Consider the following 71,549-nt stretch of genomic DNA (forward strand, 5'->3'; position numbering starts at 1 on the left):
TACTGATGCCTTTGGACTCTGAGAGAGAGTTTGGAAGGTTAGAGCCACTTTCTGCCTTAAAACAGTGTCTTGAAAGTGGGCTGCAGACTGTGCAAGGGACTTTTGGGCAGTGGAACCTGGGAAGGGCCCTGCCACTTTGAGTACCATGGAAAGAAGTTCAAATATGACCCCAAATTCTTTTGCAAATTGGGCTAAGCATCTCCTTCCAAAGGGGTACACACATGGGGCTGTATTTATATTTTCTGAAATTTCAGATGGTGTTTGTCATGTCACAAATGTTGGATGACTTCTGATCCACAGTAGCAATGTAGCCCCTTCTGCCAGTGGACAGCTCTCCCTCGGTGAAAAATGAGCTGAAAGGGAATCCATTCATTTCCAAGAGTTATGGGCCGCATCCAGAGGTGGCGCCTTAATGGTACCGGGGCCTTTTGCTGTTCTGATCCTCAAACATAATGCTCTAAGAGCCAATAGCTGAAACAGGCAGACATACAAACCGTCACTGACAGCACAGTCTCTAGCCCTTCTAGCTCCTGGCTTCACCAGGTGCTGCCAGTGTACCCTTTTCTCTCTTCTGATTTACTAAGGATTCCTGTGAATGTAAGAACACTGAGAGGATGCAAGCCATCCAGCACAATGCAGACTTTAGTAAAGGCATGCTCTGTCTGTTCTTAGGCTAGAAGGGTTCTAGGACCATGAAGGATGGTTAACCCTTAATTATTCTAATTAATTTAGTAGCACTTCAGGTCAATGTCCCGCTGGAATTCTGGGAGAGCTTAACACAAACTGTATTAGTGTTGAGCTAACAAAAAATAAATATTTGAAAATGACTGAGCGCCATTTTGAAAAAGAAGGGAAGACTTGTCTTACACAAATGAAATGTGCTCTTATGATACTAAAACGGCTAGAGCAATAAAAAACAGTGTGGTCCTGGCCCAGCGACAGACAAGTGGATTCATGAGCTGGAACAGAGAATCCCGAAATAGAGTCTCACAGATCTCACTATGCAGAAGAAAAACACTCTCTCTACTTAAAAAAGAAAGAGGGGGAAAAAAAAACTAATGAGTTTTGGCCTGGATTGGAAGGGGATACCGCACAAAGATCTGACAAACTGCAGATAAACACATGAAAGGGCGATCAATACTGCAAGCCATTAGGGAAATGCAAATTATGACCAAAGTGAAACACCATGGCTATTTGAATAAGTTAAAAACTCAGAACCCATGCATCAACAGAAAGCCAAGTGCCAAGGAAAACTCCAGTGACTGGAGCTCTCTGCCTCTTCCAGAGGCAGCCCTCCTCCTATACAGGTGAGACCATTTGCCCTATGACATAAGCTAGTGATCCCCCCCCCTCCAGGTACACAGCCAACAGAGAGGAATATACATGCTCTTATAATAAAAACCTGTTGGCAAAAGTCTACAGCAACTCTGTTTATAATCAGAGAAAACACCTCACATGCCCTTCAACTGGTGTATAAATGGAGAAAACAGGCAACATTAGAATCTTACTGAACCATGATGGGCCACGGGCTGGAGAAGCCCACTCGCACCATGGCTGTATCTCCTGTCAATGCCCAGTGTTGGAGGTTGCTACAGGTTAGGCAATGTCACCAGAGGCCCATATACTGATGACTTGGTTCCTGGAGTGTCACTTTGGGAAGTGGTACCACCCAGTGACAGTAGTCAGTCTCTCTCCCCCTCTCTCCTTCCCCCTCCTCCCATCCTCCTTCTTCTCCTTCTCTTTCTTTCTTACCCATGCAGTGGCTGTGAAAGGCTCTGAGAGTGTGCCCTTGCGGGAACCATGGGACTCTGGGTCGACTCTCTTTCTCTCTCTTCTGGCCACAGTGTGTTTTGTCCTGCTATCCCCTTGTCCCACCATTCCATCCATCCCCCACTAGAGAAGGGATGGGCCACCCAATTCCAATTTGGTCTGGAACCACCAAAATTGTTGTCTTAATTATGGTTCCTATTGTTTTGAGTAAACACCATGACCAAAAGCAACTCGGAAAGCGAAGAGTTTATTTCATGTTAAACTATTTCAGATTATTTCAGCTTCGTGATGTAGTCACTAAAGGTCCTAGCTGGTGGAGCTGGAGATGCAGACCACCGGTGGGACACTGTCATGGCAACACTACAAAAACAAAGCAAAACAAGCCTGTGTACACCTAAAGTAGTTTAATTTCATTTATTATTTAAATATAACAAAAAGTTCAAATTACATTATGTTCTCTTTGGGTTTAAAAAAAATTATCCAACTTTAGGTGTGGTAGAAGGCTACACTAGACCTCATACAGAAGTAAAATCCAGTTGAGTTGAGGATTGAATTACGGCCTAAGTCAATATTATAACACCCTGAGTTGTAGATGTAAATGCTTTTTATCCGTGATGTTTTACATTTGTGTTTCTAGAAAGCCCAAGAGGGCATCCTTCTGATCGGTGGAGGGTGGTGGGATCAGAGCAGGATGGTGGAGACTGACCAGGCTCCCCCAGGCCACTTACAGGGGTGCAGAGGGGGTACTCATGTCCTAGCTTAAGAAACTAGGCTCTCACAGAAGGAACACCCATTCGGAGCCTGCCCCACATGTGGCCCATACATATACAGCCACCCAATTAGACAAGATGGATGAAGCAAAGAAGTGCAGGCCAACAGGAGCCGGATGTAGATCTCTCCTGAGAGACACAGTCAGAATACAGCAAATACAGAGGCGAATGCCAGCAGCAAACCACCGAACTGAGAACTGGACCCCCACTGAAGGAATTAGAGAAAGAACTGGAAGAGCTTGAAGGGACTTGAGACCCCATATGAACAACAATGCCAAGCAACCAGAGCTTCCAGGGACTAAGCCACTACCTAAAGACTATACATGGACTGACCCTGGACTCTGACCTCATAGGTAGCATTGAATATCCTAGTAAGATCATCAGTGTAAGGGGAAGCCCTGGGTCCTGCTAAGACTGAACCCCCAGTAAACGTGATTGTTGGGGGGAGGGCGGCAATGGGGGGAGGATGGGGAGGGGAACACCATAAAGAAGGGGAGGGGGGGTTTGGGGGATGTTGGCCCGTAAACCGGGAAAGGGAATAACACTCGAAATGTAAATAAGAAATACTCAAGTTAATAAAAAAAAAGAAAGAAAGAAAGAAACTAGGCTCTCATACTGGGGCTGGTTTGTGTGGGGATCTGTCTACCTGCTCACTGTTTAGTTTTATTCTGTGATAACTGACATAGTAGACTCCATTTCTGTTTGGTTTTGTCTGGTCAGTGGAGCCCAGTGTAAGAGCTAGTTCAGACCAGTGGCCACCCATCACTTTCACTGAAATATTGTAAGGAAATATGAATGAATAATTTCATAATCTTGGCTGAAGGTGGTCAAAGATCCCTAACCTCCTCTATTTGAGGATATACAAAAGAAACACGACTTTATAAGTAAGCATGTTGAAAACTAAATGGATGAAAATATCTGTAACTCACACGATGGGTTAACTTTATTGTGAAGTAAAAAACTCACTAAAGAAAAAGAAAAAAAACAGAAATGAAAATGTGTTGAACAGGCAAATAAGAAATTACCCAACAGACAGCTCATTAAGAACAGGAGAAGGAGGGGTTAGGGATTTTGCTCAGTGGTAGAGCGCTTGCCTAGCAAGCGCAAGGCCCTGGGTTCGGTCCCCAGCTCAGAAAAAAAGAAAAAAAAGAAAAAAGAAAAAAGAAAAAAAAAGAACAGGAGAAAGAAAGCACAGTTGGTTTTATTGGCACACCAGACTGACAAAGGACAATGGGGCATCAAATCCACTGGCTGCTTCTGGTGAGAAATCAGAGGGTGAAAAGCTGCATAGCTTCTGTGTACTGCACTGTGGTACCCCATGTCCCTCAAGGAAATATCAGCACAAGCGAAGACGCACATTCCCTAGAGGATGCTTGTAAGCTATTTGTAGTATCAAAACTTGTTTTGGGGACTATAAAATGACAACGTTGTCTGTGACCTCCAGGTGGATAAATGGAGAACTATCTTTCCAGAGGCACACATCCCTATTATGTTCCTCTAAAACGGATCACCTTCAACTGTGCAGAGGTGTCTGGAAGAGTGGCTCAATCTCTATGAGGTTTCACTCACTTCTTTGTGCTGTTCCGGCTATGCACGGGTTCTTCCAGCAATAAGCACAACCCTCCCGATGAAGGCGAGCCCACCTCTGAGCAGAAGGGAAGGATCAATGCTCTAAGAGTTAATTCCACACTTCACTGAAATGCAAGACTGCTCATAAACCAGTCTGGTGGGACACACACCTGGTGGGCAGTCACAGGCAGAACGGGTGCTAGAGGAGAGTAGCTATATGGCCAGCTGCAGGAAGGAGGATTATAACTGACATGAGTGTGCCTGACATATTTTATTAAGAATGTGTTTGTACAGATACTTGTGGTTTCATTGCCGGATTTCTTAATCATGTAATGTTATAGCAATTAGGAGAATATCAGTGGTTATCATATTTAAGTTTTGAGATACCAAAAGAATGTCTTTCAAGGGATGTTGCCACCTATTTTAAAATGTATATGAGGGGTAGTTATATAGGCATAATTATGGTCTGGTTATTGTTTTCATTTGGAAATTAGGATGGCATAAGGAAATATGATTGTGTGTCAAGCCAACAAGGGATGGAGTTGGAATAGCAATTCTTGGTTGTCAACTTGACTACATGTGGAACTGACTAAAACCCAAGTAATAATGTACACCTGTGAGGAATCTTTTCCCTTCATTAAATCACTTAAGGTGGGAAGATCCTCCTTTAATCTGGGGCACACCTCTGGCCCGCAGCCTAGATAAAGGATTTGGCAGACAGGAGCTTGCTCTCTTTGCCTGCTTGCCCTCCCTCCTGCTGGCAAGTTCATCCCTCCACTGCCATTAGAGCCTGCTTCTTAGGGATTCCAGTGTATCCCGAAGAACAGCTCAGACATCCAGCCTTGTGGACTGAACAACTACTAGATATTTGAACCTTCTGTTGGTAGATAGTCATGGTTGGACTAGTTGGACCACAGCCTATAAGCCATTTTAATAAATACCATTTTTATTTGTGTGTATGTATGTATGCATGTATGTGTGAATGTATGCATGTATATACACACATATATTTATGTATATATTAGTCATGGTTCTCTAGAGAAACATACCTGGTCTTATTTATAAATATATATAATGATTTTTAAAGATTTATAGAGATAGATAGATAGATAGATAGATAGATGGATGGATGGATAGATAGATAGATAGATAGATAGATAGATAGATAGATAGATAGATGGATAGATGGATGGATGGATAGATAGATAGATAGATAGATAGATAGATAGATAGATAGATAGATAGATAGATGGATGGATGGATGGATGGATGGATGGATGGATGGATAGATAGATAGATGGATAGATGGATAGATAGATAGATAGATAGATAGATAGATAGATAGATAGATAGATATCGATTTTATATGCTGAGCCCTGTTCCTCTGGAGAACTGTGACTAATACACCACCCTAGGAAAACTTACCTCGCCACCCTGAAGACTGCAAGGCTCAGAGAACAAGGGAAGGAACTAACATGTAAACTGCAGAGCTAGAACCTGCTGTCCTTCCGCTGAAGATCGGACTTATCTGTCAGCAGCTGTATTTCAGAACGGTGCTTCTCCAAGTGAGCCAACCAGCCGCCTTAGAAAGACCTGTGCAATGCTTTATCTAAAGCCTGTCCTAAAGCAAACCCTGTGGTACGACAAGACCCCTGGAGCTCAGTAGGGACATCAAAGTGTGAGCATATTTTATAGGCACAAGCTGAGCTACAGCACATAGAAGCCCCGTGGTGACCGCAAGGACTTGCTACCAACAACAAGACAGAACACTAGCTCCCGACCTGAATCAAGACTGCAGTTTTCCTGACAAGTTGGAAATTATTCAACTTGGTTTAGCTCAAAGTGGCTCTCTTCCTTTAGTTAACATAAATGAACTTGCATTAATGAATTAAGTCTGTGAAGCAATGTCTGAGGCAGGCATGGTGACGTAATTAGTCCAGTATAAGGTGAAAGTATGGGGTCCTCATTGAGATGTGACTAGGGATTTTCAGACAAGGGCAATAGGCCATCAGAAGGTGCTCAGGCCCCTGTGCCGCAGTGGGGGAGGGGCACCTAGGAAACCATTCTGAGCTGTGCTCACAATGTGTCTATTCTGTAGAACATGGCTAAGTCCAAACCTGCCCAGACTAGAAGACGGGCCAGCTTGTTCCTGCCTAAAACACCATGACATTTTTAAGTTTTTATTTTTCCCCTGAAAGAATTAAAGCTTAAGTAAGGAGAAGCTGTCCAACAGCTTGGGTCACTAGCAAACTGCAGATGGCCATGCATCCACAGTGACCAGAGAGAATGCCACCACCTGGGTGACCCCATAGGCTGACATGGAAATGCAGGAGCAGCCATTCGGGGGGGGGGGGAGAATTGCTGGAGAGGGAGCAGCTGAAAGCTCTTACCGTTGCTGAGGATCTTGAACCCAAAGTCACTATGATAAAAAAGTTTCTCACCCCAAAAGCATCCTCATACTTTGGGCAACTTTTGGCAACACTCTTCTTAGCCTCAGGCAATTTCCCCTGTCTGTTTTTCTTTTCTAAGATGTATAAACCAGAGCCAAACCTGAGCATCCCTTGTATATACCAGATACAAGTCCTTAACCAGTGCTCTTTGAACAGCAGAAATTTTAATTTTGATAGACTCTGAATGATACATCTTTTTGTAAATCTCTCTTGCTTTTGATGCTGTGTCCCCAAGACCTTGAGCTAAGAAGAACAGACTTTGGACTCAAACCTACAACTTTGCTCCACATACCATGTGTTCTCCTTCACCCAACTGTGCCCATGGACTTGTCAGCTGCTGATGGAACCCCACCACGTGCCAAACTCTGAAGCTGGGGCAGTGAGCAAAACCAAGCAAATGTGTCACCACCCTGGGAACAGAGTGGCTCCAGACTGAGGGAGGGGAGCCTGTATCATGCCAGCAGTATGACCACTGTGGTGCTATAGTAAACGTAAAGCTAGAAAGGGCTATGGCAAGTGGAGTGGGCATCGACCATGGCTCTGAGGCCTGAGGTGATGGGTGACAAGAAAGTCCACAGCAGCTTGAGGGGATAGGGTCTGGGAGCCATTGCTGAGGGAAGCAGGAGCATTGGTTCCCATGGGTGAAACAAAGACTTCGGTTTCCCTAGTGGGAGGGAAGCCCCTGGGGGAACTGTGCAGAGATGTGACATGTTTCAGGTGCTGGGGCAGGAACAGACTGGGCATCCAGAGGAAGCTCTGTGATCAGTTCAGGTGAAGCAGCAGCTTGGACGGTCATCACCACAGAACGGCAAAACAAGGTGAGTCAGGCCCATTTTAAGGATACACCTGAAAGAATTTTCTGGTGGAGAGATGGGGGAAGGGGCAAAGAAGGAGAGCAGACAGAAGATATGACGGAGAGGCATCTTGGCTGAGCTAGCAGGAAAGCTGTTAGTGGGATATCATGCTTCTTGGGACTGTGGGAGTTAGGTTTTGGGTGCTTGCATGTGTGTGCGCATGCGGGGCAGCTGTCTATTAGAACAGAGACGTCCACATGGCAGCTTCGAGAGCTGCAAGTTAGGGAACCATTAGTGCGCCCCTGCATTTTAAAGCATGAGCCCGACAAAATTTCAGTTTCATGCTGGGATGGAACCTGACCCCGGGTGCTACTCAGGTCTGGAAAAACAAAACAGCAGACGAACCTAGAGATAGGAGGGCCAAAAGAAGTGTAAGGGAGCTGCGGAGGCGGGAGCTGAAGACAGGGAGGCTAGGATTCCAGAAGTAGTGGCTAGTGAGCTGCTTCAGGCAAGACAAGCAGCAAGATGCCCCAGGACCAGGACGGAGCCAGTTTCATGGTGCTTGGGTAGAAAGAAAATCCTAGAGAGAAGTGGGCACTGAGATCAGCCCTTCTGAACATCTGCTGTAGAGGTGAGATAGACAGGAGCTGACATGGAAGGTGGGGTAGGAAGACAGCTGTGGCCTCTTTTTCCTTCTCCCCCTCCCCATTTTTTTCTTTTCTTTTTTCGGAGCCGGGATGAACCCAGGGCCTTGCGCTTGCTAGGCAAGCGCTCTACCACTGAGCTAAATCCCCAACCCCTCCCCCCTCCCCATTTTTATCCCCCACTTTTGTTTTAGATGAAGCAATCCCACAAAATGATAACCAGACCATATCCTGATATTCAACTGCTGGAAAAGATATTCCAGTCTTGAGGAAAATCAAGACATGAGAATCTGGTTTTGCCCCAAATACTTATACTGCAAATATAAGACAGCCTGTGTGGATTCTGTGAAAAGAAACCCCATTTGAATCAGGCACATTGTGTCATATAAACTTTGTCCATGAGGTGGCGGCGTTGTGCCACAAACGGAAAACATTTCCAACTATTGCTCTGCAAAACTTAGGAACAACTTCTAAAACAGACTGTCCCGTCCATCCCAGCCCCCTAACTTCCAACGGAATTAGGAGATATATTCCTGGATTCCTAAGCTCAAACTTTCAGCAGGCTCTGGGATTCCTTTCATTGTCTATGAGCCCTTGGATCCAGTTTGTCCAGTGTGTTCCCACCATTTTCTTTTCAATGTCTCTTCTGTGACTCTGGTTACTCTGGCTAATCTAGTCTCCTAGAAAACAATTCTGTTACTGCGAGGGAACAAGGAACAGCAGACAGACCCCCCTGCACTACTGAGTTCACTGTGTCCCAACTGAGCTGGAAGGGGCTGTCTTTTCAGCACAGACCTCCAGCAAGATGATGTCTGCCATCTTAACCCATCAAGTGCACAGCTCTGTGGCGTCAGAGCACCATGCTTCTGTGTAGCCATCCCCACCATCCATCCCTGGCACTGTTTCATTTTCCCAAGCCAAGTCTGCTCATTGAGCATTGAGCACTGACTCCCCTGCCCTCCTCATTCAGTACGGCCCATCCCCCTACTTCTGTCTGTGCGAGTGTCATCTTGCTAGGGACCTCAAGTAAATGGAACACAGTATTATCCTTTGTGACTCTCCTGTTTAACAAACCCCAAGGTTTACCACGTGGTAGCTTTCTTAGGATCCCTTCCATTTTAGCGCCAAGTGATATTTCGCCACACTGTTGCATCTACCCACACCTGAGTGTAACAGTCATCTGGAAATGAGCCTTTGTGCTGTTTCTACCCCTTAGCTGGATGTGCGGGTATGTCTTTGAGCCTCTGCTTTCAATTATCTTGTGTGAGTACCCAAAGCTGAATGGGCAGATCACGTGGCAATTCTGTCTTTAGCTCTTTGAGAGGCCACTTTGCTTGCCATAGAGGCTGCAGGAGTTTATAATCCCAGCAGTGTCTGTCCCTAAGAGGCACAGTGGATGAAGAGAGTCTGAGACAGGTAACTGCAAGGCATTTTTTGATGGCTTTTCTGGGCAACTTGGGCTGTCTGTGAGCATGCTAGTTTCAGGTCCATAGGTATGGAGAAGAATGTCAGGGGGGCTCACACATGAATCCCCACAGCCAGAGCTGGGACGGGCTTAAAAGTAGGACTAGCTAGCTGCAATCCATGTACAGTTTTCTGGGCCAAAGGTAACATTCAGACCTTCACTCTAAACTTCCATGCCTTTTCTTTGGAGCCAACTGGAGTCAGAGAAGGTCACTAAGACAACTCCCATCTTTCTGAGGTCTACAGAGTTTCTTTTTCCATGTTTTAAGAGTTTCATGAAGTTTTGGCGTTTTTCATTGAAATAAAATTTTTGTGCTGTGCTCAGCAGACAAGTTGCTCAGCTGTTAATTGTAAGGTTCATTTGGGTGACCAACAGCATTGCATGGATATTGGCTTGTCAGAGTGTGGCTTGGGCTACGGTCCCATGCACCTGTCCAAGGCACTGTCACCTATTCTCAGAGGATTCTGCTGGAACCCAATTCTTTATGCATACCTAGAGTCAGTACAGAGTGATAAGACTCAGCTTAGAGCATTGGTTCTCAACGTCTGGGTCACGACCGCTTTGGGGGTCACATATTAGATATTCACAGCATGATTCGTAACAGTAGCAAAATTACAGCTAGGTAGCAAGAAATGATTTTATGGTTGGGAGGGTCACCACATGAGGACAGTGTTAAAAGGTTGCAGCATTAGGAAAAGTGAGAACCACTGGTTTAAAGGAGAACCCTGCGCTGGCCTAAGCTCATTTTGTCTGTAACGGTGCTAAGCCCTGGGTTTTAAACACCCCGGCTTAAAAACCTGTCATTTTGAAGAAAGTCTTATTCGTGCAAAACATACACAAAATGTTTCGACGCACTTCACGCCACTGCACACAGGTTAGGAAAAAAAACAAAAATGGAAACCAACATGAAGACCTGTTAAGTGATCACACATCAGACAGGCTCGTCATGAAGGTATCCTAAGTGCAGAGAGTGGACCAGAGCTGGGGCAGCCGTTTGGGGGCCATGCAACAGAATTGAATCTGCCTTCCACTGTGGAAGCAGAACCAATGCTCCGGCCCAAGAGAAGGAAGGCACAGCCCTTCGAAGGAAAAACGGTAATGGTGGCATTTATAATTAAAACTCTGTATGGTGTCCTGGATGCTTCCGTGCAGCACAGGCAGGTCACTGATATCTACAGATGACGTACAAGGCAAGTACTGATGACCCAGTTCAGAGAGGGCAGGCAACATTCCCATCATCAAGTAGCTCTTAGGTGCCAGAACTAGGGCCCAAAATTAGTAGTTGGGCTCTAAGTGAAATAAGGGACTAACTTATTTATATCGTATTTTATTAGTACGCGAATGGGTGCATAGATATCTGCTTGGTACATGGTGCCCATGGAGGACAGAAGAGGGCATCAGACCCCATGGAACTGGTGCCACAGACAGTTGTGAGCCACAGTGTGGGTGCTGGAAACTGAACCCAGGTCCTCTGGAAGAACAGTCAGTGGTATAGGTCAGGCACCACGGTGGAGTGGTATATACCTGGGATCCTGTCACTTGAGGCAGAGCAAGAGGGTATTGGTGAGTTCGAGGCCAGCCCATCTACATGATGAGACCCTGTCTCAAACCACTATACCCAAAAAGAAAAGAATGGGGAATATTAATGTCTATTCTGTAGTGCCTTTAAATGAAAGTTAATTTAAAATTCTAACCTAATTTCCCTATTCTAATTTGACCATCCACATTTAAATTGAATCTTGCTAAATAACAACATCGTCACTAGAGGGCAGCGAAGACACCTGGCCTGTTTGCCTGCAGCTGGCTGAGAGGAGCCAAGCAAGGTTTTCTGGGAGTCTGAAGAGGCCTCAGAAATCCATATCCAAGTTTTCCTATACAATGGGGACTCACCAGATACAATACAAGTGTCCATAGACTTTCATGGCACTCTGCAAACCACAACAACCCCCCATCCCCAACAGTTAAATGCAAGCGGCCAAAACCACTCAAGCAAAGTCTTTTAAAAACAACAGCTCTCTGGATCTCTGGCCAAAGAGATCTTTGATTGGCTCAAGCCCGAGCAACGCTGGGGCAGCATTCACTGTGGGAAGGCAACTGGTTGGGGCTAAGCAGAGGGAGAGGCAGGCTGGGTTGGAGGTCATATGGTCAGAGCATATTTGCAGTGAATGAAGATTTCTTAACAGTCATTCCACAGCTTCTGTGTCAGCCTCACGCTGTAGACTGACCCTGGCCACAGTGCCCTGCAGCCTCGGCTTCGCCTGTAAACTGTGGCATGAGCGGAATCGTGTTAGCTTCAAAGTCTGGGTCCTGAGTGCCTCGGACTTCCATCTGCCTCTGTCACTGTACGATCTCCTGCCAAGTGACTCCAGGACTGGCACCAAGACCCCTTCAGGCTGGCTCAGCTTTTAGCCAACTGACCCAGACTCCATAGCAAATCCCAGGAAACTTCCAGAACTGTGAAAAAGTACGCCTCCACCCCTGGGCCATCCAGCCTCAGCTGGCAGAGTCAGCCTCCACATCCTCAGAATCAGTGAACCTCATACCCGCAAAGTTAGCCAGCATCTTACCAAAAACATTCCAAAACTAAGCATGCAGAGACGTCTATCTTGTTGCCTCTAAAGCCTACGGTGAAAGAACTCCCTTGGCAGTAGATGGAATAAGTCACCTAGAGGTGCTTTGAGGTCCCTGATGCTGGGGACAGCCTAAAGGTGAGCACTACAGTCATCTGCCTGCAGGCACCACTCCTTACCCTGGGCAAGACAGCATCTTCTTTTGTTTCCTCTGTCTGTCCCGACAACTTTCTGTTTTGTTGTTTAAGACAGGATCTCTAGCTTAGTCTGGCTTCAAACTCTGGAGCCTAAAATGACCTTAAACTTTAAAATAATAATAATAATAAAAAAAGCTATATCTCTGCCTCTATCTCTTGAGTGCTGGGGTTACGGGCATGAACTGCCGTACCTGGTTTATTAGGTGCTGAGGACTGAAGCCAGGGCACTGTGCATGCTGGGCAAGCATTCTTCCAACTGAGTTGCATCCCCAAGTTGTCCAGTCTTGAATTCCAGTTTTGTCTATTACTGAAAGACGGCATTTTGGGTGGGTATGTGCAGGTTAAAGGGCAACCTTCCTGCTGAGTCCTTTACTACAGTGTTTGTTCCTTTTTGAGATGCTACAGCACGGTACCTGATGTGAGGAGGGTAGAACTTCATTTCGTTCACAGTTACAGAAACTGCACAAGTCCAAGGCCTCATTAGTTAAATTTTGAACTCATCTTCCCCTCCCTGCCTTGCCTAATCATTTCTTAAGGGCCCCACCTCTCAACTCAGTACTGATGAAATTGTCTATGAACTTGGTGTGCGAGGCTCAAAGTGAGTCTTAACCACCGGGAGACCCCACACACACACACCCAAGTGAAACATGAGAAAGGAGTTCATGCAAACACAAGAGGTTTATTTTTCCCACACGTCGGGGTCGACCTTCAATCAGCCCCTCATGGCGAGTGACAGGAAGGCGACCCCAATGGCTATAACAAGCAGTTTTTATACTTTTTAGGTGTACAGGTTACATCAGCAAGGTTACAGTTTAAACTTATTGGCTAAGCATATTGACCTTTAAATCTATTGGCTAGCAAGCATATGACATGCATTCAAACTCTATCTGGGACCAGAGGGTCAGGTGACTATCAGTACATTCTGTGGTTTTTCAAGAATGTCCCTGTTCCTCCAGAGGACTGTGGGTAGAGAATGGAACTTGGTCTTGCCTTGACCCAAGGTGGGAAGCTGGTACTTGGCCTAATCTTGACCTGAGGCAGCGGGTGTAAGGCTGTCTAAAGCCCCTAGGGTCCTTCACAGGAACCCCATAGCCTACCTACTTTCTACCAGGCCAAGCTTCTTAATAGCTCTTAGACTTCATTAAGAACTAGGGTCCTTCAATGGGGGAGGAGGAGGGAGAATGGAACATGCAAACCATAGCACCCAGCATGCAGTAAGTGATCAATAAATGCTACCAGTTAAAAGCATAAGCTTTGGGGGGGTGGGGAATAAAAAAAAAGCATAAGCCTTACTGTTATGCTACTTTTGTTTATATCATACACTGCAGTATTTACACTCTCTAGGGAGATATGTGTACCCCCAAACTATACCCTCAGGGCATCAAAAGCCCTCTAGCCAGCAATTTTCTCTGGTTGACTTGAAGGATCCAATCAAAAATCAACACCCTAGAGCAGGGGTTGGCCAGCCCACCATTGTAAACCAAATTTTGCTGGAACACAACCAGGCCATTTATTTATATATTGTCTAAGACTACTTACTTTTTTGCAATATGAAATTATTTACCATCTGCCCCTACAGAGAAAAGGTTTGCCGATCCTCGCAGAGCAAGCCCTCCAGACACCCTCATCTAAAACTGCATGCAAGAGCCTATTAATTAGCAGTAGAGAAGGTTGAAAATAGCGTCCCTCTGCACAGGAAGCCAACAGAGCCAACTAACCTGGACCCCTGCGGGCTCCCAGAGACTGAACCACCAACCCAAGAGCTAGCATGGGCTGGACCTAGACTTCACCCTTCCCTGCACACATGTGAGCAGATGTGCTTGGTCTTTATGCAGGTCCCCCAACAACTGGAATGGGGCCAATGCTTGAATCTGTTGCCTGCCTATGGATCCTGTTCCCCTAATTGGGCCACCTTGTCTGGCCACGGTGAGAGAGGATGTGCCTAGTCCTGAAAGAAGTGACATGTGTGTCTGGGGATCCCACTTCTCAAAGGAGAAGGGGAGGGGAAAGGGTTATGAGGAAGGGACTGGGAGGAGAAGGAGGCTGTTTGGGTATGTTAAGTAAAGTAATTAATAAATTATAATTAATATAAATAATTGTAATTATTTAATTTTTAAACCCCCCTCCCCCGGTTTACATGAGGAATTCCCAAGGTATGTGTCTGGATGAAGAGTCCTTCCGGGCAGGAAAGGCCTTTGAGATCACTGAGTGCCAGATGGCCTCAGTGTTTTCTGGTTGGCCCTGCATCCTTATAGAAGTTTCTGTTTCCTGTACCTCCAGAAAGTTAGTTGACATGTGACATGGGACCTGGCCACAGCCTCACAGCATGCCTACAGGGACTGGGGACTGGGAGTGACCCCATCAAACTGAAGCAAATGCAAAACGATTAGACAAATAATGTTTATGTGGGGGACTAACTTTGGTAGTTTGACCCCATGTCTACCTCACTATTGGCCCTTCAGCACTGGGTGGGAACTTTCAAGTGCCAGATGCCTTCCTGCAGTCGGGACTGTAAGGTATTCTGGTCCGGCAGAGGCTGCATGTACACAAGCCACTGAGAGCTCTTCACAGCCCTGTTGACACGGGACAGTACCCAGACTGCAGAGCTCTGGTGCAGGGAAAGGGCTACAGACACGCCCTGGGAAGACCAGGAGCTGTATGTGAAGACTGGCCCTGGTTTAGCATGCCCAAGAAAGGACTCACCTGTATACTCCCCAACATGGAGAGTGGGCTTTTCTACAGGACCAGAGCTGGTAAAAGCAGGCAGGGACCAAGACAAAGATTCTAAAACTCAAGTCCCTTCAGATGTCCAGCCTCCCACCCCTCCAATGCTGGATGCCCGGGGTTGTGCAGCACAACAACGAAGCCCACAGGATGTCTCTGCTGTTGAGTTGGCCTGAGGCACATTCACCAAACAGGCATAAACCACAGAGCTATATCCCAGCGGTCCGTTTCTTTTACAACGTAGGTCTCTACCTGTTGCTATCCAGAGCAAATTCTATCAGAGTTAGGCTCTACAGCATAGACAAATTCACCCTTTCTCCGAGCCTATGTTATTTCCTATGTAAAAAGCAGCCAGAGGCCACTCCTTAAGGAGAGGTGCTTGGAAAGACTTGGCCCGTAATGTGTTTCTAGAAGAGTGACCTTCAGTTGTATTGGGAAACATGGAGTCTATGTGAGGCTAGCCTCTGCACCAGCTGGGCCCTATAAGGGGATCCTGGACCCAGGCCTCCTAATGGGGAGCCAGGCCTCTTGGAGTTACCTCTGCAGCCGCAGAATCTGCCTCGGCCCCCTCCGCTGCTCTTGTGGTCTCCTTGAGGAGGGTGGGAGGCATTTCACGGTGGTGACTGTCTCATCACCGTGCCCCCGTGTCCTCATTGCTGGGAAGCCTGCCGCTGATTAGGCCTCCTGCGGGTGGTCCCTCCCCCAGGGCTCCAGCTCTGCTCTTTGGCAGCGGGTGACACCAGCAGCCTTGGTTTTTCCAAGCAGGAAAAGCCACACCGAGCAGAAATTGGAGAGTGGCTTTTCTTCACGGTACACTCAACATCTAGGGCCTCTTTGGTTACCTCTGGAGGCCTCGGTCCACTGACCTGGCTACCTCTCTGGGAGAGAGGCAGGCAGCCAGCAGCGCGCCCACGCACCCTGTGGGGTATGGCTCCCGACCCTCATCCACGATGAGCTAGCAAAGTGGCTCTGCCGCTTGTTTTGTGCACCACATTCATGAGCATTGGACAAACAGCAAGGCGAGGGGCAGGTGGACTGAACTTCGAAGACCTGGTCTCCTTGGTGTAGACTGAGCATCCACTTGGTGTGGAAATAGTTCTAAGACCCTAGGCAATTTACTTGCTCTTTCTAAACCTTGTTTCCTTTTCTGTCAAAACCTACCTGGTAGTAACTGGAGAGGTTGAAAAAAGTCACAGCACTATCTACCAATACAAGCATTTGCTAACTGTAACTGTGGAACAGATTGGGTATTGACATATCTGTGGCCGGAGACAAATTGAATGTGGAATAGGTGGACGCTTCTTTCCACAGTGTGCATTTGCCAAGGATCCCGGTGAACCTGGAGCAGCCTCAAATCTCACCATCAAATGAGACTTTTAATCACACAGCACTTTATTCTGGGCTTGAGATTCTAACAGAGGACTGAGAGCCTATAATTTCCTTCCCCCACCTCCCTTCCCCGTCCTTCCCTCCCCTCCTACCATTCCTACCACTGCCACCCCTCCACCCCTCCACCCCTCCACCCCCACCTTCTTCCTTCCTTCTCTCCCTCCCCACTCGCTGCCTCTCTTTCCATAGTGTTGGGAACTCCATGGAACCCAGGCCCTTACCTTGCAAGGCAAACACCTGGAGCTAGCCCCATCCTCACCCAGGAGACTTCTCTGAAGGAAGCGGTCTCTGTCCTGAAGTTAGAGTTTGGCAGTGACTTGCCCACTCTACCTTTGATGGAGAATCAGAGCGGGGATGTGACCAGGCTCAGCAGCAAATCACAGTTTTGACTAAGCACATTGACCATTTGCCATGTCATAGGAAGAGCATCTGGCCTGAGTGTCTCGCTGAAGTATCCCCACAGGCTTTCCGGTCCCCTTGATGCTGCTTCTAGCTAGCCTCACAGAGGTACAAGTACACAGAAACTTCAGAAGGTGGTAAGGACCCAACCCACAGGTGACTGGACTTTCCTAGCCACCTGCCATCCATGGTCTGGGCTGTGGGTGACAGGTATGGAGGTATGAAGCAGGACCTAGATTTGTCATCTGTGTGTCCCCTGGCAGTCCTGCCAGGTTGGGTTGTGACAGGCAAATAAACCCCGGGTGCAAACACCTGTTTCTGAATGGTCTCACTCACCTGCACAGCTTTTTCCTCTGTTCATAAAGAAAACACAGAGATGTTATAGAAAGCTTCAGAAGAAGCACCGAGGAGACATCGGCTTGTTAAGGGGGCATCCTAGGAACTGGAGGTGGAGGATGTGATCTCCAAGGTCCCCTTCAGGACTAGCAATTGGTTATAAATTACCAGTCTTCCCTGCTTCCCTGAGGCTCACCTGGGCCAGCACCATGAGTGCCTATCATTTTCCCAATTCGTCCTCTGTTTGTCCTTAACAGGAAAAGTGTCTGTCTCTGATACTCTCTGGTCTGGGTCTCCTAAACCTGCCTCAGTGGAAACAAGTGACTATTTTGAGGGGCACAACTTTTGGTAACTGCATCTAGGTAGCTCATGCTGCTGCACCCTCGCACTTCAGAGGTCTCCTTGAGGAACCAGCGTGCTTTCCCAGTGTCAAGCACCTCACAGCTCTAAGGGTATCTTGACTTTTCCCCATGTGCACACCAAGGCCTCCTGTACTCCTTTCTGCTTCACAATTCCATGGGTCTTTAGATACCCACGTTAGTGCCACTGTTTCCCCACAAGTCCATGCATTCAGTGAAGGCTAGGCTCATTCCTATATTCCAGGGGTCTGTGACATACATGCCAAAAGTAAAAAAGTAGATACACTAGCTGGGCATGTGACTAGGGTACGATCTCAGCCCTTAGTAGGTTATCACAGGAGGGTCATGAGTTCAAAGCCAGCCTGAGCTTCACAGTGAGACTCTATGAAGAAGAAAAAGGACCAGATAAACTTTAGCCCACGAGTGAGCTTGGTTTATGAACATTAAAGTTGGAATCCCATGTAACAGCAGACATTCTGTGATGTTCATTCCCATGAACAACAGTATTCTAGTGAGGCTGGGAAGTTCTTTGCAGAATGACGGTGTGCAGTGGTAGCTACCCAACCACTACCCCTGCAAAGGGAAATTACAATGCTCCTTTAGTGTGAGCATTGAAAAGAGCATCTTGCTAGTCTTAATATTCACTAATCCTTCTAAGGTGTTCCTTCCACTTGGGTTGGCACCGGAAGTCCTGATCCCATGGCAGCATAGTGATGCCATTGCTTGTCCGAGAGTTTTCTAATCTTCAGATCCTCTTGTTGGAGGTTTAACTTGCATGCTCGCATTTCTTCTTGCTGAAGTGTACAATGAGAAGTTTTGATTCGCTGGCGTCTTTTCTTCAGTGATAGTCACCTCTTGTTCTCTCAGTAAGTTCAGAGACAGGGCCACTAATAAATAGTGTCGAGGACACTCCCTTCAGTGTGCTCAGATGTAGAGGGCCGCTTTAACATTCGCCACCACAAGATGGTGCTGGCTTCCACTGCGCCCCACGTGGAAGGCCAGGATAGCTTCCGCCATTACAAGATGGCGCTGGCCTCCGCCGCACCAGTCGACTTCCTTTCAGGAAGTTAACTGTGTGCGCGTGTGCAAAAGTGCCTTCGTGCCAGGTCTTTGCCCACTCCCGGGCGTGCCTAATGAGATTATGGGTGAGCGACCAATCAGGTGTGGATGCGCCGCGCTAGGGTGTATATAAGCCGCGCCATGCGGGCGCGCGGGGCTCTCCTTAAGATTTCAATAAAAGTTTTGGCTGCCACAAGGATTCGTATGTCCCCGCGTGTTTTCTTGCTGGCGAGGTCGCGAGTGGGACACTCAGATTATTCAAAGTATAAAACATTCAAGCCTAGGGCAGTTTCTCCCACGCATTTTGGTCTGAGGCTTAAACCCCATAGCCCAGGTTTCAAAGAGTTCGCGCTTAACGGGCAGACGTGCTTTCTGTAGCCAGTGCAAAGCTTCTGATTCAGAAATCAGAAGATTCTCCATGAAGTCTGGGTTCCTGGGGAATCTGCCTACTTGCATATGCACAGCAGCTGTGACTGTGGCTTCTCTCAGCTGAGCCTGGCAGACTTGTGGGCTCAGCTGTACCTCTGTGCCTATTCAGACTCTGGGAAGCGAGGCATTGTCGTTAATCTGCTTTCTGCTTGGTTTTTGATTTTGTTCTCTTCAAATTGTAGTTGAGGTTTCAAAACTTTTGCTTCATGATGAAAAAAACAGCAGTGGAGAATCATAACCTACTGGTATAAGGGTTTGCTGTGCCTATCGTGTGATAGTCGAATTCTACTTCCATAATTGAAGATTGTACAATGGGACAGTCAGTGGAAGAGAAATGAAATGATGGTAGGCTCACGGGCTGGAGGCCTTCTAGACTATTCTTTTGTTAGGACTTGAATTATTCTGTGTTTGGCTTGTGGTTTCTGGTATTGCCAGATGTAGGAATGCCCCCAGAGCAGTGGAACTGGGAACAGCCACGTCAAAAACATCTCCTTTTTCATCTGGAGGAGGATGAGCTGTCCCTGGGCTGGGACTACTCTTGAGTTCCCCACGGGCTTGCAGCTAGAACTGCCTCCATCCAGGATGGTATGGGCTAACGATGAACTAGCTGCTGCTGAGAAAGGATGTTAACATTCTACCACAAACCTAGGGAACTCTGGGAATGTCACTTCATCAGGAGCTGCAAACAACTGTTGCCACTTGAGGGTTCAGTGTTTTCAAAGTCATTGTGCTCAGGGCACAGGAAGTGCCCTGTATGTGTGTCCCGTCTCTTCTCTTGCTGAACCATGAGGAGTCTTGCTTTGCAGTTATGTGACAGTTCAGGTCATGATGAATCAGTTTGTGGTGACTCAAGGGATGTTTTAAGGAAAGATTATCGAGTGTCCATCCTCCCCATGCTCGGGGGAAGAGCATCCAATGGTACCGAACATTGCATATAATTCTTCCTAGATGCGCACATTTAAGGTAAACTTATCAACTAGGTACACTAAAAGGTTAAAACCAATGACCACTAACAAAATGGAACCATTAGAAAAATGTGTTGGGATAATGTTGCCAGTGCCCCTACATCTTCACTTTTGCTGTTATGTAAGCTGAAGATGCTTGCATAGAATCACACTGCTGAGCCACCACAGCCCATCTGGTAGCTAAGATGTTAAGTGACTACCAGGTGGTGACTGTCTACGGCATGGAGATGATGAACAAAGGGATCAAATTCCAGGCAGCGGGCAAGAGGATTCTGGGAGATTTTCTCCTGCTATTCACAAATGCTGTACAATATAGAACATGAATTATTTATTTCTGGAATTTTCCATTTAGTATTTTCAGATTGCAGTTGACTATGGATAACTGAAACCATGGAAAGCAAAAGCCTGGCCAGAGGAGCCAGGGCACATGTATTGAGGCAGCATGGTCTCCAACAACAGCACACCTTCTCCTAAGAGAAAGAGGTGGTGTCTTCTGAAGGACATGATGCGGCTCCGGAAGCCATGCTCCCCTTAAAGATACTTGGCACCATCTGTCTGTTTTGAGACAGGGTTTCACTGTGTCTTTGTAAGTAGGATAAAAATCGCCTAGCTCATTTCCAGGTTTTGAAAACTCATCAGTCCCTGATCTCAAAATCCCTCCAATCCTTGGGCTTGCCCCTAATTCAGGACTTGAAATGCCACCAGTTCCCACCCCTGAAGTCTCCACCCTGGAAAAACTACTCCCCAAGAAACCCTATATAGAACCTGCCTCTTCCTTTTTGCTACTTCTTGCCCAAGTAGAGGCAGCCACCCTCTTGTGTCTTTCCCAACAAATCTCTATGAGGTGTGTTGTACAGTATGACTCTGTGGCTCCTGACCGCCTGGACACCTTTCCCTTCAGAGCTGTGACACTTGCACTGGGGGAAAACCTTTCCCCTTAAAGGTACAATATGTACAGCCTTAGATAGTCTGGAACATGCTATCTAGACCAGGCTGACCTCAAACTCAGATATTCGCCTGCCCCTGGCTTCCAAGTGCTGGCATTAAAGGCATGTGCCACCATGCCTGGTTATTACATTTCTTAAAAATAGTTATAAGGTTTACTTGTTTTATCCGAAATAGACTAGAAAGTGTCAGATTTTATCAAAAGGTACTTGGGGACAATTGGCTCTTTGTTGTGGAGAACTGCCTGATGTACTAGGGATCTCCCTGGACTTTAATATCCTTCTTTGTGATATTACAACCAAAATCTCAACACTGACAAATATTCAGTACATGCAATATTGTTCCTGACTCGGAACCACTTAGTTTTCTGAGGAGGGGTGCCTCTTTGTGTGTGTGTGTGTGTGTGTGTGTGTGTGTGTGTGTGTGCTAGAAGCCTTGGAACCATGTGCTTTTTTAAAAAGTGTCTCTCACTAGCTTGGAACTTCATAAGCAGGCTATACTTGGGACTGGGTAGCCGGCATGTCCCAGGGATCCACCTCTGTCCCCCACCCACCCACCCCCAGCTGGGATTTCAAGCACACACTGCCTGCCTGTTTGATTTGTTTTTTTTGTTTTGTTTTGTTTTTTTTAACATAAAGTCTGAGGATAGAATTTAGTCATTGCAGTTTTAAGACAAGAACACTTTACTTACTAAATCATCTCCTGTGCCCTTTCTGAGATCTTTTGACTTTGCTTAGAATGGCTCATTAGATTTCAAATGGGATTTGGAGGCCAGGAAAACCTTGTTGCCCTCTAGATCCCTGAAGGCAATGGATTCACTTTGGAAAACTAAGCCCCGGATATGTAAACTCTGATCTTTCGGGTTCCTTTGACTGTCCTATGGCTAAGTAAATCTCTTCATTTTTCTCAGCCTCAACTTGTTTCTTTCTATGCAAATACATGAGAACTCTCTGCTAAAGGTTAGGGGAAACCTGGATGAAATCACACATGTATGGATAGGCTGTCGTGCTAGCGGGCCTGGGTTCTTCTCGGTGTTGTTTCCTTCCCTCAGCCTAGTCAGCTCCTGGCCATGAAGGATCTGTGGTAAGGCAAACATGGGTCAGATTGTGTTAGCACATTTCTGTCTCCACTTCCAGGCATCCAACTGGCCCAGGGCCTTGGATGCTGGGCACTCAGACAAGGAGGCCTGAACTCCTTGTTCTTTCAACCCTCAAAAGGGCAAAGCCAGAGATGTTCTCTTGCCCAGCTGAATGATACCTAAATGGTACCACCATGATTCAGGGCTCATTTGCTGGTCTCATACATGGAGTTTGTTGTCTTACCCTCCCAAGATTGCCCTTTTGTCCTGAAATTCACTGGTTCATGCATGTACACATAAATAAAGTGTATTTTTTTTCCTGATTCTTGTAAGAAAACCCAAAGCCTCAAAACTGTGTTTGAAGCTCTAAACCATGGCTTGAGGTTTCCCTTCAGTGCACACTCCCCTTCCACCACAGGGTACAGCGGCTTCACAAGACACTGTTCTGCTCTGGTTTGTCTGGGAAGCCCAAAGGCTTTCAGCTGAGGAAAAGGCAGGCTGCGAGGGTCTATGTACTGGCTTCCTCCACTCTGAAAGGCCAGCTAAGCTTTTGGAGAAGGGGCTACTGGAAACATCTTCCCCATGGTAAGCTCCCCGTTGCTTTGCCCCTTAGTGTTATTATATAGCAAGCTCATGCCTAAAAACTTCCACCTTGGAGCTAAGCTCCTTATGACACAAGATGTTCTTGGGAAGGGGAAAGGTTCATTCCTGCCAGGAAGCTCATTAAGCTCAGGAAGTAAACAACTCAACAGCTGCAGGAGGTCCCTGAAACTGACCAGAGTTGCTAGGACCCTCTCTGCTCAAGCATATATAAGCTATTCGAACTATAGAGAGACATACCTAGACATCCTGAGCTACCTAGAGGAGGCTCAACCTAGTTGGAGCTGTCTGGAAGAAGAGACACCCTCCAACCCTTAGGCGCTGCTGTAGGCTGTGTACTGTATTCAAGGTTTCCAGTTTTCATGAGCTGTGACCCATGCTTGAGTAGGCTTCGTTGTCACAGCTGTCTTGGAGTCACTTTTGTTCCTGTAAGCACCCCCTTGCTATGATTCTGTAAGTAATTCTAATAGAATTCATTGGTTCACCAAGCCAGTCAGATTTTGATGTATCCTTGCTTTGGTCAATTGCGGCCTCCGGGGTGAGTAGACATTGTGTACATCTCCCTAAGAATAGTGTCACAACACACGTATAGGTCACAAGTGCTGTGCTTTTTTTTTTTGGTTCTTTTTTTCGGAGCTGGGGACCGAACCCAGGGCCTTGCGCTTCCTAGGTAAGCGCTCTACCACTGAGCTAAATCCCCAGCCCCTCAAGTGCTGTGCTTTCCTACACAGGAAGACAGTGATTTGTGTTCAAGGAACATCGCACTTTTATTCAACAAGATCCTAAAAGTCTTACTCGCAACTGCAAGAGACTCAAGAAAATAACTGGGAAGCTGGAGGGAGGTAGACTTTATTTTAGTGCATGATGAATTCTAACACACAAAGGTAAGTTTATTCATTTGTAGATGATTCGCACAGTGCTTGGGTCTTCTGTGCTTTGACTTCACCATGGCATAAGTGCTATGCCTTTAGTAGGACACCGTAGTTGAAGGTTTGAATTTGTCTCTCTCGATGCCAGGCCATGGCAGTGAATAACAACAGCTTCCTTTTGGCCCCAGGATTAGGAGAGAGGACCAGCTCTCCACTGGAACTGTGCTGCTTCGCTTAAGAGCTGCAGTGAGTTTGGTGGGTTAAAAATACACTTCCAACTTTTGTAACTTATGATGATTCTGTGAGGGTGCAACCCAGCCGTGAGTCCAGGAGTCCAGTGTTGGTCAACATACAGTCTATCTCAAAAAGAAATGTAAAACATGCAGACACACACAGAGACACAGAGGGAGGGGATGGTGGGAGGACATAGGCTTACTTAGTTTCACATGTACTTGTGTGAGAGACACTACATACCTACAGTGTGCATGTGTCTGTTTAAAAAAAAGAAAAATTCAAAGGGGCTCAGTTGGTAAGGTGCTTGCTTTGCAAGCATGAAGACCTGGGTTCAGATCCTCAACGCCTACATAAAAAATCCAGGCAGCTGTCTTTGAGTCATTTCTGCTCTTGTAGAAACCCCTGTAACCCCAGTGCTGGGGAGACACAAGACCTGGAGCATGCTAGCCTGCCAGCCTAGCAGATTTGCAATTATTGAATCCAGGTTCAATAAGAGGCCCTGTCTCAAAAAATAAGGTGGAGAGCAGTCCAGGAGGGCATTGACGTTGACATCTGACCTGGTCTCTACACATAGGTTCTCATGGGTACATACATGTTTCCCTACCCCGCTCCCCCACTGCCATCAAAATGACAAATTAAAAAAAAGAATCTAAAGATCAACATTGAAACTTTCTTAAAGGGAAAAAGGAAGGGAGGTTGAAGTGACTACAGAGATGTATTTCACAGCCAAAAAGAAGGTGGGCACCAGGGGAGACAAAGGAAAGTAAGAAGTGAGCTGTGCACACAAGTTGTATGCTTCCTGAAGCTGGACTGGAGGGGACTCAGTTCAGAATTTCTTGGACCACAGCTATGAGTGACATGATGATAACTTACCCGATCTGAACTCCATCAGTCAGAAGGCAACTGGTACCATGCTCTCAGTAAACCAGAATATGGCCGGAAGAAGCCTCTCTCATGTTAGCTTCACTTACACAGAGCAGTGAGCAGCAAATCACCGTGCTATGCAATGTCCCCTCATTGTGGCCTCAGAATCCTGCCCAGAGCCCACTCAGAATGGCAGCTCTGCGCTGAGCATCCCTCTCAGATATCCGTTCGCCATCGGCTGGACGAGTGAAGCTTGTTGGGTAGTTGAGTGGATGGATCGCATGTCTTGGGGTTGTGACACTCTTTCCTAGACTTAGCCTTAGACATTTCCTAGACATCGGTCTTACCCAGTGGGGAGCCTGAGGCATGAGGATTGCTTGGGCCTGGAGTTTAAGGCCAGCCTGGCTAGCATAGTAAGACTCATCTTAAAAACAAAACAATTTAAAAGTTTTTAAAAAGTGGTTTTGTGGTAGAGTTTAAGGTTATGTTACTGCGCAAGAATCTCGACACGGAGACTCTAAGTTGCAAATGCATATTCGTGGATATTGATCACAGCCCATATTCTTGGATGGTTAGCCGTGTCAACTCTGCACAGACAAATGTAAATTGTTGGGGCTTCTCTCCCATGGAAACATCCCAGAAGATTTGACCTGTCAAAGGCAGAGTTCTGAAAAGGTGAAAATGCCACCTATCTGGCTTGCACCCGATGCAGGAAACTCTGATGGCCAGCTATATGTTAACACAACAAGACTCCCTGACCACCAGCCCTTGCCTCAGTCCAAGCAAAGCCCCCTTGCGATCAGCCAATGAGCAGCTCGCTCTGCCCTGCCCTGTGTCAGTACAGCTCCCAGGTGGGCCTCCCTGTGAATCTCCATCAACGAACACCAAACACGGACCCAGGAGGATAGCTTTGGCTGTGTGTCTGCAGCTGCTTGCTCTGTTCGCCATCAGCAACAACCTTCGAAGAAAGCCCAAGGGGAAGGTGTGCACCTTGTGGGTGTCTCAGTACCCGGGAAGCTGAAGCAGCCATTTACTGCTTCATATATTACAAAGTAAAAGAGATTATGTCTTAATTACACGCTCTTCGTCCTCAAAGGCGGCGTGCCTTTGCGGTGGCCACTAGCACTTAAAGGAATCTATGGAAAACATGTGTCTGGCCTCGGAAGTTAATAATGTGCTGGTGATTTTTCCAGGGACAGAGGAGGAGGCTTCTGGTAATCCCAGACGATTGCTGACAACCAATGCTGAGTGGAATTGCAGGCATGTAGGTGTGTGAAGGGATGTCTGGGCTAGTGGTGAACTTTTCACAGGGCTGAGGGTAGGAGTAAACTGGGGAACAGGACAGAGTCCCAGGGAAGTGGCTGCAGTAGAGCTGGGGTCCCCGCAGGATTGTGGCTACACTGTTGGTCTGGCTCCCATAGGCCCAGACTTCTAGGGACAAGGGAATGTGGCAGACATTCCTCCACAGCTCCAAATGAAGCAGGACCTCCCACCTCTGCCCTATGGGCTGCTGGCTGCTAGTATCAAACTGGGCTGTAGCGACTGTGCAGGCCCGCTATGAAGTCAGAGGAGCCGGGAAAACAAAGCAAAGTGCTCCGCTCCTCAGAGCTTCAAGGGATAATTTTCAAAACTGCAAAGTCAAGGACACGGGGTGGTCTTCAAGTTACCCTTCCCTGAGGGCCCTGACCTCTGGTTCCTGTTTTCTTAGGATACAAAGTAACACCACAGGTTGGCTGTGAGGATTTCAATTCATCCTATCTGTTCTCTTTCCTGTGGGGTGCTTGATTGGGGTTCTTAATACCGGTTTTGCAGAGAGTGTCTTTGCATCCCGGCTCATCCTAAAAACTTGGTAAGTTCAGTCAGGTTTAATGTTTTCTTCAGGGGTCCGATGGCAACAAATAGGAAACTGGAATCAAACTATCTGTGCCCTCCCTCTCCTCTCCGCTCACCTCCCCCTCCCCAACTTCAAAGTGACCCCTTGTTTGTTCCAGGAGACTTGAGCCTGCTCAGAAATTGTGGAGAAGGCTCTTCTAATGCCAGTGCTGAACTGGGGGAAGAAAAAGGAAAGTTGTAACTGTGCCCTTGCTCAGTGGGTAATTGTTAATAGAATTGTGGTTTCTTTCTTTCTTATGTGACCTTGTTTTCCAAATTAAAACCCCTCAGTGACTCAGCCTCTGCTCTCATCTAAGAAACAAAGAAGCTGGGAGCAAGAGGCTTGTGGGACTTAATCATCAGATCCAGGAGTTTCAGCGATGCAGGGGTGTGATCACGCTCTCAGACTTCGGCTTCTACCTGACCGACCTCCACATCAAGGAATCTATTTCCATGGGGAGCCCCTCCCGGCCAAGTCAGATCTTCTGTTTGCCCCAGGTTGTGCTGGCCTGTGTCATGACTTTGTAAAGTGGGCCTCTGCTCCAGCCTACTAGCCTCTACCTCTACTGTAGGAGCATAGGCTAGGGCTTGTCTTAGGTAGGGTTCCTATGGCTGTGATGGAATAGTGTGATCAAAAGCAATTTGGAGGGTGGGCTGTTTGGTTTACATAGAATCAGAATCCACTGAAGGAAGCCAAGGCAAGAATGCAAACCTGGCAGACAACTGGAGGCAGGAGCTGATGGCAGAGCCTGGAGGAGTGTTGCTTACCGGCCTGCTCACAGCTTTCTCAGCCTGCTTTTTATTTTATAGAGCACAGGTCCACCTGCCCAGGGTGGCACTGCCCACAATGGACTGGGCCCTTCCACATCAATACACCAGCTCCCCAGTTGTTCCCTGAAGTGTCAAAAAAGAGTCTGATAACCAATCACTGAGCAGGGGAGAGAATAGGGCAGGACTTCGTGCCAGCTAGGGTGAGAGAAGGTAGATGTAGGGGATTTAGCAATGGGGAGGGAGTCCAGAAGACGCCATTAGAAAAACATCTGGAGCAGAGAAAGCCATAAGATGCAACTATTTTGACTGAGAATTAGCCAGATTAGTTTAGAGTAAAATAGAGTAATACTGCTCAGTTGTTGTGCCTTTAAAGAATGTTAAATAAATATAATTATCCAGTCTCAGTTATTTGGGAGTTAGTTGGGTAAAAGGAAAACTCCAAACTGTTATTAAAAAGCCACTAACAGCTTCCACACTCTGCCCTTGCAGCTGCCATCTAGTTCATCTCCACACGTTGCCTGACGTAGGCGTATGGGGGTTCAAGTTGGACTTTCAGATACTACACTTGATCTTAGCCAAAAGGCCGAGAAGCGATTTAAGTTGGACTTTCAGAAACTCCAGCTGTGAATTGTGACAACCATCAAGTAGGCTTATGAAGAAAATGCAGTAGTGAGATCTACCTTACGGGACATTTTAAGGACTGGCCCAGGGTGTAGCACATGGTTTTGTCAGAGCTTGGTACTTAGGGCATCTCCTTTATGATATCTACAATATTACAGGAGTGGTAGGGGCAGACTCACTCTTCAAAACTTTCATGGAGTTTTCCATGTCCTCAATGCTGCTGACAGCTTGGCCCCTTCCAGCACTGTGTGGAAAGGAACTCCAACCCTTTCCCCCAAAGAGTGCACCCTAGAGAGTCCTGAAGCCACTTTAGAGGAAAAAGCTCAAGCTTTTGCCTCAAAGGAAATAGAATCTATCAGTGAGACACTGAAGGTCCAAGGGAAGAAGTGAAAAGTGGATCATTCCTTTATCCACGTTCTTCTTCAGGCTTGCTTCACCAGAAACAAGCACAGAGCAGTAAAGCCACATGGAGATTGCACATACCTCTGGCTTGCAGCAGACCTGGTTTCTAATGGTTCATCTCCCCTACATACTTCCAAAAATAACAGTAGTAGGCTGGAGTCTTTGATGGTTAACGTAACTGTCAGTTCGACTGGATTGAGAGGCTCCTACAAAGCACTGTTGGATGTTCCTGTGAGAGTGTTTCCGGAGAAGGCTGGGGTGTGAGTCAGTGAATTGAACATCCCCTTACAGAGTGGGCAACACCTTCCCGGATGTTGGTGGCCCAGGGGACAAATGTAGAAAGGGAGGCTTACAGGTGCATGTTCTGGACTCCAGGTGGGAGCTCCCTCACCCCCACTCTCACCAGTGGTAGATAGCAAGCCCTAAGCTTCATAGCCTTTGTGAATGGGCCTCCATAGCAACTCTCCCATTGGGCTTCAGGTCCAATTGGGCATGCATCATAGGTCTTTCTTTTATTTCAAAAGATTTATTTTTAAGAAATTTGTAAAATTTTGTGGGTATGTGTGTGCATAAGCCTCTCTCTCTCTCTCTCTCTCTCTCTCTCTCTCTCTCTCTCTCTGTGTGTGTGTGTGTGTGTGTCTGTACGCATGTTTGTGAGTGTAGGCACCCTTGGGGGTCAGGAGAAGGCAGCAGATCTCTGCAGCTGGAGTTACTGGCAGTTGTGAACAGCCTGCAGTGGGTACTGAGAATTGAATGCTGACTCTCTGTAAGAGCAGCAAACACTATCTCTAGCCGCCGCTGGTCTCTTGCTCCAAGACTTTCAGCTTTTAGGGTTCAGCAGCAACTGTTTTCACAGTTCTTCGATGTCCACCCATTGTGCCACTATCCAGCTTTTGTTTGGCTGGATAGTGTTTGTTTTGTTTCCCATGGTTCTGTTCTTCTGAAGAACTGCAACTGAGTCCAAACCACCGGTGATCTCATGTGGAGACTACATCTCTACTGAAGCAGTCCATGTAAAATGAGGTCCTTCAGGTAGGCTCCAATCTAATCTGATCGGTCTCTGATTGGGAACATCTAGACATAGAAGAAGCATGCAGACCACAAGGCCCTTCGAAGGCCTAGGGAAAAGACAGCCTCTCTCTTCCCCTCCAGCCCTGAGATGCAATGTCCCTGTTGAATCTGGCTTAGGACTTGTCTCCAGCAAATCCCTGTCTTTTATTTTATTTTTGAAGGGAGAAGGGGCTTCATTCATTTATTTATTTATTAGCACACAGTTTCAAGGATTCAGTCCATTGTTCGTTTGGGGGTGGGGGGCAAGAACCAGAAAAAAGGTATATCTGTTTGTCTTCCTGTGAGTGTATACTTGTGGATGTAACTCTGTATGTACAAATGTTCTAATGTATCTGCATGTCTTCGTGTGAGTGTATCTGTGTGTGCACAACTGTCCAAGCATGGGTGTGCATATAGTTATGACTCTGCATGTGCACAATTGCTTAGCTATGTCTGTGCAAGTATGTATGGTGGTTTATGTGAAGTATGTATGGTGGTTTATGTGAAGTATGTATGGTGATTTATGTGCAAGTATGTATGGTGGTTTATGCACAACCATCATCTCCAAAGCCCAGCTATGTGTGTATGTCTGTATGTCTCTGTGTGAGTATATGTATGGGCATGTCTCTGTGTGTATGTCCATAAATTTCCAGGTGTGTGTGTGTGTGTGTGTGTGTGTGTGTATCTCTATATACATGTCTAGGTATGTCTGTAAGAGTATGTGTAGATACATCTTTGTGTATATACAAATGTCTGTGTGTATTGAGGATCTATATGTCTGTATCTGAGTGTATGTATGGGTGTGTTTGTGTGTATATGAGCATCCGGGGGTGTTTATATTTCTGTGAGTGTGTGCATGTGCGCCTGCATGGGTGCATGTTCTCTTAGTGGTAGCGTTGGCATGCCTTGGTCTGACATGCCTTCCTGGTTGGCTTTGCTGTCCTCTGGTCCCCAGGGCAGACGTGTATCTTAGCAAACTGAGGTTGTAGACTTTACATCTGTTATACACACTAGGGTCTCTACTGTCATCGTAGCGATTGGCCTATTGAAACCTGGCAGGCCCAGGAGAAGGAGATGGCCAGGCCATTGAGACTATTGGCCAACTACCTATGTCTTGGGTACAAATTAGTGTATCTTCTTGATCTCACAAAGCCTTTCCAAAGTCTTAGGAATGTATTAAGGACTATCATGGCTAGTGGACTGCTGAGATGGCCCTTCCTTCTCTACAGAATTTGCCCTAAAGCAACCACTACCACAACAAAAGTCCATGGGCTGATGGTGTAGTGTGCCTGGCCTGCTGGGGGCAGCTGTGAAGAAGCCAATTTCAGCCTTGATCTTGGTACCAAAGATCTTGGTAGGCAGGAGAAGATGCACATGTATGCATGCCTACCTCATGACCAGTAGACTTCCTGAGACTTAGAATATTAGGTTTCCTCGTCTGTCAATGGCCCTCCTTGAAGGACCTAGAAACAAGATCCTGATCATCCCAAGGAGTTTCTAAAAAAAAAGGAAGCCAATCCCCACCAGATGACATGGCCCTATGGTTATCATTTTACTGCTTCCGTTTCTTGAAGCTCACACAGCCTGCCAGCCATCTGTGAGCACAGATGTTGTCATCAGAATGCTGCCACCCCCAAGGGTGAGTGTCCGCTCGTGTCTTTAGACCCTGAGTAGCTCAGGTCGCTCATGCTTCAACCCTATGGGACAATTCTGTTCTTGGAGCAGTGCTCTGCTTGCCTCTGTCTGGAAGAACAGCCATGTGGATTGACCATCACTGGGTTCCCTGGCTCAGCTGGTCCATCCGCACTGCCTCCTGATGAATCCAGCATGCTTGGTGCTGGGTGGAACTACTGAGGGAGACAGAGGGGGAGGGGGAGAAGTAAGGGGAGAAGGGGAGAAGGGAGGAGGAGGGGGAGAGGGAGAGGAAGCAACTCTTCTTCACCCTAAATTCTGGCCAGACTTGGCCCACTTAGCAGTTTTAAGCTTGTGGTGGGCCTTTACAGAAGGAGAGAAGTCCAGGACATTAGCTCTCAACTGCCCCTCAGAACTCAGTTGTGTCTCACAAACATTCATAGCATGAGACATGCTCATCCAGCCCTGGAGGACGGGGTCTATAACATGCATCTCTCAGACAAGGCCTCTAGAGAATATTTATTAGTTGGCTTACTGTGGCCTCGGAGCACTCTGAACTCCAAAGGAACTTCCAAGCCTTTCATTCCCCCCAGTGATCTTGCAGTCTGTGTGCTGTGGCCCTCCCTGCCCATGTCTACGTCTGTGGCATTTTCCTTTGCCAAGATTATACTTCACAAGGTTGGGTAAAATGCATTTCTTTTCTGATAATATATATATTTCCCTCCTAAATAAGCTGGTGCCTTTCTGAATTAATCCCTACGATGCACCACAACCAGGGAGCTCTGAATCTGCTGATTTTCTTTCAGGAAAACATCCTGGGCTGGGGAGATGGCTCAGTGGTTAAGAGCACCGACTGTTCTTCCAGAGGCCCTGAGTCAAATCCCAGCAACCACATGGTGGCTCACAACCATATGTAATGAGATCTGATACCTTCTTCTGGTGTGTCTGAAGACAGCTACAGTGTACTTTAAATAAATAAATAAATAAATAAATAAATAAATAAATAAATAACAAATATTTTTTAAAAGGAAAGAAGAAAAAAACCCTTCATTTTTAAAAAAAGAAATAAAACAAACACCCTACACCATCTTATGCCATGCAGTGTTATGTCCCTGATAGCCCAGTGTCCCCGGCAACCAGACCCCACTTCCTAAAGGGAGTGTTCTTATATTTCTAGAACCTGCTGCAGCTGTTCAGAGAATCTGAGCATGCCCAGATAGATAACTCCCTCCCCAGAATCCAGGCACAAGGCCACAGGAACAAGTGTGCTGGCCTTTCAGCCAAAGGGTGCTGGAGACCAGACATAGCAGTGGCCTTAGGAGACAAGAGGTCGGACTCAAGCCTGCTGTTCCTATGGGCCAGAGCTGGAACTATATTCCCAGTTTCTCCAGAACTTGCTTCTTCCTCCCCACCCCTTTCCCTTTCTCCTCTCTTCTATATCTGTCCCTCTCTTCTCTCCCCATTTCTCTATTTTCTCCCTTCCTTTCTCTTCCCCTCTTCTTGTTATTCTGACTTGCCTTCCCTCTTTCCTGATTTTCTTCTCCCTTTCTCCTTTTTTCTCCCCTCCTTCCCTCCTCTCTCTTCTCTTCCTACTTCCTTCTCACCTCACCCACTCACACTCTTCCCTGACCCATTTGTATTCAGGGGTCATCCCTACCTCTTCTCAGAGAGTATGGCCTGTCTTGCCTTGCTCTATTCCCCGCCTAGAACCTTGTACAGAAACAGAGAGCTTTCTTTTCTGAGCCACCTTCCTTTTTTAGAGAAGTCTGTCCAACATGGTGCTGTGTGTTAAGATTTGCTGTCCCGAGGCAAGGGACTTGAGCGATGTCACTTGACTGCTTTTGTTACATTTGCTAGACTAAAATTATTGCTCTTATATATTTGAATAAAAATAAGATCCTAAGTATTTATTTTTGGTATAGGTTTAAAAAGTATGACCTTGTGTTTCAGTGAGACATCTGAGGTAGAAAACTATTTTTAAATTGGCCAAAAGGAAAAAGAACTCAGAGGAAGACCAAAAGAGTCAACTAACCTGGATCCTCAGAGACTGAACCACCAACCAAAGAACACACATGGGCTGGACCTAGGCCTCCCTGAACATATATAGCTTGGTCTTCAGGTGGGTTCCAAACAACGGAAGAGGAAGGGGCTGTCCCAAAGCTGTTGCCTGTCTGTGGGTTATGTTCTTCTAGCTGGGCTGCCTTGTTTGGCCTCAGTGGGAGAGGAAATGCCAAGCCTCATAGAGACTTGATGTACCAGGGTGGGAGGATGCCCAGGGTCACTCCCCACCACTCAGAGGGGGATAACAGGGAGGGAGGCAGTGAGCAGGATGTAAAGTGAATTAAGAAGTACCACCACCACCACCACCAATAATAATAATAATAATAATAATAATAATAATAATAATCATCATCATCATCATCATCATCATCATCATCATCATCATCATCAAAGCCCAGCAGCTTTTTAGATCTATGGTCACGCATTAACAGGTTAGCCTTTACACAGACCTGGAAAACCTACAAAAAACCCATCATGCTCAGTTTCTTTCTAGAGGTGTGGTCTTCAGAGTGTGGTCCCTGGACAACACCGTCAGCATGTCCGAGAGCTTATTGGAAGTGCCAGGTCTTGAGTTCTTTCTGCACCCAGAGAACCCCAGTAGCCCCTTGGTAACAAACCCTCCTGGTCATCCTGAGGTACCATAGTGTCTGAAAGCCACTGCTCGCTTGTAAAGAAGCCCACCACCCTGCTGTGTCTGCAGCATCAGATGAAAAAGCCTTCCAAGACCTGACTGGAAATGCATGGGGGCGAGGCAGACCCCTCAGACACATGGCCTAAGGGCGATGTGTAAATAGGACCCAGCTCTTCATGCTATAATTAGCATCTGGAATGCCCCCTCTAGGCCCATGTACTGTCTACGGTGTTAGTAGAGGTGTAGAGCCTTTAAGGTGGTGGGGCCTAGGTGAGAGATTTTCAGGTCATTGGAGACTTAACTAGGCAGGTGTGGGGCTCCCTCTTTTCTTCTCTAATTCCCCAGATCTAAGGGGAATCTTTGCTCTGCTACACTTGCATCATGATGTGCTACACCGTTCAGGCCTAAAATCCCTCCTGCTCACCCTTGGCTCTTCATGAGCTGCTCATCTCTGGTATTTGCTGTGCTAATGGAAACACACTGTCCTCTCCACCAAGCCCCAGCGTGGGGAAACAGAAAGGATTAACTAGGTAACTGTGTTGGGCTTAAACGAAGACAACCACTGCCCAGCTCCTGGCCCGAGCCAGGAGCCTGTTCACCTGTTGCCTTCCTTCTTGGTTTACATAGTTCTAACTAAAAGCAGACACAAAAAGGCCAGTCATTGTTTTGCAAAATATTCAGCTCTCCTTTCGCATATCATTTTATTCTGCCAATGAGCAGAAGTTCTGAAGACTGGAAGTACACTTGAAATATGTGGTTTGGTGGCAGGGCCAGTGTTCAGCTTGTGGGTTCCATTGTTCTCAAGGTATAGGAACAGTTGAGAGACTCAGAAACACCCCTCCCATTGAATTACTTAACTATTTTCACTTCTAAAAGTATGGTAGGACTTACTTTAGAATGTCTTACCAATATTTCAGAAACATTTAAAACTAAGAATTACACTTTCTTAATCTGCAGTCAAAACACCAACGAACATAAAAGAAATAAAAAAAATTAAAAAGAAAAGAAAAAATGACTATAAACATGTTGAGTGCATGTCTTGAATGGAGGGGCAGTTCAGAGAGAAGCAACTGTGACCCAGAAGGAAATAGTGACTTTAGTTGAGAACTCTAGACGTTTAAAGGTGTCAAGATCTTATAGTACATATGGTCAGGAGGGCTAACGAGTCTTTCATCAGCTTTCAGGATGAAATTGTAGATGGAAATAATAAAATAGAGAAAAGCCAAAGTGTTTCCTAAAAGCAGAAAGCATAATTTCCGACAGAGTTGTTCTAAATGTCTATACTGATTAGCACTAACATTGTTTTGTATTCTTAAGCGCTTTTTAGGCCCAGCTCCTCATGCACCTGTCTCTTGCTCCACCAGGGGGCGCGCTGGCCCTCCGGATGCGGTTGGCCAGATCGGCCTGGAGTTTGAGGTCCCGTCATTCTCTGTATAAACAAGTTACGTTCAAGTGTTTAGGATATAAATTACGACCATGCCGGCTGCCTTGGAAGGAATGTAAACACAGCACTGTGGTCGGAGCAAACTCTGAGACTGACTTCATAATTTATAGCAGGCCCCCCTGAGTAACTCAGAATAAAAGACAAAAGGGATGGGGGGCGGTGGGGGGAAAGAAAAGACTATGTAAATGCAAATATGATAATACAGAAACAAAAGTGTTTAATTCCATACTTTAAAAAAATTACAGAGGAGAGGCCTAAGGATTAGGAATATAGCTAGGAGTTTTGAAACTAGATGTTTTATTCAGGAGAACACCTCAGTTAGGATTCATTGAAATTGGGAGAAAAATACCCATCTCCTGAGTTACCAATAAGTGCCTGGTGGTGGATTGGAAGGAAAGAGAGTTTAAAAAAACCAAAACCAAAAATCCATCCCTGAGTTAAGAAAATTACTTCGACATGATTAAAAGTGAACATTGCTCTGCTCCCAACAGATGTGTGTTCTGGGTGGGAAATGAATCCTCCACCTCACTGGACTGTTTCCCCATTGTAATCTTGTGTCCTGCCAGTTCTGTGGGTAACATTCAGGGCTGGGAAACATGGCAAGAAAGAGAGCAGAAGCTGTGCGATCTGTGGGAGCCCGTGTGTGTGTGTGTGTGTGTGTGTGTGTGTGTGTGTGTGTGTGTGTGTGTGTGTGTGTGTTGGGGGCAATTTAAATCCTCTTTGATCTGACCACCACCCAAAGCAGCCTGCAGCCTGCAGCCTGCAGCCTGCAGGGGATGCTCCGGTGGCCATTCTTTACTCTGGCCTAGCGCCTGGTACTAGTGGGAGAGAGGAAGGAGCAAAAGGGCAGAAGTCTTGGGCATCATGAAAGGCAACAGAGAACACCAAATTCAAGCTTCTTCAGATCAAACCCTCGGCTTTCAGTATTTTGCCTGCTTTTGTTGGTTTTACTTTTAATTTAATTTTATTTTTATTTTTTGCTGTTTTGTCTTGAAGTTCCTTTCACCTTCTGGTTTTTGTTTGACTAGAAAAAGTGAGAGTGAACTAGAGAGAGAAAAATAATAGATGTGCCCTCTCCGCTGAGAAAGCCCACCATCAGGACTGACCTGGCTTATTCAAAACAGAAACCTCACATCATGTCAGTTATAAAACTTGGGGGGGGCAGCCTAGAGTTGCAATGTTGCCTGGAGGGTGTGGCCATGAAAGGGAGTCTGCAGAGGAAAGGGTCCCTAGAACAACTACTCATTATACACGTTTTATTGAAAAAAAAAAGAAACTTACATCAAAATATCTTGGCAAACTGTAAAAGTATATATAAGTGCAAATATACCCTCCTTTTACAATACAAGCGAAGTGAGTATACGAAGATCATAAAAATACTTTAAAAATACGGTGGTAGAAAAACAACCTTGTAAAAAATGTTGTACTGTCGCAATACTGAGAGCCACTTTCTTAACCCAGACGATTGGTTCTTCATTTCTTCACAAAGTTCTTTGGCACCTGTATCCGAAGGGAGTGTTGGGGGGCTGGGGGTGGGAGAGACCTCCTACCGGGCCAGGGAACTAGAGGCTTTCTTGAAATGCTGTGCTTTTAGCACTACAAGTTTGAAATGCACACCCAACACACACACACACACACACACACACACACACACACACACACACACACACACACCTCCCTTTTCAGACCCTGATCAGTGAATGCAGTGGCCACCCCAGAACTGAAAAGTTTTATGTCTTCCATATAGTAACATATGTCTTACATGGAGTAACCTCCTCTGTCTGTCCCTCTTCTGGGGTATTGCCCTTTGAAAGGTTTCCTCTTCCACGGGTGGCAAACATCGGTGAGCAGGACTCCTCTGGGTATTTGTCTAAGTGATGGGTGTGCTACTTACTGCTATCCTCGTGCACAGTGTGTGAGTCTGTAGCTGCCCCTCTCGGAGGGGAGAGGAGGAAAGGGCAGAAGAGGGAGAACGGCCTTCAAGGCCTCTGTTCATTCACATAACACAGGGCTTAATATCTTGGCACACGCTCTGGTGGTGATGGTGATAATAAGAGCCACTAGCGGAGGGGTGGAAAGAAGAAATGCCATTGAAATTGAGGACGAAATCTTTTCTGTCACACACTGGAGTGGAGTGATGCTGGTAACGGGGCAGTCCCACTGAAAGAAGAAGAAAAAGATCTTTTCAGTGAAGAGTCACCCAGATGATGGTAGGGTATTTTACTTCGAATTTTGCCATTTAATTTGTGCTCTTTTGACTGAGGGTGCAAAAGCAGCTGGTGGCCTTTGCATGTATGACTATAAAACCGATAAGAAGCGGGGATGGGGGTGGGACGTTTCTCAGAGTGCCCTGGAGTCCTAAGACGCTTGCCCTGCTTTGGTTTTAAGTACCCCTCCTTGAGAGGAAGGCGGGACTTCATGAACACCTTGAGAGGTAATCTGTTCACGAATCCCCACTTCCCGGTCTTGGGCTGGGAGACCTCTCTGCCAGGCCTGGCTCCAGGCTGCGCTCCGCACACGCACCCTGCCACTTCTGCCGCCGGTCACCTCTGGTTTTGTACCTAGTTTTCCTGTCTCAAGAAGCTGGGATCTATCCTCTTCATCCACAGAGGATGACAGAGACAATACCTTAGAGAGGAAGGGGCCTGAGAAGGGAGAGAGAAGACTGCAGTCCCCACCTAAACACAGGCAGCAGGCATCTCCTAGGTCCGGAACCCTTTAGGCTTTGCCTTGGCCAGGACAAGTTCAGGGAACAGAGAAATGCTCTTTAGCCCGGGTATCTAGCTGCGCACGGAGTCTCCGAGGGAACTAGTAGAACACGGGGAAAGCTTGTGTCCAGAGACTGAACAGGACTTGAGCGGGTCCCCTTCAGTGCCAACCTGCCGACCACTTTTGCTTTTGCTTTCTCGGCTCCGAGGAGCAGTCGGCTCGTGGGTTCAGCGCGCATCTCCGCGGCGTGGACAGGCTTTGCTAGAACTTCCTCTACGCACCGGGTTAGCACGACCCGCACCAGCCGCACGCCTGTGTCGCCCTATGAGGTTGACTGTAAACTGAAGAAAAGCTTACGGCCGGCGACGTGTAAACCCTACGGGGACACCCATCGAGCTACCAGGCCGCTCAGCAGCGGGTGTGACTCGGCCTCTGTGGCATTGTGGAACCGCCCGGGGCGTTTCGGCTCCGGAGAAGCGACCCAGGTGAACGCGCGGGGCGATCAGGTCCTCTGGCCGCCACCGCTGCCACCAGCGAATACCAGAGCTCGCACCTCCCCGGTCCCAGGCAGCAGCCTGCTTCTGCGTGAGCCGCGAGGGTGCAGAGACAGCCGACCAGAGTAGCCGGCAGGGCTTCGTGATGAGCGCCCATGACTCCTGCCTGTAGCGGGTTGCGTCGCCGTTGCCTCCCTGAAGTCGCCACCTTCGTTATCCTGTTAGAAAGTGGGGAACGCGGCGCGTGTGTGGCAGAAGGGGGTTCGTGCTGTGTGCATGGCGATGTGTGTACTGGGGGCTTTGTTCAGCTATCCCTGGGCCACCGCTTCAGCCTAGCCAGGCCTCCAGGGACCTTCCAGTTTCCGTGGGCCGCAGCCTTGTGGGCAGCACTAGGAACCAGGCCCTGCAGGGTCCCCGTATACAACGCAGTGCTCTTTGAAAGCCCCTTGACAAGGTCTTTACAGGAGGTAACAAAATCGGAATAATATTCTAGAGAAGATGACAAATGGCACCACGACCAGGTTGGACTAAGCTATCACTTGGGGGAGGGTCGGGGGGGGTGAAGGCTGGTCATGAGGGGCAGGAGAACAGGAGATCAGAGGCCTGCCTTCTTAGCTGGACAGTTCTTATTTTGTCCAAGTTAAAGGGTTACACTGCCATGTCAGTAGAGTTCTGGGGGTTTCATGCACGGCCTAGAGTGTGTGGGGTGGGACGGGAACCTAATAAAACAGTCAGAAATGTCTTTCCTGCTCATTTGCCTGTTTGTTTCTTTCTAGAATACAGTTTCCTAACAGTTGGAAAGCCTAAGAGTCTGGATTCAACGTAAGCTAGGTCTACCCAAAGAGAAAGACAGGATGGCCAGAGCAGGAGGCCTGTGGGGGGGGGTGGAGGAGGGGGAGGCATAGGTTCCAGTTCAGTGTGTAGGAGGGAGACTGACAGCTAGCCCGTAGGGCAGGAGGTGGGGGTGGGGGTGGAGAATAAGAGAGAGGGTCATCTGTATTGGTTACTTGTTGAAATTCCCATAAAATTGAAGGAGACTCTGTTCTCTGTGGGTTAAGTCAGCCTAAAATCCTCTCCCGTGTGGTCCTGCCTAGACTGTCTTTGTTTGGTTAACCTCTGAGACCCCCAGTTAAAAGGCTTATTTGGGAAATTTCTCCAAGATCTTTTGCTGTTTCTTGGCTTCCCTATTCCTCCAAGCTCCTGTGGCACACACATAGTCACAAACACATGAAGGTATGCATCAGCGTGTAAATTTTCTGATGGGGCAGCAAGTGTATGCGGGAGACAGCACCTTTGGGCTTTGTCCTTGACAGACAGGCTCCCAGATTTCAATCTGCACACCCATGGGAACCTCGAGGGAATTAATCAGGGTTTATCTCTATCCTGTAGATAAAGCATACAAACACAAAATTCTCTCCAGCACTCCCTACTCTCCTCACACCATCCAACCACTTTTCACAAGTCAATAAATTTTCATAATCTTCAACCCACACAACATAAACCAACCACACTGAAAGTGGCCTCTATGCACATTTCCTGGGGGTGAGGGGAGGTAATCACACTAGGGCACCTACGCCCTGATGCCCAGGACAAACTTGTGTTATTAACTTAGATCCACTGTGTGTGTGTGTGTGTGTGTGTGTGTGTGTGTGTGTGTGTGTGTGTATTTTCAAAGACTTCTCAACACCACTTTGGTGCCTCCTGTCACTAGCGAAGTCCTTGGGATTCCCTTCTGTTTTTCTCTCTCCCCTTCCCTACCATCTCCTGTCATTACATGGTAAGAACTCTCCCTCACCTGCTCTACTTCACAGAGAACCGGCCCCCTTTTGCCATCTACTTTAGGAAGTAAAGGCAAACAAAATTTAGACTTTGAAAAGAGTAGGGGGAACAAAATGATTCAGACCCAATTCCTCGGCCAAGGTCTCCAAAGGTCACATGCCTTTTTTCAGAGCTGAGTCTGTCCTAACTGGGAGAAAGTCCACAGTGTCCTAATGAAGGCCAAGAAGGTTAGGACTTGGCACCACCCTTCACCAGTTTGGGAATTCTGAGCCCCCCTCCCCCCAACCGGCCCAGAGCATCAGGGAAGGTTATAAGATTAAATCCTCTCCTCTCACTCAGGAATAGGGGACCGATTCCCCACCCACCCCCGCCACCCCGCCCCTGTATCCCAGTTCCCCATAACCCAGCTTTGGGGACTGAGGGTGCAGTAGCCCTGGCCCTCAGAGGCTATGCTTGCAACTGGCCTTGGCGCACTTTATTACCTGAGAGATCCTCCCGGGCGTTCTGGTGCAAGTAGCTCTGTTCCAAAGAGTAGGAAGACATGCTGGGATGCAGACCAGCAGAGGCCGCGGGATTACTGCTTGGCGTCAGGGCAGGCGGCTGCTTGAGGTAAGGTGAAGCGCCAGGCGAGCTCCAATGTGCCGCAGGGCTAGTATAGGGCGAATGGCACTCGATGGCGCTTGCCATGGCCGGGGATGAGGGCACAGGGCTGCTGCTGCTGTCCGGCCCATAGTCACCGCCGCCACCGCCGCCACCCGCTGCCGCACCGACGCCCGCAGGACCTGCGGGTACCGGGCAGCTGGCCATATAGGTGGAGCCCGGGTTGGGCGACATGTGGGGGACGTGATGGTGGTGGAGGTGGTGTGGGTGCGCGTGGCCCGGAGCACCCGCCCCTGTATCATACCCTGCGGGCATCATGTCGAGGCCACCATAGCCGCCCTGGCCGTGGCAACCCAGGGGCGCTGACGGGGGCGCTTGGAAGTCGAAGCCCTGGGGCAGTAGCGAGGCCCCGAAGCCCAAGCCGCTCACCACGCGATGGTACATGGGTTTGAGAGCCTGGCACTTCCGCCTGAAGCCGCGCGGACGCCGGCGGAACGAACCCTCCTCGAACATGAACTCGCTGGCCGGGTCGATGGTCCAGTAGTGGCCCTTGCCCGGTCGCCCGAGGCCCTTGGGCAGCTTGATGAAGCATTCGTTAAGCGAGAGGTTGTGGCGCACAGAGTTCTTCCAGCCCTGGTAGGCGCCACGGAAAAAAGGGAAGCGCGCCTGCAGGAACTGGTAGATCTCGCTGAGCGTCAGGCGTTTGCTGGGCGAGCTCTGTATGGCCATGACGATGAGCGCGATGTACGAGTAAGGAGGCTTCTCTGGCCGTCGCAGCCCGGAGGTCGCCTTCTTAGTGCCCCCACTCCCAGCGCCTGTGCCGCCGCTGCTCGCCGCACTCTTGCAAGCACCCGCCGAGGCGCTGACCGAGTTGGAAGAAGACGAGGCACAGGAAGCAGAGGATGAAGAGGACGACGACGAGGTGGACTCCAGGGTGGCGGCGGGTGGCGGGCTCATCAAGGCGGCCTGGAGCGCGCCGGGCGCCGGGCTGCACGCGCGGCGGAGTGGGGCAGGCGGCGGGCGCGGCGGGGGTGGCGGAGGCCCGCCCTCGGTGCTCATCTGGGAGCCGGGAGCAAGGCCCGGCCTGGGGGGTGGACCCCGGACGGAGATTGGCGGCGCCGGAGCCGGGTCGGTCCACAAACCGAGTGAGTGCCCTACTGCGCCGGCCGCGCTGCAGCCGGGGCCACTGCGGGCCAGCGCTTCGGCGTCGCCTCCCTCAGCTCTTCTGGGGCTTCGGGCGGCGGCGGCGGGTCGAAGGCAACGCCCCGCGCATCCCTCTTCCGAGCCTCCGGCCCGCGCCTTGCGCAACCGTCTCCTAAGCCACCGAGGCGACGCTGCCTGGGGCCGGACAGTTGCGCCCTCGAGCCAAGATCTCAGCCCGGACCCCGGGGACTAGCCCGTCGTCTTCTTTCAGGAGTGCTCCTCTCTCTGTCTCTTGGACTTCCTCCCTGGCGCGCCCTCCCCGCGGCCGCTTCGCTCCCTCCCTCCCTCGCTCCCTCCCTCCACCCCACCCCGCCCTGCCCCCTCCTCGCTCCGCGCCGCCCGCCACGGGGAGGGCGCACTGGGCTCGCGTCACTCCTCCCCCTCTGGACCTGGCTGCGGGCTTCTGCTCTTATCGCCTCCCGGACTCTCCGGGGTCCTGCTCGCACTACAAATTCCTTTCGGGCTCTTTCCCTTTCCCCATCTGCCCTCTTCAAAGCCAGGGCTACAGATCCTCAGGCATTCTGCTGGGAGGAGAACTCCCAATCCTGGCAAGACTCGACTACCTCTGACTTCAGCAATTCATTCTCTGTCCCTTCCAGCAGCCCGTTTCTTATCACAGAAGTGCCCCAACCCCGCAACCCGTGAGTGGACACACCCTGCCCCTCCTCCACCCCCGCCGGACCCTGTGGGGACTGAGTTTTGGGGAGACAGTGCCCTGGAAGAGCTTCCTTAGCTACGGTCCCCAGTGCCCGAACTGACACCATCTGTCAACTTCATTTAGACAGTGCGGCCCTCAGCCACACGCCAGGGTGCCAGACGTCCCAAGGTAATGTGCCAATCCTGGGTCTCTCTCTCTCTCTCCCTCTCTCTCCCTCTCTCTCCCTCTCTCTCCCTCTCTCTCCCTCTCTCTCCCTCTCTTTCTCTCTCTGGCTGGACATGCAGGCTTCTGAGAGGTCATAGCAGAGGGCAAGTCCAGGGCGCCTTTGAGCTGTGCCCAGGGCAGTTATGAGCATATTTTCAGCTGAGCACTGGGGTTTGGGTGGAGAAACCTGGGCCAACTTTTAGGGACTTGGGACTCTCTTGAGTCGAATGGATTCCGATTTTTATTTACTTCCACCTTCCACTGATTGTCATTTCCACGTCATGGAGAGAGTAGTAGAGGGAGAGAGAGGGAGAGGGAGAGCCTGCCTGAGGTGAGGAGATAGTTGTATTTATCATCAACACGGAAGGTAAGCGCAGCAGCCAGTGGGTTTACAGTGTCAGTCTTCCCGCCCCCCAATGTACCATGGCCAAGCTCACTTCATTCGAGAACACTCCTCCAGTTGTGGCTTATTCCTCTCGGTAAGAGTCGGCTCAGAGAGAGATGGCCCTCGGGAGAAATCATTCCAATGAGACCCGACAGTTAGTTATTGGATTACACGTGCGGGGAAATGTAGTCTGACCTCGGACAGGGGCTGCAAAGAGAGTTGCAGGCTGAAGTAGGCCTGACCACACAAGGGCTGGTGGCCAGGCCCAGAGGGAAGGAGATGCCCACCAGGGGGACAAATAGAAGGAAGGCACAGTAATGCACCAGCCCTGAGAAGTCTGCGTTTGCCTGGTGTGTACTGAGGAGTCTGGGAAGATGGGAGGGAGGGCAAGGAGGAGAGTGCAGGACCCAGTAAAGACGTTACAAAGAGCCTTGTGGAGCGAGTGGGGTCTGGCCTCCTGGGGGTGGGGAGCTGCCCCAGCTCTCAGTGTCCTAGTGCACGGGGACTGCCCCTGATGGAGATTGTTGGTGGGTCTGAGGAACAGAGGAAAGGGCGGGTGCGGGAGGGGGGGAGGGGGCTGGCCCCAGACAGTGACCTGAAGTTGAGTGGAAGCAGGCTTTTTCCATCAAACCCTGCCTGGATACCACACACAGAGCCCGAGTGTCAGTTTACTGCCCTGAGCCCGGCTCCTTTTCCCTAAGCTCCACAGTAATTAGACAAAGAAAACCTAAATTAGCTGAACAGGCGTCGACAGCTTCCTCCAGAGCACCCCTGGTACCTACATGGGAATGTGTCCGAAAATGGCCCGATTGTAGCCCAGAGTCAGCTAAGAAAACACCACCAAGCAGAACTGAGTGGACCGCTCATTTGCAAGAGAAAAAAGAAACAAGTCGCTCTTTTCCGGAAGGGATGTTTTGATTGGGTTGGGGGTTGAAGTTGTTTCGACTTTCTAAGAATTTCTTTTTGAGTGACTAGCGAACATTTGGGGAGCAAATCCCCATTTATTTCATGCTGATCCCCGCCTCCTTTGTCATTTTGCCTGTTCTAATTTTGAATGAGACTGAATATGGAAGCAAATATGTGCTTAATAAACCAAAGTTCTAAGTGTCTGAAAAGCATGGCTTAGATGAAGTAAAAATTGGGTAGAGGTGGGAATGGCTCAAAGGAGCTCTGTGGGCAGACTTCGGTGTTGGTAAATGTGTTTTTGTGTGTGTATGGAAGTGGGAAAAACATTGGTTCTGGAAGAAGAGTGAGGAGGAGGGGACGGCGTTTTGTTGGCAGGCTACATGATTGAGAGACTTATATGAAATCAGTTTTGTGGTCAATCAGCTATCCATCCACCTGTTGTGTTTCCTGCCCCTGGGGATTCAATGAACCTCACCCCCTCATGGTACTTGCTTTTAAACACTGGCCTTAAAGGTTTTAGGTCTGAAGAGACTGAAGGCAATATGCCTTTTAAACTCAAGACAAGGTTTGATAACCTTCCCTCAGTTTGGGGGCCAAGGAGGGTTTTTTGTTTTGTTTTGTTTTCCTGATGGATACCTGAGATTTTTACAAGTGTTATACTCATTTAAGAAAAACAACTCAATGTATTTTTAATCTCTGCTTATTCAGCAGGTTACATCATAAAAGGTTTTCAAAAGAGTCCTTTTATCATCCAGGTATTACATGTTACGAAGTTTCTCTAAATCTGTAAGAAATGGCTCTGGTCTGCAGCAGGTCCTAGACAGTGGGCAGTGGGGACCCGCCCGGGACAAGGCAAGGTCTGCAAACTTGAAGCCTCCTCTTCGTTCTAGTATACCAGCCCCCTTCCTGACTCCAGAAAGAATGGGAGCTTAGTGGGTAAGCTGTAGGGCAGGAAGAGATCCCTAAACTTGTTCTTGTTCATGGAGATCCCATGCTCAACGCTTCTTTGGCTGAGGCTGCAGAGGGTGGGGTTGGGGGTGGGGGTGATTTAGCTGACTTAGGGCTGAAGTGGAGCTAGGACTCCAAATTTGATGTCTTTTTTTTCTCTTTATTGCAGCTAAACGTCTGTGTTTCCATCATGGATGTGTTCAAATCTGTTGGGAAAGAACACAGCTGATTGTGAATTAGGTCAAATTCTTTCTTCCTGCAAGAGTATCCGTTTGTGGTGGGCAGGCTTTTGGTTATTTGTTTACTTTTGCTCCGCTGAGATTGAGGCAAAGGAGAGGGCTCTCTACCTGAGTCCCAGTCCCAGCCCAGCCACGGTTAACATGGAAGTCTCCTTGCTGATTTGTTTAGATTGGTCCCACTCTCTAGGAGGTCCCTTCTTCTGGTGTGAGCCCCCTCCACTGATTTTATTCCCTAGAAACAACAAAAATCTTGATTTTTTTTAAATGGACAAGTGCAGGGGTATGGTTTAATTAAATGATTTTAGATCAGCCCGTGGGCTTGGTTTTTAACAGAAAGAAAGAGAGAGAGAGAGAGAGAGAGAGAGAGAGAGAGAGAGAGAGAGAGAGACCGTACAACTCAGAACTGATGCCATATTGGGTTAGTCAGCTTCTCCATCTGGGCTGTGGGTTCCCTTCCTCTTCCAAGCCGATAGGGCACCACCCCTGCCCCAGAGCAAGGGAATGTAAACTTAGCAGAAATTGGATTTCTCTGATTTTGTTCTGCAATCCACACTTTATTCTAGGAAATCGCTCCATTGTTGTGGTTTAAATCTTTTCTTAGCATTGTTTCCTTTGTTTCGTGGGTTTTACATGAATTGGCTTAGACTAAACCAGTAGAAACGGGAGAGACCCATACACACTAGCCATCTTTGACGGCATTAAGGATCGGTCTGGGGGGAGCTGGCATCCTCTGCGCCTTTCTCTTCCTTCAGCCTCAGCCTGGATGGGAGAGCCCATCGTTTTTACCACGTGTTTAGGTCCGTGCTTAGGGTTTTGAGCGCCCACGACGCCTTTCAATAATTGCTTGTGACACTAGGGTCTGGGTTTGCTTAGGTAATTGCTAGGGTCTTTGCCTGCTGCCGTCCACTCCCTAGACCTTTAAAATCGGCCAGCGCCACGTTAAGCTTTGTGGTGTTAGGTGGTTGCTCCAAAAGTAGGGATTGAAGAGAGCAACTTAATCTGGAAGGCATAGCTAACATTAAAAAACCCCCTTTACAGTCTACTCTCTCTCCTTGGCCAGGAACCTCTATAGTCCTTGGTAGGAAATCTAAGAGCTAGATTTTACTTGGATTCATCCTTCAGCACTCCAAATGCGTGTGTGTTCAGGGTCCGTGACCCAGTTGGCCAGGTCAGAGATGCTAGGACAGAGGGCTAATTTACCAGACCCGCCTCCATAAAAACAAAACAAAACAACCCCCCAGGCCTCTTTCTATCCAATTCTAGATGCTCAGGGTGGAAATGCCACGTCCGAATGTCCCCGGGAACCTGTCTCCACAGTGCCCACTCTCACCCCAACCCCGCAGGCAGGAACAAGTGCCATTCAGGTTTCTACGTCGTGCTGTGTTTAGGGGTGGAGCTGCCAGGGGCACAGGCCAGAGCATCTCCTAAAAGAAGAGGAAGAAGCTGAGAGGCCTGCACTTCATATCTGAAAAGAGAATGTGGGTGTGGATACCCCATAGGCACGTTGATTCTGCGATACAGCTCGGGGGGGGGGGGGGTCTGCTGGCTTTAGGGCACTGGATCTAGCTTTGAGATTATCTGGAAACCTGTGGGAGACTGGCGGCCGCGTGGGCCTTACAGTACAGCAACATGAGCTCTCACGAGTGGCCACCCTGCCCTTGGTTGTCTCACCCCCACCCCCTTTTGAGTTTTCTCAGCCCCCTCCTTCCTTTCGCCCTGGGGGTGGCTAGGATGGCTAGTCACTAAGACTCACGGGGAAATCACTGCAGAACCCGGAGGGGTCACTCCAGGATGGCACAGGGCACGAACACGGGGATGCTACAGAAACACCCACCAACACCCGGAGGCTGCAAGGCTGGCCCCAGACGTCTCGGTTGGAGCCGGGAGGCCGGTTGGCTGCTAGCGGGCTTTCACGGAAGCGCCCTGGAGGTCCCAACTCAGTGGCCGGGTTTTCTTCTCTAGTCTGGCTGGGTCTCCTCACCCTCGGCCTTCCCTTCCCCCCAAATAAATAAATATCTGGGAGGGCAGCGATCTCGGCGGGGCGCCGGGCCCCGCGCCTCCGCGCAGAAGAACTTCCTGGCGCATCAAAACTCGCTGCAGTCCTCCCGCCGAGCGCAGGATATGGGGCGCGCTCGCCTCTCTTCAGAAAAGGAAACGTAGCTCTTCCAAAAATATAAATCAGTTCTGACGTCCAAATATTTCTTTTGTCCTCCAGCATCCTCTGTAGGGATAAATAAAACGTGCTCGGCGCCCAGAGGCTGACGAAGGACCTCGGGGCGCCCAGAAGCCGTCTCTGAAGTGCTGCTTCTGGGGAGTCTCCTTCCCCATTTGCCACTCTCACCGGGTCGTGGACCTCTTCAGCTTGCCCCTCCGTCCCTTAGAAGGACCAAGTCTTTGAGGGCGAATGGCTTGTGGGGCTGGCCTGAGGGGTGCTGGGAAAAAGTGAAGTCCGGGAGAGCAGGGCTCGAGTAGCCCCTTTCAGGGCTTAATTTCCCAGTCAACACAGGGTGTGCGCCTAACTCTTGGTGGCCTCCGGTTCCAGTAGTACCATGAGGACCCCGGAATGCCCCACATTAGGCCCAGAATACCCCTCGTTGGGCATTCGTAAGGCTGCTGCTAAGGCATTCCAGAGGCAGCGGAGGCGCCTTTGCAGCTGACAGCAGGGCCATCAGCTTGCCAGACTCACGTGTTAGCATGAGCTTGGTCAACCTTAAACCCGTCTCCCTCATAATAACATCTTCCAGTTCGGTTAGGGTTTCCACTGGGATTTGAAAAGAGCACAACGGTAAGGCAAACCACAGGCAGCAAAGGTGTCAGAGAAACCAGCAAGTCCCAAAGAAGGTGGCTTGAAGGTGTGTGTTCCACAACCCCATGCCCCTCTCCTCTCCTCCTCCCCCACAATGCACCTATGAAGTGAGACTGAAAGAGTCAGGGTCATGGATACCATGGATACAGGACAGAGGTTTCCACCTTTCCGGGCCCTCCCCCTCCCGACAGGCGCAGCCCACCTCCAATATTCTGGGTCTGGCTCAGGCTTGGGTTGTGTGTGGGTGCTATTCACTTACCCCTTTTCTCCAGGGGATCTTCATGGCTGAGCTGCCTCAAAATCTCCCGTCCAGAATATCTTAGAAGGGTTTAGACAATCCGTCACCCACCACTTCAAGAATGCTTCCTCTCTTTCAAACACAATCCTTGGACACCAGAGAGTCAGCAGTGGGGAGGGGCACACGCTTGAAAAGAGAAAAACTATGTAACCAGCGTCAAAGCCACTCCGAAAAGGTTTCAGAAATAAGGGCCAGGACCAAAATCCCCCCAAAATGATTTATGGACCCCCTCGTCCTCTTTTCCACCTTTTCCACGACTCTGTCTTGCGCTTGCCAACCTACTACATCCTCACTCTGAGTAATGTCAACTTGGAATGCTTCTGGGTTTGTATTTTGGGAGGACACACTTTGCTTCCTGAGTTTCAAAGAGGATGCTATGGCCTGGATGACACACTTGTGGAGTTTGGTCGCAAAGTCTTTGCTGCTTGAAAGGGAGTGAGCTGCAAAGCCTGGGTGTGGACTTTTGGAGTGTCAGCTTGCTTTTGTGTGTGCTTTGGCGACTTGGGAACTGAGACGCGCCAGGTGTTCCTCTCGAGTCCGCTGGGTGGCGCCAGGCTCTTGGAAATAGCAGCACCTTGGGACACGTGCTGTGGTCCTCCCCCAAGTGCTCCGCCTCACCTGCGGGCGCTAGAGTCCGGTGGGGCAGGGTGGGGCAGGCCGGCGCAACTGGTTGAGGCCCACTAGTGTTGCTCTGGGTGGACAGATGCTTTCAAATACTGGCTTATCTCCTTGCTTAGCCCCCTTAAGGCACATTCTCCAGTTCTGTTTTCGAAGGAAAAAGGGCTAGGTATAGGTGAAGACATCAGTCAGTTCCTTTAGTTTTTGGTTCTCAGAAGCGGGGTGTGTGGGTGGGTGTGGTGGCGGTGGTGGTGGTAGCAGTTAAGGGCATTGCGTCTTAGTTTTCAAATTACATGGGGAGCATCTGGAACTCAGGTCTTGTAAACAAATGAAGTGAACCGAAAACAAATAACGGAAGCAAGCAACCAAGAAGGAACCAACCAACCCTAGGCTTGCTGTTGTGTTGGGGTTCCGCAGCGATTTTCTACAAACAGCCTCCCCCCACCCCCTCCTGCACCTCAGCCATCTGGTCGTCTTAATTACTAAGTGGTCGGTGATACTAGGGGGTTGCCTTTGTTCTAATTCTTTTAGACAGAAGAAAACCCTTGTGGCTCCTTAAAAATTTCCTGGTGAAATCCTGCAAAGTGAAATGGAACGTGAAGGGTCCTTGAGGGACAGGTTGGACCACTGCTCCAGACAGGTGGAAGCAGGCTCTGCCAGCACGTTCGGGTTAAACCAGAGACCCAAGCATCCTACTGGCCTTTCTGTTGGTTGCGGTGGTGGGTGTCTGAGATCGAAGTGGGCTTTGGCTTTGTTCTCCATTCTCAACGACTGTCTTTTAAGAAAAGAGAAGAGAAAAGACCTTAAAAGGAGCTTTATCCGCGCAAACTTCACATACAATAAGTCCTGTTGTGAAGCTTTATTTTGGTATTTTGTGCTTGATATTATGAAGAGATTGACAGTACAGTGAGGTATAGGGAGTATGCAAAGGGTCCTCCCTCCCCACACTCCCGACAACTAAGTATCAAAAATTTTTTAATCTCATTTGCCTTAATTATTTTGTCAATTTTCATTTCTGGCTGAGATATTTTAAGCACCCCTAGAAGTCATGCTTTTGAAAATGCAGGGGTTTTTTTTGCTCCCCTTAACACTCCCCAGGTCTGTTTTTTTCATTTTTGAGGTAAACAAGCACCTCCCCACCACCACCACCACCAAACTCGGAACTGTTCTATGTGTTTTTCACAAACAGAATTCTCTCTCCAGAGGGGCTTTAAGCCCAAGGTTTGGCTTTGCCCTGGCTACTGAGTTGGGGGAGAGCTCTTCACTGAAAGTCTTGGTGTGTGCTGATCACCATGAGTCTCGCTTGTCACCAGAGTAATTTCTCCGTTGCTTTCTTTATCACAGGTCGGATCAGGTCTGGAGAATATATCTATGGGAAGGTACGTGTGTGTGTGTGTGTGTGTGTGTGTGTGTGTGTGTGATGTATGTATGTATAAGATCATCTTGTGGCTGGCTATACAGCATTTTCAAATACATTTCGAAACAGAGACTATTTTGGGAGAAGAACTTTTCTCATAGTTTGAAAGTGCCGCTAGGAGAATGTTTGATTGGCCAGAGGGGCTAAGGGGACTGCAAAGTGCCTCTGAAGACGTTTATTAGCCTTGCCCCTTTGACCCCTTGGCTAAGGTCAAGACTCTCCATATACATTTATTAAATATTTGTTGATTTACTCATTTTTCTGTGTCCCGAAGGGCGCACGTTCTGTTGCCTCCCACTCAATGAACTCCTCAGCCGGTAAATCGCTCTAGGATTTATATTCACAGCTTGCCAAATTACATTCGGTTGTAGTGATTTCCGATCCGTTGTTAAATGTCCCCAAACTTCTGTTTTTACTTCTTTTTACATAAACTAGAAATAATCAAAATTAAGAGATAATGACCATGCACCCTCCCACAGTGACTGTAAAAGAGTATACACGGCCATGTTGTTTCTTTTGGCCCAAGCCGGTAAAAGCTCTGTTTCTTTTAAGTCACCCTGTTTCATTCCTACGTGAGATTGTTCCCCCCTCAGCACTCTGAGTAACCTCTCACATGCAAATTTGGTTTTGTCAGTGTGTTTAAGCCCCCTTCCGCAGGCAGGCGGCATAGGGGTGGGGGTGGGGCGTGGGGGTCGACTCCTTCAAGAATGAAGTTTCTAGGGTATGGTTGGGACTCCAATTGCTCAGGTCAAGAATGGAGAGGAAAGATGGGTGTTATTCTGCGTAGAATCAGGAAGCCCTCAGAAGGATTTGTCTCTTTCGCCGCACCTGGGGAAGAGATTCCTGCCCTCACACGGGTGGTTTGTACTGGCACTGTTCAAGGAGACAGTGCCCTGGTGTGTGTGTGTGTGTGTGTGTGTGTGTGTGTGTGTGTGTGTACACTCACGTGGGATAGGGGAATGCATATAGTGCGGGATTGATGGTGGGTGTGTCAACTGCGCTTGTTTGAGGAAGACAGCAGACGGTTCCAAGCTCCTAAAGCAAAACTTCCTGGGCGAGAGAAGCACGCTCCAATTTGGGTTAAGCTGGCTCTTGCCCTAGCTTGGTCTGTGGGTCCTGGGATGGCTTACCCGGGTGGAGCCACGTACAGCCGGCCTGCATTAGAGGAGTCCTTTGCTTGAGTACCCCATCCCGGAAAGCACGAAAGCACCGCGGAAAGAAAATGTGCCCACAGCTTCGGGAGTGGGAGACCCTCCAGGAACCCTGCGGGGTTGCTGGCCAGCTTCAGGCACTTACAAACAGTCCCTTGAATTTGTTCGAGGCAGAACGTTTCCTGCTATAAGCAATCTGGCGAATAGATATCTAGGCCCAGCACTCCACCCCTAGGCTAATAGTGTCTAGAATCTGCAGCATTGTAGACTTAAGGTGCAGGTATATGGGTTTTGTTATATATATATATATATATATATATATATATATATATATATATATATATATATATATATATGCTTGTTAAATCATTTTTTCTATATGTACTGATAGGGGTTATTGTGAGAGCCTTCAACGAATTTTTGCAAGCTGAGCGCTTCCTTCCACCCGCGGCCGGTGGGCAGCGCTCGGTGAAGATCGGCCCTGAAACACAGGGAGCAGATTCCACCGAATCCGGGCAGATTTCCGCTGGCGCGTCTTTCCACGCGCGCATTTCTCGAAGCCCGCAGTGCTTGGGCAAAAACTGGGTTCTGCCGCTGTTGCCAGCCTTCAACTAGACTCGTTCACTCTGTTTTAGAGTCTAAGAAGAAGACTTGCGAAGGAAGGTAAGGCAGGCAGACTCTGGGCTGAAACAGGTGCTCAGCTCTACCAGTTCTTGGAGAAGGGACTTGGTGGCCCATGGCGGTCCAGTGTCCTTGCTAGGAGACAGAAGCCTCCTTCTCAGTGTCCAAACACTTGTGGCTTCCCGTGCTCCAGACAGCGATGTACAAGAGCCACCCTTCATAGGAGAGTGACCTTGTCGGCAGCCAAGGAGATCGAAATTCAAGTGTCATCAAGGGCTACAACCTAAAAGGTAGAAATGGAAGGTTGTTTCTTCTCTGCCGAGGCTGGCCTTGGTTAGCCCTTCCTCTCAGGCTTGGATCTGTGACTGTCCAGCACAGCTGGGAGGAGACCCTATGGTAAGCCGCTGCACCTTGGCCTGGCTACCTTGCCGAGAAGGGTAGTGGCCGCCAGCAGGGTCAGCTTCCCTGGCAGGGGTGGTCGCAGCACTCACTAGGCGCCAGGAGGGAACCTCGGCCAGCGCTGCCCAGTCCCAGGACGATTGAGAGGGAGTGGTGAAGGAGTGGGGAATGATACTTCTTGATTCCAAACATACAGAGACTATCAGAAGGTTGTTTTGTTTTTTCCCTTTCCCTCCCTCCCTCCCTCCCTCCCTCCCTCCCTCCCTCCCTCCCTCCCTCCCTCCCTCCCTCCCTTCCTCCCTCCCCTCCCTTCCCCCCTTCCCCCCTTCTCTTTTCCCTAAAAAAAAGAAAGGCTAAAGAGTCTAGGACTGGGAAACTTTAAGACTTCTGGCCCCCTCACTCAGCAAGGTTTGCAACCATCTCTACGGTAGGTAAACCAGTGGTCATTGACTTTGGAGTCTCCCCAGGGAGGCTTACACTATCACCAGGACTTCCTCTCATATTCATATTTTACATATATAAACACCTTTGCTCTTTAATAGCCAGTTAAATAAACCATCCACATAAACTCTTGCTTGGGATAGCCTTTCTTTGTCTCAGCTCCTTCCCTCCATTTTTTAATTTAATTTTATATTATTATTATTATTATTATTATTATTATTATTATTATTTGGCTGACCGTGCCAGTTTGGGTTTCCTCTTGAGAATGGAGGCCAAAGTCTTTATTCCTAACTGCTCAGGCATGGCTTTAAAGACAATCACCCAACCCCTTCCAAATCTTTGGATTCAAAGTATGTTAAGAGTCTAGGATGTGATGAGTCTTTTCCATATGTCATCCTGAATGAAAAATTCAGGAAGGAGAGGGGTACCGGCTCCCTCCAGAAATAAAATCCTGTCTGATAATCTGAAAACACACTACCTCTGTGGAACCCGCACTGGGCAGGAGCGTGGCCAGTATGAGCAGGGCAGTTGGGCAGAGAGGCATGGACAGAAGAGAGTAGGGGGAAAGAAAGAATTTTGAGCTCTACCTACAGTTAGAAAGAGAAGTAAAATCCAGCAGTGGAGAGAACCAGTGGTGTTCTGGAGAACTTTCTACATGACACAGGTTGAAGAACCCCTCCAGCCAAAGACTCCATGTCTGTGGGAGAGTCTGCCTTGCTGGGTCAGTTGTAAACTTCTGTGGTTTCTGCCTGGTCCCTCCCCTGTGGAAGGGTTCTGCCTGTGGGATGCTCTTAAAGATTCTGGGAGCCGCTGCTTTCCCAGGTACAGTATAAGGTGTCTTTGAACTTTCACAAGCAGAAGGAGTAGTGAGGAAAACCGGTACAGAAGATGACCCATTCTGCTTGTATTTTCAGACTCCATTTCATAGGTCAGTATTTGTGGGGGTATAGTGTTGTCAGTATTTGTGGGGGATAGTGTTGTCAGTATTTGTGGGGGTATAATGTTGTCAGTATTTGTGGGGGTATAATGTTGTCAGTATTTGTGGGGGATAGTGTTGTGAAAAGGACACAATGCTTGCTATGAATTCATCCCTCATCTACTTTCATGCCTTGGGCTGTTGTGGAATTTCATTTGATGGGAGTGGAGGAAACCATGTTGCTCACACAATGCACAAAGGTCTTGTGCACCACTGAATTTACCTTCCAGGTAAACTAACCCACATTGTCCTTAGACAACACCTGACGGATTGCACTCTGAAAATGCAGATGAAGTTACGATATTCCTAAATTCATTACTGGTTTTCTGTGGTAACCTGCAGTGCCTTCTCCGTCTCTTTTCTGGAGAGCTGTAAGGACTTGTGGGATCTATTACCTCCCACACTAATCTCTTAAAGGGGGAGGGCCAAATCCTTCTTGCCTCCGAAACTAGAAAAAAATGGAATCATAGAAAGATTCAAAGTAAACCGCGAGGTCACACTGCTCTTAATAACTGGAAGAGAATAGGAAGGTAGGATAAAATGCCACAAGTATTTCACACTTAGAGAATCTTACGAACATGCTGGTATTCACAGAGCAGGATCCCAGGACTTGCTAAAGAATTGTAGATTCTTAGCTGCTCTCATAGGAAACATACCTTAAAAAACTGGGCAACAAGAGCAAAACTGGACTGCTAGGACTGCTAGTTAAAAAAAAACTTTTGTAATACAAAGTAAATAGTCAAGGGGCAAAGAGGCAACTTGCAAAATGGGAGAAAAGGTTTGCAAACTATACATCTGGTAAGGAACTCAAGAGACTCACTAGGAAGGCAACCCTAACAGTACAACAAGACCAAAATAAAAAGTTCTGTTAAGTGGGAATGGGCAGTAGTGCCACATGCCTTTAATGCCAGCACTCAGGAGGCAGAGGCAGGTCACTCTCTAAGTTCAAGGCCATCCTGATCTACAAAGTCTCTCCACAAAGAAATGATTAAAAATATGAGGTGATGGAAGTCTCATCTTGACTTGATCATCACTGTGCATTCATATATTGCAGTGTAACATTGCTCCATAAGTATATATAATTATGATGAATGCATACGCTCTTAGAAAATGCAGTATTTGTATTTAGCCTATGCACACCCTTACGGCTGCTTTAACTCATCTTTAGATACCTCCCAGAACCCAATGCCATATAAATGCTGTGTAAATCATTGCTACAACGAAGCATTTAGGAATAAAGATGAGAAAAATGTGTAAACATGTTTGGTACAGAGGCAGTTACATTTTTTGTAAAATTTGGTTGAGTCTGAGGATTTCAAACCCCCAGAGGCAGAAGTCCTGTTTCTTCTTCAGGTAACACCATTTCCATTCCCATCAGGATAATTCCATCTTGCTTTGCATGTCATCACCCAGCCATGAGACTTGAGGTGGTCATGTGACCTCTGCCTGCTCTACTGCCTTAGAGGTTGGTCAAGTAAAGACACGGATCGGATCTACATTTGCCATCCACAGACATTTTCTGGACTTGTTAGCAAAGCCAGTAAGGGAGACTTCCTCTGCCTTTTTTTTCTGGAACATGGGCATTAAGAGTGTTTTTGACTGTCATCATGTGACTTTTCTGGCTTTTTAAAGGAAGGAAGCCCTTTGTAACAGAAAGGAATGAGGCCAGTACATGTGCACACATTGTGTGTGTGTGTGTGTGTGTGTGTGTGTGTGTGTGTTGTGTGTGTGTCCTCATTAATCGCCACTTCTTCAGTTCCACAAATGCATTCTAAGTGCATGTGCTGAGATAGGCAGTGTTTTAAGTGTGGGGAAAATACTCATGGGAGATGTCAAGGACTCTGTCTTCAAAGCTTAAAATTGAAAGATGAGGGTCCACGGGGAAATACAGACAACCTTTTAGAGAAGAAATGTCTCTAGAACAGAGGCTACCTCAGAAAGAAGTTCTATGGCAGTGGTACAACAGGGTGGTGTGCTAGACAGTTAGAGGCTGGCCGTGGTCTTGGCTCTCAGATCATGTTGATATGACTTCTGGATTGACTGTTCAAATAATGTCAAAAGAGAAAGGGATCCTGGACTGTCTTTCTCCTTTCTAGGTGCCCCTTGTTCAAACTTAAAAAGGAACGTGTTAGTAAACAAAGAGGGGGCTGACTGTTAGCCTCCTTCCCTGTGACGAGCATATGATATTAACATCCTCAGTGACGCACAGCAGGTTAAAATCTTTTGATGGTCTCTTGGCTCTCCCATTGTCTTTTGTGTGAGGGAGCCCATTTTTAGGCATGTCTTGTATGAGAATTGCTTTTCTCTAATTCAGTTGCACTCATACTATTTCTACACTATGGAGGTATTGAGGCCAACCTTCAGGGTTATTACAATGAAGACCTTGAGGTCAGCACTGTTTGAACTGTGCTGATGTGTGTACCCAGTCTGGGAGCTCAGGATGCTGGGGAGGACCTAGAGTAGGTTCAGAAATAATCACAACTCCGATTAAAGAGAAAGAAAAGCAAGGGTGGGGAAGACTAAAGATGTTAGGTGTAGTGGTACAAGCCTTTAATTTCAGGATTTGGGAAGTCAAGGTAGCCAAGTCTGTGTGAGTTTGGAGCCAACCTGATCTACATGGTGAGTTCTAGTCTACCCAGAGGTAACCAGTGAGACCATGTGACACAAAAATGAGGGACTCTATTGTGGTCTTAAGTAAATTATAAAGTCATACCTTCCCAAATCAAAATGGTCAAATATCAACTTCCAATGAAACAGATCCCAAGAACGTCTTCGTGGATATGATTTAGGCTGCAAACAAGGGAAATGCTCACTCAAGCCCTATAGGCTGCAACTGGCATCAATGAATGTGGAGCAGATTGTGATGACAGCTCAGTGATGACAGCAAGGAGCCATACTCTTTTCTTTCTGCTTTTCCTTGTTGGATACAGAACTCACTTCAGTCTAGAAACTGTGTTCCAAAAATCTAATATTTTATTTTATATTTCTCATGTCTTTTGCAATTAATTTATTCATTCACCTTTCCTCTCCATTGCTGTCCCCAAGTCCCATCTCCCTGGCACCTCCCCCCCACCTCCCCCAGGCAGGGCTCCCAGCGGAGGGTTAAGGACACCAAAATGTGTTCTGCCTGCAAAAAGTGCAGGGACAAAGATGGGGCAGAGACTGAGGGAATGGCCAACCAATGACTGGCCCAACTTGAGACCCATCCCCTGGGCAAGAACCAATCCTGACTCTATTAATGATACTTTGTTATGCTTACAGACAGGAGTCTAGCATGGCTGTCCTCTGAGAGGCTCCACCCAGCAGCTGACCGAAACAGATACAGAGATCCACAGTCAACCATTATACTGAGCTTACAGTCTTTGGGGGAAGGACTGAGGGACCAGTAGTGGATAGGGACTCCACACTAGGAGCACCAGAGTCAACTAACTAGGACCCTTGGGGGTGGCTGTTAGAAACTGAACCACCAACTGAAGTGAACTGAAAGAGCATACATGGGCTGGACCCAGACCTCCTGCAATATTTCGTATTTCTTGTATTTATTTTATTGTATGTGTATGCTTTGTCTGCATGTAAGTCTGTGTACCACAAGCATGCCTGATGCACGTGCAGGCCAGAAGAGGGTGCTGAATTCCCCGGAACTCAATTGTAGACAGTTGTGAGCCAACACGTAGGTGGTGGGAATCAATCCTGGCTCCCCTGCAAGAGTACAAGAGCTTCAGGGAGAGTTGTGTTAACGCTGTTTGCATCTAAGAAGATAAAAATGGGGGGGGGGGCAGGGTTCTGTGTCCAAACAGTGGAATGAAAGCCCTCTTCTTTCTAGTGGGTAAGAAGGGTTTTGATCTGCACTTCTCTCTGGAGTAGTGTTAGCATTCAAGGAAGTTAGTTTACAGTTGATCTGATCCAGTGGTTCTCAACACATGTGCTGTTTCCCTCTTGGTGTTGGATGATGCCTCCACAGGGGTCACATATCAGATATTATATTATGATTCATAACAGTAGTGCAGTTACAGTTAAGAAATAGCATTGCAGATATTTTTAATGTTTGGGAGTCACCACCATGTGAGAATTGTATTAAAATGTCATGGGTTAAGGAAGGCTGAGAACCACTAGTCTAGACTCTGCAGAAATGACACTTATTAATAAGAGATTTTTAGATTTTTCCGAATCTTTGAGAGGGCCAAGCAGTCAGATTTTGAAAAGTCTGCCTCATGAGCAACAGCCATCTCGTTGGTACCTCATGACAGAGAGAGAGAGCCTTCCACCCTCCCCCCACTGTTGAGCACCACTCCGACGGCTGTGCTAATGTCCTGAGGTCACCCCAGCCAGAAAGAAAATGTGGTTCCCTGTGCTGCTCTCACCAAACAGATTCTCACAGGACTTGGACTGGTGGGCAGAGTCTGGTTGCATGTGAAACCTTGAGCTGCAGAGGGCTGTAAAAGTGAGTTCTAGGCTTCTGCCTTGGCAGCTCACCTGGATGTGGGGGCGGAGCAGCTGCATGAGAAATGCCTTTCACAGTAAGTCCAGGACCTTATGCATACTAAGCATATAATCTACCACCATGCTGCCCTCAGTCCCTTAAATTTAACTTTAAAAATATTTATTTTCAATTATGTGTATGCCTATATACACGTGTCTATGTATAGGTATATACACCTTAGTGCAGTGCCCATGCAGGTAATGTTTTATTGCATTGGCCGGAATGGCTAGATGGCAGTAAGTGATATTGGTGACAGTGGATATTTTATTGTCCCCCCGGTTTAGTGAGAATGTTTCTTGCTTCACCATTCACTTGGAGCTGCAGTTCCAGACAGGCGTGAGTCACATGGGTGCTGAGAACAGAACTCAGGTTCTCTGCAAAAGTAGCAGTGCTCTTGACTGCGGAGCTACCTCTCCAGTCCTCCAATGACTGAGCTTAGGAACCACGAATTCTTTAATTTACTCAAGTGAAAGCATGCTAGGATAGAAACAGTGACAAGGTGAGTTTACCTAAGCTGTTCCTATACCCGTCTCGATCTGTGGTTTGCAAGCACTAACTTCCAAGACCTTACACTGTGGGACATGGCTCCAAAGGGAACGCCCAAGTAACGACTCACCCAGCACCTGGAACTAATCACTGGGATCTTATGTGATGGGGTTTACATTCTGTCCAATATTTAATGACTATAAGTAAGTTCTAATAAATGTATTTATCATACCTTTGTTTCCTAGAAGTGAAACTATTGCACCATGAGACATGAATTATTTTTATTAAATAACTGAACCACTTCTTTCCGTTGCCAACAAGCTTGGTTCTAAGAGTCTGCAGCTTCGCCAGCCATGGTTAAGGAAGAACCTCTTTTATGACATCTTTCTCCTCCTTATCTCAAGAGTAAAGCAAACATGGTGTTTCAGGATGACTTAAATTTGAATTTTTAAACAATGATCAACTTCTAGAACCTAGTGTAAGCACCGAGGAGAGTGCTGAGGGCTTGTGAGAAGACTTCAGGCGGGCAAGACTAGTCTTGTGACCTCAGTTTTTTCAAAACATGAAACTGTTCTTGGAATGTGTTTTTTGTGTTCCTCCCAGGTGTAAATTAAATATTTATAGATATGCCTCGATGGAAAAACATGTTTTTGCCACCACTGGCTTGACCTTGTGATTGTATACAGCTTGAATTTGCGAGAACTTTACTCATTCAGTTCTTCTTAACCCTTAGAGTATAATACTCTGAATAAAGGTTCCTCTTGCAGAAGCCTTAAGTCTGCCTCATTTATTGATTCCACTCTCCCAGGTCTCACTGCCTCTAAAGTGGCAAACAACAGACATTCAGCAATTTCCATGCATTAGCTAGTGAGTATTTAGAATACATCGTAATGGTAAACCTCCATTTCACAGTAATAGACCGAATTTCTAGGCAGACAAAATAATAACCTCTAATTCCCTTAGCAGGAAAGGAAGATTTGCACCCAGGCTTTCTGATTCCAAATTCCTATAGCAACTGTTTTAGGAACTTATTGAGTTGATGAGTTAAAATGCTAAAAATCATGTAATTCCCTGACATTGTACTAACTCTGCAGCCCAGGCAGGACTTGAATTTACAATCTTCCTGCCTCAGCTTCCCAAGTAGCTAGAATTACAGACCTGCATCTCCAGGTTCAGCAGAATATGAGCATTTCAAAAACTTGAGTCAATTCAATCTTTAAAAATGCCCAGTAATGTTTTCTTTCTTTGAGAATCACAGCAAATATCATATATTCAAGCCTTTGAGATGTCTTACAGGAAAGAAACTGCTTGATTCTCTTTTGCATTAAAGGAAAAGCTGCTCCAAAGGATAAGCCTTGGGAAACGCTGCCAAGTGCTGTGTCTCTCATTTTTTACTTTTGTTTCATGTTTTATTGCATTGGCTAGAATGTCTAGACAGCAGTAAATGATATCGGTGATAGTGGATATTTTATCGTCCCCCTGGTTTAATGAGATGGTTCTTAGCATCTCATCATTAACTATTATGTTGAGAGTGAGCTTAAGACAGATTCAGATACCATTTATTATCTTAAATTAAAATCCTTTGTCTCTTATTTTTTTGACTTAAAGAACCAGAATTGGATGTTGGGTATAAGGCACCAGCTTCTTAAGCAAAGGAGAGGAGTAGACACAACTGTATGGGGAGAACTCTAGATGGGTGTGCCATACACAGGCAGGCGCGCTCGCGCGCGCACACACACACACACACACACACACACACATTTGTGGAATGCACATACACTGAATTGACAAGACTTTGCCTGTTAGGCAAATACAGCTGAGCCATGCTCTAGCCCCTGGACAGTGTTTCTGATGCTTGGGGGTACTTCCTAAGGGTCTTGAAAGATGACTGCTCCTGCAACGGGGGTGGTGGTGGTGGTAATCCATGTGTTTTCTTCCAGAAGGGTTGGTTGTACTGACTTATCTTCTCTATTTTGGGTTGTAGTCTGAGGATGATATAACTCTTGCCCATCATTCTTTAGTAAATAGTTTTGGATGCCTACTGTGTAGAAAACCCAGTTTGGGGTTTCGTGCCTTGAACAGAATTTAGTACAGGATGGCACCTAATATTATCAGTCTCACTCATGTTTTAAAGAGTTAGCCTCAGGCTAGTGAAATGACTCTGGATAAAGACACTTGCTGGGAAGCCTGACCTGGGTTCAGTCTCAGAGAACCACATGTCAGAAGGCGAGAACTGACTCCTGAAAGTTGTTCTCTGACCTTGTCATGTGTGTCATGACACATGTGCTCTGTCCTCTCAAAACAAAACAAATAAAATCTAATGAAAAGTGTTACAAAGGAAAGAGTAGTCTAAGGACAAGGTTGCCTGCATCCTCCCACCCAACCCACCAACAATGTTGAGATTTCTGTCTCTGATTCCTTCCTTCCTTTCCCTTTCCCACCTTAGCCCAGAAAGAGAAACAGAGATACACATGGAATATCCCTTACTCCAACCCAGGCCTGTCTCCAACACGATGTAAGTTTTCAAAATAGAACAAGGGCAGGAAGGTTTATGACTCTGGACACAGGACTTTGTTTTTGGCTGGAAAAGTCCTCAACAATAGATTGGTGGTCCTTGGGGGAAACTGCTGAATGAGTGATTGCATTTTAGGTTTGGAACCCTCCCTGCCTTTTCTACACTAACAATTTCCTTGTCTACAAGTTTATAAGGCAGCAAACAGCCCCTGTGAGCATAATGAATTCTGACATCATAGGACTGTGGCACTTAGAAACAGCAGGCCGGCCAGCACTTGCTTTTATAGCCACATACCCCAAAGCTGAGCAACGGGCCTAGCCCTACTTGGACGTTCTGTTATAAACCTTATTATAAACCCGTCCCCATTTTCTCTCTGTTTCAGTGAGGTCACTTTTCATGGTCAAGTAATTTCCTCTGCCATGCTTCCTTGAAGACTGCTAGAATGCAGTGTAGTCACATTGCACAAGCCCTGAGTCACACACATGTCTTCAATTCTGGCTTTAGAATGGGGAGTTTGAGGGGAAAGCTTGTAGCTGTGATCCAAGAGGGTGACTGAACCAGAGCTCTTTCTTGCTTGTATCTCTCTGACAGTAGTAGTGTCTACCTTCTCTCTTGGGATTTAGTCCTAATTTGGAACCTAAGACATTTTGGAAATCTTAGTACATTTGGAAATTATTGGTGAATGACTGAGAGAATGTAATTTGAAACACGAATGGAGGAAGATGGCTTAGGGTTCAGAGAAGTCTTAGTCCTTAGTCTTTGCGTGTCTTTTGCAGGGGCAAAGTTGAAAAAGTTTCAAAGAAAGTGGGACAGAGGAGGCTGGGGATGCCACTCTGTGGTAACACACATGCTTAGTGTACACAAGGTGAGAGGGAGAGAGAAAGGGGAAAGAGCTGAGAAAGGAGGAAGGAGAAAGGAGAGAACGTTCTATTTCCCATGAGTGGAGGAAGCTTTACCACCCTTAGTGCAGTGGTGTTGAAGGCAGAGACCGGACGTGTTGCTACCTTTCATTTTGGGTTTTCTTTTCATCCTGAAGATCTCTGTCTCGCAGATGAAGACAACTGGAACAATGGATCAGAGTTCATGGAAATGAGCCACGTTGGTACTACAGAGGCATTAAGGCTCATCTGGTTTAATTTGTATAATTTAAGGGGATTGAGGGATTTGTTTTATGATCTTATTTCACAGGGTGGACTGTTGTTCACAAAATGTCCAATGACTGCAGACAAACCAGTCAGCACATAAACACTGCTTAACTGTGGATTGAGTGGGCACTGGTTCTCCCCGTTTCTTCTGCCCAGCTCAACAGTGTTTCTTATTTAAATTGTTATCCAGGCCTATGTTTTGCTATTCTAAGATTACAAATGGTCTTTTTTTTAACATAAAATATAAAATGTCTGCCGGACAGGTCATCTTTTAAGAACTGAAATCTGGAAGTTTCTCAAGATGTGGAGAGATGGCTGGCCAGCCCAGGGCTCTCTTTGAGCTCCATGTAAGAGGAGGTGTAGGCCCTTTTAGTTCTGAGGTTCTTGATCAGCACTGGCCCCTGTGGATGGGGCTATTCCTTGGTTGGCCTGAGCTAAGCCGTTCTTTCACCGGGTCCCATAAAAGATAGACACAAGATGAGAGGGGGAGAGGCCATAGCAACCTGCAGGGACTCACATTATCTTGCTCTGCTGTTTGGTTCCAGTTGACACCATCAGCGATTGATCTTCCAGGTTTTACCTGTTCTCTCGTTGCCAATGGCGTCTATGTAAAAAGCTTATTTACAAAACTCCTGTTTCCCCATTTTGATTGGAACCAAGTAGTGAGGGTAGTGATTGCCCTCTTCTTCACTTGGGTTTTGATATTCTGGTGAAAGTTTGCTAAATTCCCCACATTTGTTGGTTGTCGTTTGCTTTTGTTTGGTTGGTGTTTTGTTTTTCTGACTCAGGGACAAAAACCTAAAGTAGCTCAGCCACATTAAAAATTGGTGAATACCTCATCTACGATTTGAATACGAAAACAGAATGCAAAAGTGTTTTGAGTACATTTTATTTTGAGTGGAATTGAGGTGAACAGTCACAGGGTCTTCACAGAGTTGGAGGGAGGGCTGTTTACATTTCTCACAGTGTGGACTTCTACCCGGATCTTCATTTAGCCTTGAGATCCATACATACACGAGAGCTATTGCGCCTTATATCCCAGAGAAGATGTCTTAGCTTGGAAAGGCCCATGGGCTCCATAGTAGTTAAGTCCTGTAGCATTGGGTACAGAGCAAGACATCTTAAAAGTGCTCCCTTGTGCCTTGGAGATCGGATTTGATCCAGGGCTATCATGTTGTAGATTGCCATAGTGTGTCATCTAGTAAATGCTGAGTCCTGCATTTGGGGGTCACACCTAGGCCTCAGAGCCAGCCCAGACACATCAAGGCAGGAATATGAAAACTCAGATCTCCTAAAGTGGGGGAAGCTTCCCCCATCTTCCCTTTTGTATGTTTCTTTTCGTTTTCTTCCCCCTCCAACTGAAATCTCTTTCAAGTCTTATTGTTACTGACAAGGTTATCTGGAGGTCAGTGGGCTCACAGGTTGTTTGGATTTCCTAAAATTGTGCTTTTCCTTAAATGTTTCTGGAGAGATTGCTTGCATTGTGTAGAAAGGATTGCCTACTGAGGCTAACACACAATACCGTTATTTCTGTCTCCTTCTGTTGTCCCCAGTGAAGGCATTTCATGGCTCTGCTGTTTAAGAGTTAAAACTGGCAGAAACAAATCCTGGACTTGGGAATTTTCTAGGCCATTCTGTGGATCTCAGAGAAAATCAAATCCACCCCCAACTCACCCTGATTTTTTCTGTGACCTTCGCCAGACCACGTTTTGAAACATTCTTCCTTCTGGTGAACAGTTTTAGATAGAGGATGGGGGTGACTCTTGGTGTAGATACTCAGGCCATATAATGCCAGATGCAAACACAGATGTTTATGAGTTCACAGAATGGAGGATATAAATGTCCCCACTTTCCTGTATGGCTTGGGAAGCATCCGTTCTTTTATTTAGAGAGGAGAGAAAGAGATGAGAAACCCTCATTGACCCAGATTTGCTCAATTTCCTGCTTTAAACATTTGTACTTTAGAGGAGCTTGTCAGAGCTCGTTTGCATATGAAATTGGATGGCCATAGCATATGCTAGGAAAACTTGACCAAAGCAACATTCTTCTTTAATCTGCACATGTTGTGGCTTTCGAGAGTTTGTGTTCACATGCAGAATAACTTATCAACATGGAAGGAGTTAGTCCATGTACAACAAAGTCCAAGATAAACTATTCTTGGATACACAGTAAGTGATTCTAAGACTCCTCCTGAAAAGGATATTTCGAAAGTTCATTCAGCTCTCTTCACTTTAAATAAGAGTAAAGACATTAAGTGGATTATTCTTACAGTTGTTTTGAGTTACCACGCAGGAAGCAATTGAAGACTTAAGAACAAACTTTTTGAGTTTACTCTTTGATTATTTGCCATTGAGAAATTAATTTTAGAATTGATTACTACAGAATGAGATCTTTAACCTAAAATGTTCTTCATCCTTGTGGTACAGATTGGTCTACATGCAAATATTTATAAAACGTTCATATTTTTAAAAAGTGTTTCTAGGACCATTACCATGTGCCAGCCACCTTTGCCATATATGATCAATGATAAAGTAAACTTGGTGAATTGGCCTGCTGCCTGGCATACACTGGAATTATCTCAGGGAACCCCAAACAATGGCAGACTAGCTAGTTCTGGGGTCTGAACTGAGTCTCCTAAATCTGAAGCTTTAACAACCATCATTTCAGGATCTTGTAAGAGGCAATCAGGACAAAATGGAGTGCTTCCTGCTTCAGTGTGACTGATGTTCTTGGAAGAAGAGATGGGACCCAGACAGAGGGACACCATATGAGGACACAGAGAAGACTCCATCCGAAAGCTAAGGAGAGGGCTCTCTGCCTGTGTCTTGATCTTGGACTAAATAAAAATAAATGCTGAAACTGCAGTCTGTGCTTACTGTTACAGCATCGAGAGCTAACTGATACTGATTGAAAACTCCCGTGAGACAGAAAGGGAAAGGAGGCAGCACTCAGGGCGACCAGGTTAGTCACAGGCACTGCCACCTTGTTACAGGCTTGAATGAGACTGCAGTTTAAAAGTACATGCAAAATAAATGCAAATGTTTGACAGCTATACCTACCGCAAATAAGATGAACCTCTGGTTACTACTTACAGTTGTTTCTGTTATTATCAGAACTCCCGCAGGATGCAAGTAGCTATCTTCTAGACCTTACCCATGGTTCTGTGTTTTAGGGAAGTGCAGAGAGGAGTAGTTGGTGCTCACACTAAACAAGAGTGTTCCTGAAACAGGAAGGCTCTGTGCCATGAAAGGCAGAGCAATTCCTTAGGAGCGAGGAGAGAGGGTTCGGTGTCATGAGCACTGTTCACATCCCCTCTATCTGGGGTGAGCTGCTTTGCACTCACTGTTCTGTCCATGGTAAGTGGATAAATGTGGTTTGCATCACTCAGAGCCTTGGGAATGTCTTACGGGTTATTTCTGGAATGGGCAAAGTTCAGCAGAGTCTGGAGCCAAAATGTCCCCATTATTGAGCCAAGACAGTTCAAGTGTTTATGACCCATCTCCAGAATGGTGTGCACATGTGAGAGGTTGATGGTGCAGTTTGCACACATCCCTAGGAGTGGAGGGACAAGATGAAGGGAAGGAAGAATGAAGAGAGGGCTGTTGTTGACTGTCTTTTAAGCCTGAGGCCACTGGAGAAGGCCCAGCAGCACATGCGTGTTTACAGACTTTTCCTGTTCAAAGAATCAAAGCTCCTGAAGGCTGCTTAGAAGCCTCAAAGGCTGCAGGAAAACCCACATCCCCTCCCAACATTTTCTTTCTTCTTTTTCTGGATCCTGCCTTCAACGCTATTTTAATTCAGGGCGGCTAGATTGAACAAAAAGTTACCCAAGAGAGTGATTCTCACGGTGCAGCCTCAGGATGTCTGGGGCCTTTCTGGCCCTTTCAGAGAGCCTGAGATTGGTACTATTTTCATAGAAATACCGAGACAACAGTGTGGTAGAGGTTTCCAGAAGCTATGCAGCACATGGCAATATCATTCCTCCAATGGCTAATAGAATGTGCACACTTTAAAAAAAATTTCACTTTACATTCTGATCACGGCTTCCTCCTCCCAGTCCCCGCTCACACAGTCCCTCCCCCATTTCCCTCTCCTCCTCTAAGAAGGGGGAGGCCACCCTGGCATATCAAGTCACTGTGGGATTGGGCATATCTACTACTTCAGTTGGGCCAGACAAGGCAGTTCATTTAGAGGAGCAGGGTCCACAGACAGGCAACAGAGTCAGGGGTCAGTTTCTACTCCAGCCGTTGGGGGACTGTCATGTAGACCAAGCTGCAATATGCTACATATGTCCTGGGGGCGGGGGCTAAGTACATCCCATGTATGTTCTTTTGTTGGTAGTTCCATCTCTAGGAGCCCCCCCAAGTGTCCAGGTTAGTTGACTCTCTTGATCTTCTTGTGGGGTCCCTCAGTCCTTCCCCTGAGTCTTCCACAAGAACAACTCCACACCCCCAGATCCATCTAATGTTTGAGTGTGAGTCTCTGCATCTCTTTCCATTGGCTGCTGGGTGGAGCCTCTCAGAGGACACTTATGCTATGCAAGCATAACAGAGTATCATTAACAGTGTCAGGAATTGGCGCTCGCCTATGGGATGGGTCTTAAGTTGGGCCAGTCATTGGTTGGCCATTCCCTCAGTCTCTACTCTATCTTTGTTACTGCACTTTCTTATAGGCAGGACAAGTTTTGGGTTGAAGGTTTTGTGGGTGGGTTGATGCTTTTATTCCCCTACTGGGAGTTCTGCCTGGCGACAGGAGGCATCCACTTCAAGCTCTGTGTCCCCTATTGCTAGGAGTCTCAGCTAGAGTCACTCTCATAGACTCCCTGGAGCTTCCCCTACCCCAGGTCTCTGGTACATCCTAGAGATGCACCCCCACCCCACCACACTGATTTCTATCCACTGTTTTGCTGCTTGCTCTCTCTGCACCCAATTCCCTTCCCCATCCCCTCTCCTTCCTAATTCCCTTCTTCCACCCACCTCTGATGACCATTTTATTTCCCCTTCCGAGTGAGATTCAAGCATCCTCCCCTGGGCCCTCCTTGTTATTTAGCTTCCTTGGTCTGTGGATTGTATCCTGAGCAGCCTGTACTTTATAGCTAAGATCTACTTAAAAGTGAGTACACACCCTGCATGTTCTTTTGGGTCCAGGTTATCTCACTCAGGATGGATATTTTCTAGTTCTATTCATTTGCTTGCAAATTTCACAATGTCCTTGATTTTAATAACTGAGTAGTATTCTTCTAGGTAAATGAGCCACATTTTCTTTATCCATTCTTCAGTTGAGGAACATCTGGGTTCTTTCCAGCTCCTGGCTATTACAAATAAGGCTGCTATGAACATAGTGGAGCATGTGTCTTTGTTATATGTTGGAGTGTCTTTTGGGTATATGCCCAAGAGAGGTATAGCTGGGTCCTCAGGTAGGTCAATGTCCAATTTTCTGAGGAACCTTCAGACTGATTTCCAGAGTGGTTGTACCAGTCTGCAATCCCACCAACAATGGAGGAGTGTTCCTCTTTCTGCACATCCTCGCCAGCATGTGATGTTAGTTGAGTTTTTTTATCCTAGCCATTCTGGTGGGTGTAAAGTGGAATCTCAGAGTCATTAGCTCTATACTCCATTTAAATTAGGTTGTTTTGTTTGTTGGTATTTAACTTCTCGAGTTCTTTATATATTTTGGACAGTAGCCCTTTGTCAGATGTAGGGTTGGTAAAGATCTTTTTGACCTGTGTACTCTTACGTTCTCCAGAACTTTCTAAGTCAGTAGGGTCAACATGCAGGAGCATGCACTCTGTGAGGTAAACTCAGGTTGTTCTCATCGTTTACCTCTTCTTCCTGGCATCTTCCCTTTGCCTGTCAAAGCGTTTATAAACAGTTGTTTTCAAATCCCAGCATTGATACAGAATATGAAATATAAATACACACTCTTGCTGCGATAGTCTGTTTTTACTGAAAAACTTTTGTAAATCTGACAATTTCTTCTGAAACATAGCGTCTTAAAATCTAGCATTTTGTTCTAAAATAAAATGAGGTTCACAACATATTTCTGATGCATTTATGGATGTGTGATTGGCTTTTGAAAGGTGTGTACAAGATTTTCTTTCTTTTTTTTTTTTTTTTTTTTTTTTTTTATTAACTTGGTATTTCTTATATACATTTCGAGTGTTATTCCCTTTCCCGGTTTCCGGGCAAACATCCCCCTCCCCCCTCCCCTTCCTTATGGGTGTTCCCCTCCCAACCCTCCCCCCATTGCCGCCCTCCCCCCATAGACTAGTTCACTGGGGGTTCAGTCTTAGCAGGACCCAGGGCTTCCCCTTCCACTGGTGCTCTTACTAGGATATTCATTGCTACCTATGGGGTCAGAGTCCAGGGTCAGTCCATGTATAGTCTTTAGGTAGTGGCTTAGTCCCTGGAAGCTCTGGTTGCTTGGCATTGTTGTACTTTTGGGGTCTCGAGTCCCTTCAAGCTCTTCCAGTTCTTTCTCTGATTCCTTCAATAGGGGACCTATTCTCAGTTCAGTGGTTTGCTGCTGGCATTCGCCTCTGTATTTGCTGTATTCTGGCTGTGTCTCTCAGGAGCGATCTACATCCGGCTCCTGTCGGTCTGCACTTCTTGGCTTCATCCATCTTGTCTAATTGGGTGGCTGTATATGTATGGGCCACATGTGTGGCAGGCTCTGAATGGGTGTTCCTTCAGTCTCTGTTTTAATCTTTGCCTCTCCCTTCCCTGCCAAGGGTATTCTTTTTCCTCATTTAAAGAAGGAGTGAAGCATTCACATTTTGATCATCCGTCTTGAGTTTCGTTTGTTCTAGGGATCTAGGGTAATTCAAGCATTTGGGCTAATAGCCACTTATCAATGAGTGCATACCATGTATGTCTTTCTGTGATTGGGTTAGCTCACTCAGGATGATATTTTCCAGTTCCAACCATTTGCCTACGAATTTCATAAACTCGTTGTTTTTGATAGCTGAGTAATATTCCATTGTGTAGATGTACCACATTTTCTGTATCCATTCCTCTGTTGAAGGGCATCTGGGTTCTTTCCAGTTTCTGGCTATTATAAATAAGGCTGCGATGAACATAGTGGAGCACGTGTCTCTTTTATATGTTGAGGCATCTTTTGGGTATATGCCCAAGAGAGGTATAGCTGGATCCTCAGGCAGTTCAATGTCCAATTTTCTGAGGAACCTCCAGACTGATTTCCAGAATGGTTTTACCAGTCTGCAATCCCACCAACAATGGAGGAGTGTTCCTCTTTCTCCACATCCTCGCCAGCATCTGCTGTCACCTGAGTTTTTGATCTTAGCCAATCGCACTGGTGTGAGGTGAAATCTCAGGGTTGTTTTGATTTGCATTTCCCTTATGACTAAAGATGTTGAACATTTCTTTAGGTGTTTCTCAGCCATTCGGCATTCCTCAGCTGTGAATTCTTTGTTTAGCTCTGAACCCCATTTTTTAATAGGGTTATTTGTTTCCCTGCGGTCTAACTTCTTGAGTTCTTTGTATATTTTGGATATAAGGCCTCTATCTGTTGTAGGATTGGTAAAGATCTTTTCCCAATCTGTTGGTTGCCGTTTTGTCCTAACCACAGTGTCCTTTGCCTTACAGAAGCTTTGCAGTTTTATGAGATCCCATTTGTCGATTCTTGATCTTAGAGCATAAGCCATTGGTGTTTTGTTCAGGAAATTTTTTCCAGTGCCCATGTGTTCCAGATGCTTCCCTAGTTTTTCTTCTATTAGTTTGAGTGTGTCTGGTTTGATGTGGAGGTCCTTGATCCACTTGGACTTAAGCTTTGTACAGGGTGATAAGCATGAATCGATCTGCATTCTTCTACATGTTGCCCTCCAGTTGAACCAGCACCATTTGCTGAAAATGCTATCTTTTTTCCATTGGATGGTTTTGGCTCCTTTGTCAAAAATCAAGTGACCATAGGTGTGTGGGTTCATTTCTGGGTCTTCAATTCTATTCCATTGGTCTATCTGTCTGTCTCTGTACCAATACCATGCAGTTTTTATCACTATTGCTCTGTAATACTGCTTGAGTTCAGGGATAGTGATTCCCCCTGAAGTCCTTTTATTGTTGAGGATAGCTTTAGCTATCCTGGGTTTTTTGTTATTCCAGAGGAATTTGCAAATTGTTCTGTCTAACTCTTTGAAGAATTGGATTGGTATTTTGATGGGGATTGCATTGAATCTGTAGATTGCTTTTGGTAAAATGGCCATTTTTACTATATTAATCCTGCCAATCCATGAGCATGGGAGATCTTTCCATCTTCTGAGGTCTTCTTCAATTTCTTTCCTCAGTGTCTTGAAGTTCTTATTGTACAGATCTTTTACTTGCTTGGTTAAAGTCACACCGAGGTACTTTATATTATTTGGGTCTATTATGAAGGGTGTCGTTTCCCTAATTTCTTTCTCGGCTTGTTTCTCTTTTGTATAGAGGAAGGCAACTGATTTATTTGAGTTAATTTTATACCCAGCCACTTTGCTGAAGTTGTTTATCAGCTTTAGTAGTTCTCTGGTGGAACTTTTGGGATCACTTAAATATACTATCATGTCATCTGCAAATAGTGATATTTTGACCTCTTCTTTTCCGATCTGTATCCCTTTGATCTCCTTTTGTTGTCTGATTGCTCTGGCTAGAACTTCAAGAACTATATTGAATAAGTAGGGAGAGAGTGGGCAGCCTTGTCTAGTCCCTGATTTTAGTGGGATTGCTTCAAGTTTTCCTCCATTTAGTTTAATGTTAGCAACTGGTTTGCTGTATATGGCTTTTACTATGTTTAGGTATGGGCCTTGAATTCCTATTCTTTCCAGGACTTTTATCATGAAGGGGTGTTGAATTTTGTCAAATGCTTTCTCAGCATCTAATGAAATGATCATGTGGTTCTGTTCTTTCAGTTTGTTTATATAATGGATCACGTTGATGGTTTTCCTTATATTAAACCATCCCTGCATGCCTGGGATGAAGCCTACTTGATCATGATGGATGATTGTTTTGATGTGCTCTTGAATTCGGTTTGCCAGAATTTTATTGAGTATTTTTGCGTCGATATTCATAAGGGAAATTGGTCTGAAGTTCTCTTTCTTTGTTGTGTCTTTGTGTGGTTTAG

General features: G+C 47.0%; 1 protein-coding gene, 1 long non-coding RNA gene and 1 pseudogene across 2 annotated transcripts; 1 reads left to right on the forward strand and 2 right to left on the reverse strand.

Moving 5' to 3' along the window:
• Positions 1–27,654: 27,654 nt before the first annotated feature.
• Positions 27,655–27,717, reverse strand: LOC120098017 (U2 spliceosomal RNA; annotated as a pseudogene).
• Positions 27,718–35,161: 7,444 nt separating this feature from the next.
• Positions 35,162–41,975, reverse strand: Foxf2 (forkhead box F2). The gene is given in 2 exon segments (NM_001400749.1): positions 35,162–37,123; positions 40,428–41,975. Coding segments are annotated over 2 exon segments (1,341 nt in total). The 5' UTR covers positions 41,605–41,975; the 3' UTR covers positions 35,162–36,959.
• Positions 41,976–42,005: 30 nt separating this feature from the next.
• On the forward strand, positions 42,006–47,652 carry LOC120097779 (uncharacterized). The gene is made up of 3 exons (XR_005495507.2): positions 42,006–42,574; positions 44,657–44,837; positions 45,019–47,652. It is a non-coding gene; the product is annotated as an uncharacterized LOC120097779 (long non-coding RNA).
• The last annotated feature ends 23,897 nt before the right edge of the window (positions 47,653–71,549 follow it).

This window comes from Rattus norvegicus, chromosome 17, assembly GCF_036323735.1.
Source record: "Rattus norvegicus strain BN/NHsdMcwi chromosome 17, GRCr8, whole genome shotgun sequence".
Taxonomy (NCBI): Eukaryota; Metazoa; Chordata; class Mammalia; order Rodentia; family Muridae; genus Rattus; species Rattus norvegicus.